Source organism: Triticum urartu, chromosome 1 (genome assembly GCF_003073215.2).
Source record: "Triticum urartu cultivar G1812 chromosome 1, Tu2.1, whole genome shotgun sequence".
Classification (NCBI taxonomy): domain Eukaryota; kingdom Viridiplantae; phylum Streptophyta; class Magnoliopsida; order Poales; family Poaceae; genus Triticum; species Triticum urartu.
The window spans coordinates 400,850,010-400,922,098 of NC_053022.1; the positions used below are offsets into that span (position 1 = coordinate 400,850,010).

General features: G+C 46.4%; 2 protein-coding genes and 1 pseudogene across 2 annotated transcripts; 1 reads left to right on the top strand and 2 right to left on the bottom strand.

The window, feature by feature from the left end:
- The first annotated feature begins 18,099 nt into the window (after positions 1–18,099).
- On the top strand, positions 18,100–19,325 carry LOC125514697 (annotated as a pseudogene).
- Positions 19,326–20,444: 1,119 nt separating this feature from the next.
- On the bottom strand, positions 20,445–21,268 carry LOC125514700. Its single transcript, XM_048680045.1, has one exon. The coding sequence runs from the start codon at positions 21,196–21,198 to the stop codon at positions 20,698–20,700; it is 501 nt and encodes a 166-aa protein (XP_048536002.1). The 5' UTR covers positions 21,199–21,268; the 3' UTR covers positions 20,445–20,697.
- Positions 21,269–29,258: 7,990 nt separating this feature from the next.
- On the bottom strand, positions 29,259–36,416 carry LOC125514708 (glyoxysomal fatty acid beta-oxidation multifunctional protein MFP-a-like). The gene is made up of 18 exons (XM_048680056.1): positions 36,222–36,416; positions 35,532–35,603; positions 35,403–35,459; positions 35,267–35,320; positions 35,110–35,177; positions 34,931–35,012; positions 34,285–34,340; positions 33,858–34,160; positions 33,677–33,763; positions 33,081–33,255; positions 32,882–33,003; positions 31,970–32,133; positions 31,641–31,895; positions 30,823–30,944; positions 30,625–30,746; positions 29,991–30,139; positions 29,759–29,897; positions 29,259–29,632 (listed from the first exon to the last, which is right to left on the bottom strand). Exons 1-18 carry the CDS (start codon positions 36,313–36,315, stop codon positions 29,594–29,596), a joined length of 2,160 nt encoding a protein of 719 aa, XP_048536013.1. The 5' UTR covers positions 36,316–36,416; the 3' UTR covers positions 29,259–29,593.
- Between the last annotated feature and the right edge of the window lie 35,673 nt (positions 36,417–72,089).

Here is a 72,089-nt window from a genome sequence, read left to right on the forward strand (position 1 = left end):
TCCTTGCCGGGATCTAGATGATCCAGGCCGCCGCTGCCAGATCTCAGCAAGGAGAAGTCCCCCCACCGAGACCTGTCGGCCGAGCGGGGGAGGCCGATACCGCGCCCGCATGACCAGATCCACGATGGATCCATGCCCGTGCCGCCGCCCCGAAGCCAACCCCTCATGCAGCCGCCACGGCCTGGCCACCTGCTCGCGCCGCCGTCTGGCCGCGTGCCGCATGACGCGCCCTCACCGCAACAGCCAAGACTCCACCGCGCCGTCGCATCTCGCGCTACAGCCGCATGCCAGGAGGAGAAGAAGGGCCCCGCCGCCGCCGACGCGCACCGGGCTTCGCCTGGCGGCAGCGAGGGTAGGGGATGGTGTAGGAGGCGGGTGCGGGATGGGGGCTAGGGTTCCCCCGCCGCCGCCCGCGAGAGCGACGCGGGGGACACGGGGTGGGGGTTGATCGGGCCCTTTGTTTGGTATTCTTTAAAATTGGGGGAGAATTTCACTTCCCCGGCCTCTGCACCATCTAGGGACGCATACGGTCATTTTTAGTATGAGTACCAAGATAAACATAGTCCTCGAAATTTTTGAAATGAGTATCAAGATATTTTTTGATGAGTGGTTTCATCACACACCAAACTTGACCCTCAATAGATGGGGAAAAACCCCTGTGCATCACCTGTCAATTCTAGGAATTGAAGTCGGGTCGTTAGGCTACAGCCATGGAGGATGCAGTCCCAACAGCCAAGCTCCGCCGTATGTAGACTGTCGTTACCGAGCACATCCATGCTTGCTCTCTGCCGCCAAACGCCTCCCCGTCGACCGGATCGACGCATCCGGTATGCCACAGCACCGCGATGTACGTCCACGCCCACCCCACGCTCGGCCTTGCGTTGTTGTTCGCGAAATCACCCCTGAGACAAGTTTCGACAACAACGACGTTGTTGCGGAACGGCGACAACAAACGACGACTATGCTAGTGCGCGATACGGCTGGACATGCTTTTGCAATTTTTACAACAAGAGTCTTGTTACAGAAAATTAAAAAAAAAAGAGGTTGTGCAACACGAATTTTGTTGCAGAAAATTAAAGAAGAAAAGGCTTTGCAACAAAGACCTTGTTGCAGAAATTAAAGAAGAAGAATTTTTGTAACAAAAGCATTGTTGCAAAAATTAGAAACTAATCGACTCGTACATATCCAATGGGACGGCTCACGGCCCGGCTGATCTTTTAAAAGGATCAGCCGGGGACGCGTAGCAGGCCCAAAAAACAAAAGAGCAAAATGAAAAAACTGGGTGACGCTCCGGTTCGCTGAGGGCGTATCGGGAGGGGAGGACGTGCGCGCTGGCTCGTTTGCCAGCGCGTCACCCAGCACATTTGTGCAAACTCTCAGCAACACGCAGCAAACGTCATCCGGCGATACGTTTGGCTGTTTTGCGATTTGTGCAAACTCCCAGCAACACGCAGCACATGGAAGATTGACAGATGCCGTGAGCCTTGTCACGCTCCATGATGCATCACTCGTACCCAAGATGATCGATATAGTCACAGCTCACAAGGTTAACCATAATTTTGTCCGTACATAATGAACGGATGTCAAGAAACATGTGTTCCTACATGTGGTGGACAGAGAGGCTGCCTCCCGTTTTCACCTCCGACATGTTCTAAGAGCCATACATCCTCATTGCTCCTTGTTTGGCTCCTTCCCATAATAACCTGGCAATGGCATTTTCTGTTCCTCTGTCCCATCTGAAACCGAAAACCAAAAGAAAACAAAGGGAGAGCAAACAAGGCGAGACGGAAGTGAAGGCTAGAATCGTCTCCGTTCGTCCGATCCCGATCAGATGGCCTGGGTTGCGTCCAGCTGTGCCACCCTCGTGGCGCAAAGGTCCTCCCTGAAACTTTGCAAACGTACAGATCATATCATTTCGATCCAACCCAAGGTTGAACTGATACGCGTGACAATGTATGTATGGTGCAGGAGGGGATTTTCCTCCGCGATAACCGCCATCGGAGTGTCCGCGAAGAAGGTTGAGGAGAAGGCGGTGAAGCTGGGCACGGCCGCGACGGAGGACACCACGGAGGACAAGACGGCGTTCTGGGAGCCGGACCCCAAGACCGGCGACTACCGGCCGGTGACCGGCACCAAGGAGGTGGATCCGGCCGACCTGCGCGCCGAGATGCTCAACCGGAGGTTGCTGCAGCAGCAGTGATGCGCGTGCTGCAAACACGCTGCCGGCCCAGGCTCATACCGCCATGTACAGCAAAACGTTGACGGGCGTGCTAAACTATATTTACTAGGCGCCATGTCGGACAACGACTTGTCGGGAAATTGCTTCCTGTATCACTGTATGTAAGTCTTTAGCAAACACTTACACATTTGCGTGTTCTACTCAAATCGTCTAAAATTTCAGTGACTTTGCGCATCATGACAAAATTTCAGCAGTTCAATTGCGGGAATTGCCATTGTAGCAACTTCTGAGAGCTCGCGCATGGGGTGCTTTCCATCTGACAGCCTTGTAACTGAATTCAATCCAAATTCATTTGCTATGAAAATCTTCTAATCAAAGAGGAGGCCCCTACTCTCTTTACTGGGCAGAAGAAGATGCAAGTTTCAACCGGCAATTTTGAACGAACAGCCATAGACATCTCCAGGCTGTATGCTGTCTGTGATCCGATGCGCACATGCCACGAACACACTCAATACGGCAATACGGGCAGCGCAAGTGAAGATTGATAATAATTGTGTATTGATCTATGTCTCAATGGGCTGTTTATATAAGTACAAAGTCTTGGAGTCCAAGTATAGAAGAGATAGATTACAATTCAAAACTACCAAAAACTAAACCGGCCAAATATACTCTAATATCCCCCCGCAGTGTCAACGTCGGGCGTGACGATGTTGAGACTGGAGCGTATGTCTGTGAAGGATGCATTGAGAAGCCCTTTGGTGAAGTTGTCAGCAAATTGCGCACTTGTTGGAACATGGAGAACACGAACCTCGTCAAGAGCCACTTTCTCACGAACAAAGTGAATATCTATCTCAATGTGCTTCGTGTGACGATGCTGAACTGGATTAGATGCCATATAGACTGCTGAAATATTGTCACAGTAAACAATGGTAGCACGCTCAAGTGGCTGATGAAGCTCCACGAGGAGTTGCTGGAGCCAGACAGCCTCGGCGACAGCATGAGCAATATATAGCCCGATACTCAGATTCAGCGAAGGACCTGGAAACTGTATCCTGCCTTTTCAAAAACCAAGAAACAACATTATCACCCAAATAAACACAATAGCCGGATGTGGATCGACGAGTGTTGGGACAACCCGTCCAGTCTGCATCAGAATATACTGTCAGGCTTGTTGGAGAGGAAGAATTAATAAGGAGGCCGTGATCAAGAGTACCTTTGAGATAACGAAGAATGCGTCTAACATGAGCAAGATGAGGAGCACGAGGGTCATGCATATAAAGACAGGCTTGTTGAACAGAGTAGGAAATATCAGGACGAGTGAGGGTAGCATATTGAAGAGCGTCGGTGATGCTGTGGTAAAAAGTAGGATCGGAAACGAGTTCACCATCAGCCGACAATTTGGCACCAGTGTCAGCAGGTGTGCGACAGGGTTGACAATCAGACATGCCAGCACGTGAGAGCAAATCTATAACATATTGACATTGGGATAGAAAAAGAGTAGAGGAAGTACGAGAAACATTAATGGCAAGAAAATGATGTAGAGGACCAAGATCAGTCATAGAAAATTCATGCTTGAGAGAAGAGATTATTTGGTGGAGGAAATTATCGGAAGAAGCAGTGAGAATAATATCATCTACATATAATAAAAGATAGGCGGTTTGATTAGAGGAATGAAAAACGAAGAGAGAGGAATCGGATTTAGAAGGAACAAAGCCGATGGTTTGGACAAAGGTAGCAAAGCGTTGGAACCAAGCTCGAGGAGCCTATTTGAGACCATACAATGATTTGTTAAGGCGACAGACAAGAGTTGGTGAGGAGGGATTTTCGAAGCCAGAGGGTTGCTGGCAATACACAGTTTCATTTAGTGTTCCATGGAGAAAAGCATTTTTAACATCTAGTTGGTGAATAGGCCATGAAGAGGAAACCACAAGACTAAGAACAACACGAATGGTGCTAGGTTTTACCACAGGAGAAAAAGTCTCTTCAAAATCAATGCCGTGCTGCTGGGAAAAACCACGACAAACCCAGCGAGCTTTGTAGCGAACAAGAGAAACATCGGCATGAAACTTGTGGCGAAAAACCCATTTGCCAGAGACAATATTAACACCATGTGGTTTTGGAACTAAAGTCCAGATGTTGTTTTGCTGTAGAGCATCAAATTCGTCTCGCATAGCAGAAAACCAAAGAGGATCAAGAAGAGCCCGTTTATATGAAGTGTGAATAGGGGAGACGGTCGGTGTGGCCGTGAGATTAAGACGGCGAGTAGGGAGATGAAAACCGCATTTGCCACGAGTACACATGACATGATCGTTGGTGGGAGCTTGAATAGGTACAGCATGTGGAGGAATGGGTGAGGAAGGACTAGGGGCTATAGGAGAAGGAGATGAAGCAGGAGGTGTAGAAGATGGGTCAAGGGATGAGGAAGGGGAAAGGTTGTCTGTAACAGGAGTGGAAGGCGGACTGGCTTGTGTAGTATCGGCCGTGGACGGGGTGGTAGTGGTGCTGGTTGATGCGGTGGCGGGTGGGGAAGGTTCCGCGGCCGAGATGATGCGAAGAAGAGAAGATGGATGGGTAGTGGAAGATGGTGAGGGAGAGGAAGAGGCAGTGATGGCAACGGCAAAGGGAAAAACATGCTCATCAAAGGTGACATGTCTCGAGATAAACACACAACCGGAAGAGGGATCGAAACAGCGATGCCCTTTGTGATCATCGGAGAGGCCAAGATAAATGCAGGGTAGAGATCATGGGGCTAGTTTGTGAGTTGTGATGGATGTGATGTTAGGAAAGCATAGGCAACCAAATACCCGAAGAGAAAGGTAGTCGGGATCAGATAGAAGAAGTGATTGAAAGGGTGTATAGCGAGGACACATTTTGGTGGGGCGGATGTTAAGAAGAAGGGTAGCAGTGCGTAGAGTTTCGACCCAAAAAGGGGGAGGAAGAGATGCTTGGATAAGTAGAGTGCGTAGGATATTGTTGATGGAACGAAGAGAGCACTCAGCCTTCCCGTTTTGAGAGGAGGTATAGGGACAAGAAAAGCGTAGAAGAATCCCATGGGAGAGGAAAAATGTGCAGTTGGTGACGTTGTCGAACTCACGCCCGTTGTCACATTGGATAAAGCGAATAGGTAGGTCAAAGTGTGTTTGGACGTAAGTGCAAAAGGTGAGAAAAAGTGGATGCACATCAGATTTAGCAAGTAGAGGGAACGTCCATATGTAGTGAGAATAATCATATAAAATCACAGGATAATATTTATATCCAAAGACCAATGCCAGAGACACTAGGAATAGGAGAGGTCCATAGATCACAATGTAAAAGCTCAAAAGGAAAAGTGCTAACAGTAGATGATGTTCCAAAAGGAAGGCGAACATGTTTGCCGCATTGGCATGCCGCACAAAGAGAAGAATCATGTGACACGCTAGTGCTAGGAATAGAAAATTCTTGAAGTAGAGATGACATCATTGAATTATTGGGGTGACCGAGCCGACGAAGCCACAGATCAACTGAAGCCAGCATGGCGCGAGGAGAGGATGCAGGCGCGCCATGAAGTGGATAGAGATCGTCTGTGCTATTGTAGCGAGCGAGAAGTGTCCCCGTTCTGAGATCCTTCACAGATAGACCAAAAGGATCAAATGCTAGAATGACAAGATTATCAATGGTAAATTGACGAACAGAAATAAGATTTTTGATTAAAGAAGGAACAATAAGAATATTGCGGAGTTGAAAATTGGCATGATTTGTTTGTATAGAAGAGTGACCGGTGCAAGAGACGGGAACAATGGAGCCATTGCCTATGGCGATGGAAGAATAAGCGGAAGGAAAACAAGCTGACAGAATATCCATATTTGAAGACATATGCGAGGATGCACCGGAATCTAAAATCTAATCCGTACCTTGGTTATTTAGTGTAAAGTTGTTCATGACGGCGATGAAGGCGGCTTGATCCCAGGCTGGCTGTGGTGGAGGAGCTAGCGGTCCGGGCGCAGGCGCGTGCGCGAACGGCATGGGTGAAGCATGGTCGTAGGCGTAGGGCGCATAGGGGACCGGCAGGTAGCCATGAGGTGATCCTTGGATGACTGGCGATGGAGAGGTCGTGACATTGTAGACATGAGGCGGTGGCCGTGGACCAAGGAGGCCAGGAGAACCGGTAGCAGGGCGAAGGCCCGGGCTCCAGTTCCCGGTGTACGCGGGAGGAGCGCCGTATGGAGATGGCACCGACCAGGGCATGCGCCACGCCTGAACTAGACTAGTCCAGGGGTCTTGCTGAGCGGCCGATGGAGGAGGCGCCGATGGTGCAGCCGGTGGTGGTGGAGCAGCAGGTCGAGGCTGTGGCAGCCGGTAGACGGGATTTTTGCCCCGATAGTTAGGACTCGGGCGCCATCCTGGAGGAGCCGAGGATGTAGGCGTCGGTGGAGCAGGCGATGGAGGCAGCGCAGATGGTGTAGAGGGTCGGGCAACGTGAAACACCTGGGAAGGACGTGTCGCCTTGCACGCCTGGTTCTGTGCCTCAAGCTGCAAGATGGAGCGGACCTCCGCGAAGGAGGGGTAAGATCGCAACATAGGGATGAAGACGACCTGCTTCTCAAACTATTCCCCAAGGCCGACGAGGAAAACGTTGATGAGGGTCTGATCCTCAACGTGATCACCGAGCTCATGGAGTTCGTCGTCGAACGCCTTGATGCGTTGGCAATAGACAGTGACGGGTACCAATGGTAGAAGTTGTGGGCGGTGAGGTCTAGGGTTATCAGGATGAAAGCTGAGACATCGGCAATAGTATCGACGAGGGAGAGCTGAGGTGGTTGGGGTGGGGGTAGGGTTTTGGGTAGAGGTTGAAGAAGATAGAGGAGCAGCGCCGACAGCGCGAAACTCGGTGATAGTGAAGAGCTGCCGCGGCGGCAGCGAGGGAGGAGTTGGCGGCGAGGCCATGCCGAGGACAGAAACCTAGGCGTCTAATACCATGAAGATTGATAATAATTGTGTATTGATCTATGCCTCAATTGACTGTTTATATAAGTACAAAATCTTGAAGTCCAAGTATAGAAGAAATTGATTACAATTCAAAATTACAAAAAACTGAACCGGCCGAATATACTCTAATAGCAAGACACTCACTTGTGTCTCGACTTTGCAACCCACTGTCCTGACTGTTTCTATACCCGCAAGTGTTTCAACCACTGAACCATTTTCTATCCTAAAAGGATTCAGGCAATGTTTCGACAATATGTTCATTTTTCTAAAAATAATCTACTCTACAAAATTGGCTCTCATGTCTGAATGTTTAATTTTACTCTTACCTCACGCGTTCAAAGTCACTTTCTAATCCCTCGCGAAAAAATAGCTACTTTCTATTTTACCATTCTGGGATAGCCTCGAGAGTTTCGTGCTTGGAGAACACACGATGAACGAAAACAGCAGAAGATTCTGAGCAAACCTCAATGGTAGTAAGGCGCACCGCAACTTGCAAGCGCAAGTTAACTGTTCTGGTTTAAATTCAAGTGCGTACATATTTGCAAGCGCAACTTGCAATCCTATAATCAATTTGGATCAGGCAAAATTGCTGCAGAAACGGCCCCGTCTTTGCTCCGAGCGACACGGGTGGCGAAAAGCTAACCACCGCCTCCTCCGCCGTCTTCCCCCTCGCCGGCGCCGGGGTGCGCCGCCAGTCAAAGGCCGTGTGGCAGCTTGCCTTAACCCGCATTATCCCTTGTCTTCATTTGGAAACAAGGAGCAGGTTTTTTTTTTTTGAGACAAACTGCAAAGCTTTATTAGATCGTCACAATGTTTACAGGGACGAAATCAATTTCGTTGGGCTGGCCTAACCAAGCATGGCGGCCAGTCCCGAGAGATAAAGCGTGCTTTGCCAGTTTGTGAGCCTCGATATTCGAGCTCCTAAACTCATAAATAATATTACAAGTTTCAAAAGACGATTTATATTGCATATTCTCCTGCACAATTGCACCGTAGCTCCCTTTATAATGCTGATGGATATCGCCGACGGCCACCTTGCAATCCGATGCCACATGGATCCTTCGGACGTAGAGATCAACAGATAAAGCCAGTGCCTCCCTGATAGCAAGAGTCTCCAGAATGCCGGGATCTGATAAGTTTGGAAAAACCACCGCCGATGCTCCCATGAAAGCCCCATCTCGATCTCTGCAGACAGCTGCCACGGCTCCAAGCGATCGTCCCACTGCTGCGTCTACATTGAGTTTAACTAGCCCATCCGGCGGTGCAATCCAATGACTTGGGCGGCGTTGTGGCGGGCCCCTTCCGGCCACTCCCGGCTGTTGTAGTGATTTTAGTTCTGCTATGTATGATGTAACAAAGCTGTTGATGGCAAAGGGTGTTTGGAAAATATCCTCGTACATGGCCTTTCTTCGTGAACTCCACAACGCCCATAGGGTGACCACAAAAGCAAGGAAATCCTCCTGGTTGAGAGCTTCATACATTACGAACAGCCACCTCTTTGGATTTTCCTCTCTGCAAGTACTCAGTTTATCCAAAACAGCTTCCGATGAGAGTGCCCAAGTGCTCCTCGAGACCGAGCAGTCCACCAAGGCATGTCGCCAAGTATCAACAGCCCCGCAAAGGCAACAAGCCCTGGAAGATGACGTGTTTCTATGGTGGAGAAGTGCAGCTGTAGGAATAGAGTTTCTAGCGAGCCTCCACAAGAAAAATTTCAGCTTGGAGGGAACCCTGATCCGCCAAGGATCAGTCCAGCCTTGATCGGTGCCCTGGGAGTCGGAGGAATCTCCCTGCTCGTACAGCCATGCCTCTCGGCCTAGCTTTGTCCGTTGAATCATTCGATACGCCGAACGCACTGAAAAGATACCCTTACGATCCTCGGACCAAGCCCAAAAGTCATCTATCTGTCGTGTGCAAAGCGGAATTTGTAAGATGGCCTCTGCGTCTATCGGTATAAACACCGCACGCACCAAGTTCTCATTCCAGGTGGACGAGGTATGGTCGATCAGCTCGGCCACCTTCCTCGGTGGATCAGGGATCAAACAAGCAATCGGCCTTTTCGCATGTGATCTCAGCAACCAGTTGTCCTCCCAGATATTGGTTGATTTCCCATCTCCAATCCTGCGCACCAAACCTTGAACCATAATGTCCCGACCATCAAGAATGGCTCGCCAGATCTGCGAGGGGTGTGATCCCAAGGCTGCACCGAAGATATCTGTATGAGAATGATAGACTGCTTTCAGAATCCTCGCGCTCAAAGACAAGGGGTTTTGCAACATACGCCAGGATTGCCGAGCTAAGAGGGCCAAGTTAAAGATTTCCATGTCTCGAAGACCAAGGCCTCCAAGGTTCTTTGGTAATGTCATCACGTCCCAAGCCACCCAGCTAGGTTTCCTCTTTCCTTGTTTGCTCCCCCACCAGAATTGTCTGATTAGCGAAGTAACACTCTCGCATAGGCCCCGAGGAAGACGGAAGCATGCCATTGAGTATACTGGAATTGCTTGAGCAACCGCCTTGATTAGTACTTCTTTCCCTGCGAAGGATAAGAGTTTTTCCATCCAACCTTTCACCTTTTCCCAAACACGATCCCGCAAGTACTTGAAGGTCCCATTCTTCGAGTGTCCGACCTCCGTTGGCATACCCAAATACCTGTCACTGAGTGACTCATTTTGCACATTCAGAATATTCTTCATATCATCTCTAACCTGTTGCGGGCAACCTCTGCTGAAAAAGATTGATGACTTATCATGATTTATCCTCTATCCCGAAGCCAAACAGTATGTGTCCAGTAGGTTTGATACCGCTACTGCCCCCTCGTTCCCTGACTTAAAAAGCAGCATGTTGTCATCGGCGAAGAGAAGGTGGTTCACGGCGGGAGCCGTAGGTGCCACCTTTGATCCTACAATGTTGGATGACGAAGAACTGGTTTTCAGGAGGCACGAAAGGCCCTCTGCTGCAATTAAGAAAAGGTAAGGGGATATCGGATCTCCCTGCCTTATACCTCTGCTTGGTATAAACTGATCAAGCTTTTCTCCATTAAACAGAACTGAAAAGGAGACAGACCGCACCATGCCCATGACAGTTTTTATCCAGGGGACGGCAAACCCTAGCTTTCCCATTATGGCCTCCAAATAGTCCCACTCCAACCTGTCATATGCTTTCATCATATCAAGCTTAAGAGCACAATAACTGTTAGCCTTCGCCTTACTGCATTTCATGAAATGAAGACACTCGTAAGCACTTATAATATTATCTGTTATGAGCCTGCCTGGGACGAACGCCGACTGCTCCTCAGATATGATGTCCGGAAGAATTTGCTTCAGCCTATTTGCAATGACCGAAGCAATTTTGTATAGGACATTGCATAGGCTAATAGGCCTAAATTGTGACAAGATGGTAGGGTTTGTTACCTTGGGAATCAGAACGAGGATGGTGTCGTTTATGCTCTCCGGAGTTTCTTCCCCTCTCACAATCCTCAAAACAGCTTCTGTCACCTCTGCACCACACAACTCCCAGTGTCTTTGATAGAAGTGTGCCGGAAAACCGTCGGGGCCGGGCGCCTTTTTTGGGAACATTTGAAACAAGGCTGCCTTAACCTCCTCATTTGAGTAGGGGGCACACAGAATGTCATTCATCTCTGCTGACACTTTAGTTGGGACGCAACTTAAAACTCTCTCCATATTGCTCACCCCCTCCGATGTATAGAGAGTCTTATAGAAGTCATTTACCATCGCCTTCAACTCCTCCGGATCATCTGTAATTACCCCCAGCGAGTTTTGTAAAGCCTTGATCATATTCTTCTTTCGACGGATACTTGCCCTTAAGTGAAAAAATTTGGTGTTCCTGTCACCCGATGTGAGCCACTCCACCCTTGATCTCTGCCTCCACATAATTTCCTCCCTGTGGTATAGCTCAACAAGTTTCTCGTTGATTTTGAGCTCAACATGTGCTGGCGCAGTACGGTTGGCATCCGATTTGAGCTTCTCAAGCTCCCCCTTAAGCTGTTTGATCTCCTTGCGGACACTCCCGAAAGTGTCTCTGTTCCATCGGCCCAAGTCCTGTGACACCGTTGAGAGTTTCGCTCTGAGCTCTTCTACCCTAGCAGCGGCTCCGTGTGTGGCCCATGTGTAACACCCCGGATGTAACTTTCCCAATTTGTACTCCAACTCTTGCCGTTTCCGGCGTTAAGTTAATTTATTTTCTCGGGTTCGGGTTTTTGTCTCCGTGTGTTGTTATCGTTGTCATGCATCTCATATCATGTCATCATGTGCATTGCATTTGCATACGTGTTCGTCTCATGCATTCGAGCATTTTCCCCGTTGTCCGTTTTGCTTTCCGGCGCTTCGTTCTCCTCCGGTGGTCGTTTCTACCTTTCTTTCGCGTGTGGGGATTAAATATTTCCGGATTGGACCGAGACTTGCCATGCGGCCTTGGTTTACTACCGGTAGACCGCTTGTCAAGTTTCTATCATTTGGATTTCGTTTGATACTCCAACGGTTAACCGAGGGACCGAAAAGGCCTCGTGTGTGTTGCAGCCCAACACCCCTCCAATTTGGCCCAAAACCCACCATAACCCTCTCCATCATCTAGAGCGTTCGATCACGATCGCGTGGCCGAAAACCGCACCTCATTTGGACTCCCCTAGCTCCCTCTAGGCCTATAAATAGGTCCTCCTCGAAAGTCTCGGATCCCCCTCCCCGAAACCCTAAAAATCCGTCTCCGCCGCCGCCGGACGTGTCCGGACGGAGCCGGACAACGTCCGGATCCCACCGCCGCCAACCGCCGCCTGCCACGTGGCACCCCGCCGCCTGTCCCGCCGCCGGCCCGGGCGAGCCCGAGTCGGGCCCCCGCACGGCCCGCGCGCTCCGCCGCCGTTCCTCTCCGCCGCCACCGCGCCGCCTCGCCGCCCTCGGGAGCCGAGCTCCGCCGCCGACCTCCCCGGCTCCGGCCTCCTCCTTCTCCCAAGACGCGCCGGCAAGCTCCACCGATTCCGGCGCCGGTGAACAGTGCCCCGGCCATCCTCGTTTTCCGTGTCGCCCGATCCAGATCTGGAAAACCCTAGCCGGTTGACTTTTGCCCGTCCTAGTTATTTTTTTTGCAATATTCATGGCCTCGTAACTTTGCATCCGTAGCTCCGATTCATGCATATAGCATATCAAAATGTTCGTCTCAGAGAGTACATCATTTCATTTCATTGCATCATTTTCATTTGAGCTCATCTTGATGCCCGAAATGCTGTTAGAAGAGGGCTACTTGAGTTAATTGTCAGATCTGCTACTCCATTTGCATATTTGTCATTTTTGCCATGATTATTGTGTGCATGATATGCCCTGATGCTCTACATATGTTTTGTTAAGGGTTTTTCCATCTCTCCAGAGGTGCAACCCATGTATTTTTGTGATGTGTGTGGTGACTAGCACAAGCTTGCAAAGTGGTGCACTTGGTAATTCTGATTTCAGGCACTTAGCATTTCCACTAAGTCCTTGATCTGTTTATCTCATGATGCCATATGTTCATGTTGTTTCCTAGTGATCCGTGCCTCTTTTGAGGATAATCAGTAAGGATGTTTTGTTAATCTTGTAGTGCTCTATCCATCCATGTCTTTGTTTGCAATTATGGAGCACCCTAGCTTGAGTCAATCGAGCTCTACTTTTGTTACTTTGTGAATCTGGGCAGATTGTCAACTTGTTTGCAATTTTGCCGGTGATGTTGTAGTTGATCCGTGCATGCTATGCTATTGTTCTTACCATGTCTAGCTTGCATTTTGTGTATTCTTGATAGATGTATGCTTAGATTATCATGAATTGCTTCGTAGTGAGTGCATCGAGCTCGTAAACATGCCTACTTGAGATATGTTTCAGCATGTGCCAGTTTTCACTAAGTCTGAAAACTGATTATGTTTTTGCTATGTTCACATGCTTGCAATTGTATTTTCTGATCCCTTTTGGCTCAAGGTCACTAAGGGACTTTTGTTAAGCTCTTTGAGTAGCTCCATGCCATACTTTACTTTGCCATGTTCAGGTCCTGTAGCATGTAGTTTTGTTGCTCCGAAGAGTGCTACTTGATCTGAAATTCCAGACAAGTGTTAATTTCACTAAGTCTGAGATCTGTTTACCATATGCATTTTTGCCATGCTTGTTTGAACCTGTTAATGGATGAATTGGCCGTAGCTCAGTGCTAGACTTTTGTTAAGAATCTTGAATGCATCCCTGCCATGTATTTTGTTGTCATGTTTGAGTGTTGTAGCTTGTTCATCTCATTGCATTTAGATGGCTACTTGCTGTAAATCGCAGACCGGTGTCATATTTGAATCGCTTGCCATTTCCAAACCGTAACTCCGATTCCGGCGTTCTTTATATCGTTTTCAAGCGATTTCATCTCATCTTTCCAGTGGCACACTTGGATTTCCAAGTTGAGGCCAGGTTCATGCATTTCCTGTCATATCTTGCATATGCATCCCGCATCGCATCCCGCATAGCATACCATCCTTGCATCGTATTGTTTGATCCTTGCACGTGGTTGATTGTGTCCTTGTTGCTTGTTTGTCTTGTTTGGGTAGAGCCGGGAGACGAGTTCGCTAACGAGGAGCCCGTTGAGTTTGCTTTCAAGGATCCAGTCAACTCTGACAACTTTGCAGGTAAGATGATCATACCCTCGAAATCACTACTATCTTTGCTATGCTAGTTTGCTCGCTCTTTTGCTATGCCAATGCTACGATGCCTACCATTTGCTTTCCAGCCTCCCAAATTGCCATGTCAAACCTCTAACCCACCATTGTCCTAGCAAACCGTCGATTGGCTATGTTACTGCTTTGCTCAGCCCATCTTGTAGCATTGCTAGTTGCAGGTGAAGATTGGAGGCCGTTCCTTGTTGAAACATTTATTTACTTGTTGGGATATCATTATATTACCTTGTTATCTTAATGCATCTATATACTTGGTAAAGTGTGGAAGGCTCGGCCTCTCGCCTAGTGTTTGTTCCACTCTTGCCGCCCTAGTTTCCGTCATATCGGTGTTATGTTCCCGGATTTTGCGTTCCCTACGCGGTTGGGTTATAATGGGAACCCCTTGATAGTTCGCCTTGATTAAAACTTTTCCAGCAATGCCCAACCTTGGTTTTACCATTTGCCACCTAGCCTCTTTTTCCCTTGGGTTTCCGGAGCCCGAGGGTCATCTTATTTAACCCCCTCCCCCCGGGCCAGTGCTCCTCTGAGTGTTGGTCCGAACCAGGCAGCCTGCGGGGCCACCTCGGGGAAACTCGAGGGTTGGTTTTACTCGTAGCTTGACCTATCTGAGTGTGCCCTGAGAACGAGATATGTGCAGCTCCTATCGGGATTTGTCGGCACATTCGGGCGGTGTTGCTGGTCTTATTTTAACCTGTCGAAGTGTCTTGAAGAACCGAGATACCGAGTCTGATCGGAACGTCTTGGGAGGAGGTCTATTCCTTCGTTGACCGTGAGAGCTTGTCATGGGCTAAGTTGGGACTCCCCTGCAGGGATTTGAACTTTCGAAAGCCGTGCCCGCGGTTATGGGCAGATGGGAATTTGTTAATGTCCGGTTGTAGATAACTTGAACCTTAACTTAATTAAAATGAATCAACTGGGTGTGTTACCGTGATGGCCTCTTCTCGGCGGAATCCGGGAAGTGGACACGGTGTTGGAGTAATGTTTGCGCAGGTTGCTCTTTAGTTTCTCGCTCGCGCCTTGCCTCCTCTTCTCGCTCTCTTTTGCGAATAAGTTAGCCACCATATTTGCTAGTCGCTTGTTGCAGCTCCACATATTTTACCTTGCCTTATCTATAAGGTTAAATAGTCTTGATCGTGAGGGTGCAAGATTGCTGAGTCCCTGTGGCTCACAGATTACTATTACACCAGATGCAGGGCCTGATGATTCCGCTCCAGGTGACGCGCTCGAGCTCAAGTGGGAGTTCGACAAAGACTCTCAACGTTACTATGTTTCCTTTCCTGATGATCAGTAGTGGTGCCCAGTTGGGGTGATCGGGACCGTGTCGCATGTTGGGTATCTTTTATTTTGGCGCCGTAGTCGGGCCATGAGTGTTTGGTTGATGTAATGTTATTTATGTACTTGATTGACGTGCCAACTATGTTATCTCCCCTTCTATTATCGATATTACATGGGATGTTGTGAAGATTGCCTAACTTACGACATATGCCTTCAATGCGATTATGCCTCTAAGTCGTGCCTTGACACGTGGGAGATATAGTCGCATCAAGGGTGTTACACCATGCCTCGGTAATCTTACTGCTCCAAGAGTCATGCCCCTCCCACATGACCTCATATTTAAAAGAACCAGAACTCTGACTCCTCTGATCTATGTTCGTCCTTGCTAGTATCGGGCTGTGATCTGATGTGGCAGCCACCAGATGTGTTAGATCAGCCAAAGGGAAGCGTGCGTGCCACTCAGCCGACACCAAGGCTCTGTCGAGGCGCACCCTTGTGAAAGTACCTCCACTCACCTTCTTTTCAAATGTCCATGGTATACCAGAATAGCCAATATCCAGCAGCATGCAAACATCAACGGCATCTCGAAAGGCTTGTATCTGCGCATTGCTACGTTGCCCGACTCTCACGTGCTCATCCGGATGTAACACTTCATTAAAATCACCAACGCAGAGCCACGGGAGACTGCTCAGAGTACTGATGTTTTTCGAAGTGTCCCATGTCTTGTACCTCAGGTGGGTTTGAGCTTCGCCGTATACTACGGTTAATCTCCAAGGTTCATCGCCCGGTTCTAGGACCGAGCAATCAAGATGATAATCCGAATAACCCAAAATCTCAATATTTATTGCATTATTCCAAAACAAACCGATTCCTCCACTTCTACCACGACTGCTAACAGCATAACCATTATCGTAACCAAGTGTTCCTGCTAAAGCTTCTACCCTAGAGCCTTCCAACTAGGTTTCTACTATACATAACAGGGTAGGGGCAAATTTCCTCGCGAAATCGCGAAGTTCACGAACCGTCGCGGATTTGCCCACGCCACGACAGTTCCAGCAAAGAACACTCATTGGGCTCGGCGGTGCCCGTCACTCAGGCCCGCCAACTTTGGATCTATCTTGCTTAGCAACATGGACTTCACCGCTGAAACTTTCTCCGTCTCTGTCCCCACCTTTGCTCTCTTTGTTTCCTGTGTAGAACTCGGGCTTGATGGTACCATTGGGGGAGGCAGTGCAAGCATCTTCCCTTTTAACCCCGCCTGGGAATGTTCAGAGTCCTTCGGGATCATATCCGGTCCCCGATTCACGGGTGACTCGCACGCCCTCTTCCTGACCCTTTCAGCATCCAGCATCTCCAAATCTTGCTCAGAGTATTCAGCTTCGGCCCCATCATGTTGAGAGCTTGAGCCCCCGCTTCTTCCAGTTTGTCCTCCTCTGCGCCCCCCCCCCTGCGTCCACGGCCACCTCCGGGACCGCTGCCGTTCCTCATGAACCAATTTGCCCTGAGCTTCTTAAAGACAAGAGCCGATGGAGGGTGAATGCATGTACTGTGTTCCTTGTAGAGATGGCCTAGCATGTCGCATACCGCACACCAATCCGGTAGCTTTTCATATTTGACCTTGTAGATTTGCCTCTCGCCTCCCCTGATCATAGATACGGTGTTCTTGAGCGGCTTGTTAACGTTTATCCTGACGCACACACGGTAGAAATTTCCCGTGAAATCGTGCGATTGGGTTTCAGTGAAGAGGACCTCTCCCACCTTGGCTGCCAGGGAAGGAACTAGGTGGGCGTAGAGAAGCGATACATCATGAATCTGGATCCATGTCTCGATTGAGTCCAACCTGACAGTCGATGGCTTCGTCACCCCATCATATTCCTTGAGAATTATTGCATCACCTCGGAAGTGCCACGGTCCCTCGTGCATGACCCTCTCCCAATCCCCTAGACAGGAAAATTGGATAGTGTAGAGGTTCTCCTCCAATGGCTTGAACTTGGCTTCTTGTGCAAGATCCCATGCCGCTCTCATGTTCTTAAAGAACCAAAACTGACTGTAGGGTTTATCGGAATTAACCCTAGCGATAGCAATCCACCTAGCCGCCTCCTGCGGGACATCTTTCTCATCGAAGATCACGTCATCCAATTCGTCCTCCTTCAGCCCTAGCTCCTCCATCAACCTTGCGACGTCGTTGATCCCTTCCGGAAGCGGGGATCCATCTGCCGCCATGTCGAAACCCTAACCCGAGTTTAAAGTTCGGGTCTCTGCACTCGCCCTATGCCCCCGATCCTTCAGAAACAGCCAAGGCCCCCGACCAGGAGACGCCGAGGGGGCCCCCGCGGTCCAGGAGAAGTAGCTGCGGAGGGGTCGCGGGCGGGGAAGATCAAGACTCGACGGCGGCGAGAGTCGCCCCTCGAGAAAGCAAAACCCTAACTAGAGGGAAAAAAGAGATCCACACCTTTCCGTTTTGGAAACAAGGAGCAGGTGGAAGCGTGCTTCGCGCTTTCGAGCCTTCGAGGTTAAGCAACTTGTGCGGGCTTCTCTTCCCAGCTCTGCTCCCGCTCCCGGCCGTCCGGAGTAGTAACAATTTTCAATTTTTCACATACACGAAAATTAAGCTTGAGCTTTGTGCACAAGATTGCAGAAATCGTATTGATGGTGACGCATCATAACAGTAGTTGCCTCTTACCGGACGTGGTGTTTCTTGGGTGAACAGTAATAAAATCCAAAAAATATATCTGATTTTATTTGGTGCAAACATTGACAAAAGTTCTCGGTGCTCATAAAATTTCATCACGAAATAACATTTGTGAAAGCTGTAGAAAAAAACCATAATTGATGCTCCAAAAGTGTTGTTTTCGAAAACATTTTGGAGTGCTGATTTTGTTTTTTTTTACCACGACTTCTACGAATGTCATTTCGTGATGTAATTTTGCAAGCGCTGAGAACTTTTTTCAATGTTTGCACTTAAAAAAAATCAGAATTTTTGGAAAAAATTTCTATTTTCTTTTAATTTTACTGTTCATCATTTTGCCTCTTACCACATACAGTATGCCTCAAGATGGTGTTTTTTGCTTAACCGAGTGGAAGGAAGAGTAGAGCACATTCCAGAATCAAAGGAGGCCAATAACCGAGACTGACTTTATTTCGCACAGCTCGAAATACGCTTTTCTGTGTTATATAAAGCAGGCCCCAATCACATTGCCTTTGCTCCAAATTTTCAAGGGCGGAAAAGGAGCCAAGACAATGGCAGGCCGGGCTCGCATCCACTATTCTCCAAAAGCTTCTTCTTTTTCCCTTCCCTCTGTATTTTGCATCAGCGTAGCCTACTTTTACCTCCATTATTACTTCGTCCTTCCCTTTTGCTTTCCCGTTTGGACACCACTCGCTCGGCTTCTTCTCTTCTCCTCTCCCCTCCTCCCGGTGCGTTCGTTTGTGATTGGTCGGAATCAATGACCACTCCTACTCCATACCACCTCCTGTCTCCAAGAGCCATCGTCACCAAGATCATCAGCATGAAGCGGCAGGAGCCGGAGCCGCCGCGGCACCGGACCAGCCCCGCGATGTGGTGCGCTGCCATCGTCTGCTTCGCCTTCAGCGTCCTCCTCATCCTCGCCGGCCTGGTGATCCTCACCGTCTACCTGGCGGTGAAGCCGAGGACGCCGTCCTTCGACGTCGCCAATGCCGCCCTCCACAGCATCTATGTCGGCTCGCCTCCTCCCTACTTCAACGGCGACATGACGCTGACGGCCAACATCTCCAACCCCAACCACAAGATCGGCGTCGTGATCCAGTCCGGCGCCATCGAGCTCTTCTTCCGGGGCAGGCTGGTGGCAGCGCAGGCGCTGCCGCCGTTCGCGCAGCGTGTTCACAGTTCTCAACGTCCACATGCTGTCTAGCCAGGTGGCCTTGGAGATGCTGAACCAGATGAAGAGCAACAAGATCCTCTACACCATCAGAGGGACCTTCAAGGTCCGGGAAAGGTTATGGTCTTGGCACTACACCTACCGGATGACTGCCATTTGTGACCTGGAGCTCACCGCGCCTCCCTCTGGATTTCTCGTAGATAGGAGATGCACAACATCAACGTGATTGGTATCTGGATGCTCTTTTGATCTTTTTTTCTTGTATATCAAATTTCAGAGGATGTATAGCAGTACAAACTATTTTGGATGTATTTTTTTATGTAAAGTAAAACCCAAGTAAAGCATTCACAGCAATCTAAAATTATCACACGATTTCCTCTGTTTATGTCTGAAAACCAAACAAACAAGGGCCTGGAAACATCTACTGGTACCATATTTAGGTAGGTTATAATAGCTGAAGAAGAAAATCATTGGACACATTTATCTGTAATAACAGTTAGGGTAACAAAAACAATCTGTGAAAGCGATGCTGCCCCTGGTTTCTAAAACCAATTTCCATCACAACTACTTTTCTCATGACTATACTAGAAACAGAAACAAAACAAATACTCTGCAAAACTCAAGATTGAATGCGTTCCCTTAGTAATTCATTGTACCAGAAATGTAATTATTCATAAGGACCCCTCCAAGATCATATTTATTATAGTCCTTGTCTAAGCACAACTCATTCCAGCTCTCTGTCTTAGCAGACGAGAAGAATATACTACTCTCATAAGAAAATGAGAAGTTATTGAATCTCAACAAACAATCTAAGCTTAAGCTACAATACCCTGCACCCTGTAGTGCTTCCAAGTGCCAGACCAAATAGTAGTTAGCACACTATTCATACATAGGATAGAAGAAACACCTTCGACCTTCCAGCCTGCCTGATTCATGGCATCCTGAGTGATTTTGCTATTCCAGTTAATTTTTCATCTTTCTGTTAGAACTTTGGTATCATCAGTTTTTTTAAGGAAGCTCTTTGGTATCAGCATGTTTGTTCCCACAGTATATGTATTGGCTGTGATTTTGCTATTCGGTTTTCTTTCATCGTTCTGTCAGAGAATTTGTATCAGCTGGTTTGTTCCAAGTATGTGCTGGCTGTACTTTCATGGTCTGTAATTCTGTATGCATCATGGATGGGGAGCTAGCACTTCTTTTGTGGGTGTATCAGGCTTGATATGCTTGCAAAGATTCAGTAAGAGGCTTCCATGTCAAAGAAAGAACTGTCTGATTGATCAAAATATGCCACAAAATGAAGGGCACAGAACATGAATACATAGAAGGTTGATCATGGATGCAGAAGCCGGGAGCTAGAATTAATTTTTTTGTGGGCGCATCAGCTTGATATGTTCGCAAAGATTCAATAGAAGAATTCCATATCACAAAAGGAACTGTCTGATTAATCAGAACTGCACAGAACATGAATAGATCACAGGTAGTATTTAGGAATATGAAACTTTTATTAATCTCAAGTGTTTTACTCTAAACTTTCTGATGAAACAGTACAGCACTCACACACGGACCCATCGAAATCGAGTCCTGAAATTGTTGGTCCATCTAAAACAGGAACAGCACTAGAAAATACTACCAGCCCCTTGGTATCTTCGAGCAACAAGAGCATGAATAATCCATCCAAGAACTAGCTTAATTTTGAAGGGGCGCTTGTGACTTGTGAGAGAGCTCGGTGGGGGATCCTAGAACGCACCTCGCAGGCGCAGGCTTGACCCGGCGGTGGACCGCGGCAGCAGCAGGTCGTTGCAGTCGAAGCCGCAGCCGCAGGTGGGGCTCTCGAGGAAGTTGTCGAGGCCGAAGTCGGCGGAGGCGATGCCGACGGAGAAGCCGAGCTGGTCGCCGCTGCGGGTGACCTCGACGATGTTGAGCCAGAAGAAGAGGACCTTGACGGTGACGCCCTGGAGGTTGGTGAGGCGGTCGACGGAGATGCGGCCGCTGATGTCGGGCTTGTAGCGGAGCGAGTAGGAGCCCTGGATGGAGAACTCGCAGGTGGAGGAGGAGTTGATGTGCGCCGTGAAGTCGCCGGTGGCGTTGTCGAGGGTGTAGGAGACGACCCCCTTGGGGATGATGCCCGGGGGGAAGTCGAAGGCCGCCAGCGCCTCGTAGGCCGTCGGCTTCGCGGCGGCGGGGCCGGCGACGGCGAGCAGGAGGAGGAGGGGAAGCATCGCGGATTTCATTCTCATTTTTCTTGTTTCTTCAGCGGTGGCTTCGGGGGTAGCTTGCTTGAGGTCGTTGGGAGGAGATCTGGGGATGCGCCGGTGTTAAAGACAGCGGGTCCACATGCTAGCTAATCTGACAGTGCACCCTGCTAACAAAAAATGAAATAGTCGAAAGAAAATTTTGTCTTTGGTTGAGACTTTTTTTGTTTTTTCTATGATATGATGTGTAAAAACACTCTTTTTTTAGAATAAAACACTTCTCTTTCTATGGTGCACCTGTGCTCACTCTCCTATTTTTTACACACACAAAATACATATCTTTCCCTCGCAAAAAATATAAATACATATCTTGCCTTTTAGGATATTCGTTCACAAAAATAGGATTTTCTTCCTAAGTACAAACGTACACAAATCCAGACCAAGAATTGGTAAGGCAAAAGCAGATCAAACGTGGTCGTGTTAGTTTTTGATTGCTTTCGGAGGTAGCGAACCGCAGTTTTCTTATGTTTTAGCTCTTCAACTGATGGAAAGTTCAATATCCCCATCCCCTCCAAGTTCACTGGCGGAGGAGCCCAGTGGGCAAGGTGTGGCAGCCGCCACACCTTAATTTGGCACCAACTTTATATATATATATATATATATATATATATATATATATATATATATATGTATGTATGTAAAATGTTTGGGGCACCTAGGTGTCTGGGCACCTAGGCCCAAACATGGCAAGTCATTTTTATTAGTGCATGACGTGCAATCAATGAAATACTAATTTCCCATTTTTCATTTGCATGCACTAGTACACTCAACGGTCAATGATTACTTTCCAAAATATATTATGCTGATTTCCTAGCAATAATTTTTTCCAAATATTATGTTGACCTATTATACCTAATAAAAATATACACATAAGCAGGCTATTATATCTAATGAAAATATACATATACCGTAAATATTACTTAATAAAAAATATACATATACCCATGCTATTATATGTACTAAGAATATACACATACCCGAAATCTCATGAGTATGTAGATACCTCGAGAATATCATGAGTATATACTTAAATTTGGTATGTATATATCTAAATGGTGTACATACTCCAAAGCATTGACACATGCCTGAGGTATCAAATACCTGCTAACGAGACACAATGTATATACCCAGAAATTTCATGAGTATGCAGATACCTCAAATAAATTTGTGAGTATGTGAACTTTTTTAGTAAAAAAGATATTCTCGGGTATGTTTATACCCAAAATATTTTTGGGTATATGCAATATTTATTAATATGTACCTACAACTAGCTTATCCACGTACAATAAACTTAAAACGATGTACACATTTACTTTTTTGGGTATTTTATATTTTTGGATGCGTGAAACATGAGAATACCCAATATATTTCTAGATACCTTTGTTTTTAATAAGATTATACATGCACGTACTAGGAAATACAACCTCAGACACAAGAAAAGGCCGCATTTCAAAAAATTGAAGATATATATGACGTGCTAGGAAATATGATTTTATTAGTTTGGCATATGCGTGGAGTGTCCATACGACTATTTCCATGTACGAGTCATGTAGTTAATGCACGTCCAAAATTAGGGAGATATTTATTTCCTTATTGTCGTTGACCAATCAGATTAATACCTCATTAAAAAGGCAAGTAATCACTAATTTAAATAGTGCTAATTGATGGCAGCACTGCAGATTTCTTTCCAAATATAAGGTACTATAAACATGCATGCTTACTATATTAGCACGTATCCTAAAGCAATCCAACGGTGGGTACATAAGGTGCCTGGGCTCTTAGGTGTCCCAAACTGTCATCCTATATATATATACTTTTCTTCATGAAAATGCAAACATATACTGCTCGTTAGTTTTAGACCACACTAGATTGATTCATTCAAACAAAGCTAGATGAATCACATAAGTAGATCGAAAGCACACAAACTGGCAGCTTAATTGATGTGTTGCCCAACACATGCCCATCTCACTACGTAGACGTACGCGAACCAGCTCGCTTTCACTGCACATGCCCATCTCACTATGTAGATGCAGTGGCGGAGCTTAGTGGAGAGCAACCTGGGCCATTGCCCCCCCCCCCAGTCCATGAGAAAACTAGCATATATCCCCTAGTATTCAGCCCATATGCCCAGTTAAAATCAGCCTAAAGTCATATTTCTTGCCCCTCCACAAAATCAGCCCAAGCTCCGCCACTGCGTAGATGTATGCAAAATAACTATCTTTTGCATCTCTAAGACTAAAAATACCTCTCCAACAGATAGTGTAGATGTAAAAAATAATAATAATACATTTCCGTCTCCCAAAGATGCAAACCACAACACCTCACGGTGCAAATTTGCATCTACACCTCTAGGAGATGTAAAAGGAATGGCAGTGTTCAACCGCCCAACCGTCTTCATTGCACCTCTGCCAGCCCGCCCGCCAGTGATTTTTGCCATGAAATGCGTCGCCGTCGCCTGTCGGCCCATCCGCCCACCCTGCGCACGCCAGCAGTCGTAGGCCGTGGCTGACCCGCCGATTTGAGTCTGCTACGCTGATGACTGCCCGCCTCCGCCGCCGGCGATTTGTGCCCGAAAACGCCGCCGCCGCTGCCGCCTGTCCATCCATCCCTAACTCCATCGCGACCCCACGGCCTATCCCCGCCACTGCATGTGTCTTCTCTAGACATCATTAAAAGATTCTGTGCAGTGCAGTTTGAATTGGCTATTATGTCTTTGCATCATTTTTTTTAGAGGCATCAATTTTGTCTAGTTGACAGTTTGCCACACCTTAATTTTTTTTCGTCCTCCGCCTCTGATGCCCCGACTCTTAAAACGAGCATGGTAACCGTTCGTGAATGCGCCCATAGTGATACGGAAGCCGGCTATCCAATCATGTTCGCATAATTTTTAAACTGGATTTGAACAAACAAGATGGTTTTCATCTAAACCGGACGAAAATTCACGACATATTTTAACTAAACTATAGTGGGTTAGACTATTCTAACCTAATCTAAATGATCGCCGGCCGTGGCGGCGCCCGTTTCCCACGAGAACATGCTCATCCGCCGGCCATGAGCCCCCGTAAGTGAAGCTTCAGCGGGAGTGAAAGAGTAGTGACCTCCGTGAAGCTCGGGCAAGCTCATCGGCTGGGAGGCCCGACAAGATGTTGGCGGTGGCATTCCTGGGACCCCAGCGGCGACGTGTGGCCTCCCATGTTCTATCCTTCTACTCCATCAACGGCGGCGGATGTGGACGTGACAACCTCGTCATTGTGGCGGTGAGACGCGAACGGCCGTGGTGACGCGATCAATGCGGAGCTAGCGGCATCCTCAGTCTCGTCCTCAAATTCCTCCGTCGTCATCTCGATGTCCAGGAGCAAGGCATCTCTCTCCACCCTATCGATTGACTTGTTTTTTTTTCTGCACATGTCAAAATGATTAATCTTTCCTCCTAATAGTTTGCAAATAGCATTTAAGTGTGACACTAAACCCTTTTTCTCTTCTTTTTTAAAAAAAGTTTTGATGCATAGGAGCATATACTCCCAAGAGCCAAATTGGATTTCTGAAATAAAACATGTAATTTCATTAATGAAGCACAACCACATGCAAAGCTGGAAATTTACTCTCATGTTTGACCACATGAATATAACTGCATATATCGCATACCATAACCCATATCTTTAATGGGCCAATGAATAGAGTACTCCCTCCGTCTCAGTTTATAAGTCATGTGCGTATACCTAGGTTGCCAATTTTATCACCACAATATAAACTACTCCCTCCGTTCGGAATTACTTGTCTCGGAAATGGATGTATCTAGAACTAAAATACATCTAGATACATCCATTTCTGCGACAAGTAATTCCGAACGGAGGGAATACATAATATAAAAATTATACCGTTTGAAAATGGAACATACGAAGCTTATATCGGTATATCTTTTTGTAACATATGGCTTGTATTAGGTTGATTAAATTGACGATCTAAAAAAACGCACACGCCTTGTAAACTAGAAGAAGAGAGAGAATACCATAGAGAAAGAAAGGTTATAAGGATTCCACTACAAATCTAGATTTTCTTTTAACATTTCCAATCAAATAAATAAATATGGTTACACCTACCATATCTCTTCTTGACGTCCACCGACGCAGAACACTGCCCTTTCTGTCTCTCGCCGGAAACAAAAAAGGAGTAGTGCTCTAGCTGGTCGACTAGCCAGACCTTGTGCTAGTTAGGTTTTCGGGTCCGGTCTTCCTTATAAACTGGACCAACTCTTTTCTTCTCAATGAAATGCAGGAACCCCCTGCCCCTTTCGAGGTGTTCTCGGAGGGAAAAAAAGACCTTGTGCTAGTCAAGCTCCGGGGCCGTTCGAGCTCATAACCATTTCATCCAATGGGCATCGTCCTCCCCGCGATCTAGATGCCCCATCCCTTGTTCTTGCTCCCTCCTAGCCCCCTTCGCGCTGCTACGCAGCAGGACCACCGCCCCTCATTGGTTGCCCTTTCCCCCATCAACCACCCTCGCCGTAGGTCAGAGTTCGGTGTCAAGGGCGTGGTCGCAGCACGGTTGGCCATGGTCATACCGTCCCCTGCAACCGTTCCAGCATATCCAAGCCGTGATCGTAGCGTCCCCCCATTGTTGGTTCCCAGCAGCTACCGACCATGGCATCGTAGCATTCCCCTGCATTCGGCTCCATATGTGGTTACCACAATGCCAACATCTCAGGTGGTTGATCCCAGCATCCAGCCCTGTCAGTCGCAGCATCCCGACGGCGAGAGAGCATGGCGTCAGGTGGCTCGGAGCACCCCGACTCGATAGTTGCAGCCCCCGATATTTTAAATTGGATTTGAACAAACATGATGATTTTCATCTAAACCAGACGAAAATTCACGACATATTTTTGACAGTTGAAGCTCTTCTTGGGCGGTGAAAGGGACCTGAGTGAGCTTTCCACGCTTTTCCACCGGTCTCTAGAGCGTAGGCGTTCTGTTGTGACGAGCGGAGAGCACGGTGCCGCGAGGGCCGAGCCGGCACATGCACGCTCTCCCCACACGAGCCAGGATTTCGTTGGAAGTTGAAGCTGGTCAGACGCTGCTGCAGGTTGATGTCGACTGCCTTCCTCCCTTGGAGTTGGATAGAGAGCTGTGAGGCCGGCTACGGTTGCGTTTCGGTTTCTCCAGTTTGTTCACGCGCACTCACGCTGTCACGCAAACTGCAAGGACGGTCGGGACTTGAAAGAAGAAATCCAGACGTGGACGTCCGGTGTGTTGCTGAAGCGTTGGCCTGGCCAGACGAACAAACACGACCCGCTCGTCAATCGTCGCCCGCGCGCCTTCGGGAAACGGCCGGAGCACGTGAGCAGTGCCGGCGGCCGTGGAGTCCATCCACGTCGCGCGCGGAGTCAGACGGACTCGTCGTCACCCACCAGAAATTCACGCCGCAGTAGCTACGTACCGGGAAGCTCCTTCACCTGGTCGTAGGTTTGCTTTGCTCTTCAAAGTACGGTACGGGGATAAACGCCGCTTGGACACGTATCGACGTTGGAGGCACAGCTGGTACGGTACGTGGAGGGCTCTGTGTACGTGCTGCACGCCTTGCAGTTGCAGCTGCAGATCTGCTCTCGGTACATGAACCAGCACATCATTTCCTGCATCTGCATACGGCCTGTGAAATTTTCACGGGCACCCAGCACATCATTTTCGTTTTCCGCAGTCGCAAAAATACAGCGCTTCAACAGAGGTTGGTATATACTACCTCCGTTTTCTCTAGATATAAGACATTTTAGAGATTTCTATACATACTACATATAGATGTATATAGACGCATAGTGTAGATTCACTTATTTTTTTAAAAATATAAGATCTTTTAGAGATTTCAATACAAATTATATATGAATGTATATAGACGTATTTTAGAGTTTAGATTCACTCATTTTGCTCCATATCCGTATGTAGTCTTCTATTGAAATCTCTGAAAAGGCTTATATTTAGAAACGAGGAGAGTATATGAAATCAACGCATGAAAACCACACAAGGTTGGCGTTTTATTTCCAGAATTGCCAAGGTTCGCATCCCTTGTCCTGTAAAAACATACAGAGGTTTTGTGGACATGTTGCAACAATGCGCCAGGGGAATCCGCAATGCAGAAAACTACTACACCGTGGGTAAGATGAATCCGCAATGCAGAAAACTACTGCACCGTGGGTAAGACCATGGCAACACATAAGGGGCGGACCCACGTGGTCGTTGCCGGTGTCACAGGACACCGGGTAAAATTTCTCGTTACGTACTATATAAGGCACATATACTCCTGTGACACCGGTAAAGTTAGTCGATGGACACCGGCTAGAGCCAGCGAAACGGTGCACGAGCAATGCCCATCTAATAGTCCAGGCACACGACAAGATAGAGTTTGGTCGATCTGGTTTGGTTTGTGTACGTGGGCCTCCAGCCTGCTGGCTTCTCGCATCTTCGCGTTGATTCCTCAGAAAGCTCACGCTAGCCCTATCGCCGCCCACCTCCCTGCTCGCCATCGAAACATCGCGGCGCGCCAGTGTCGCCCCGCCTGACTCCGTGACTCGCCCAGATCACCGGAAAGAAAAAGGTACGGCAAGAGAACCCCTCGATCTGTTTCAAGTGCGTATCTCTATTTCTCACAATTTTTGTTTCTCAAACACCGAACTAGGGCTTCAAATCTTAAGGATGTTACAATTATATATTGGATTACTGCGTTTTTTTTTGGACCTATGCACGTGTATTTGAGAATAGGATTACCGGGATTTTTCAATATGTATGCCGCTACGAATTTGTTTGAGAATTGAATTATTGTGAATTTCCAAATTTTGGGAGTGCTTATCATTTTTGCCGATCATCCTTGTCTCCATTGTTTGGAGTTTTTATGCTTTACTATTTTTAACTTCATATAATCAGCTAGTAATTGCTAAGGCTCTGTTTGGGAGTAATTTGTTTGAGACTACAGTTTTTAACCCCATGATGACAATGAATATTTTAGCTTATGAAACCATCAGTTTCTAAAACTACTGTGAAAATGGTGCTGTGTTTGGCAAGCAACATACTATGTAGTATTGTCTTTGACCACCACTAGTGTCCTTTGTTGTTTTCCTCGGTTTTTAAAATAGAGGTCCTGATCTTTTTTTTCATACAGCAAAAATACCATAGTTTTGTGGATACTTTCAAATACTTTCAAATACATTACTACAGCAAAAATACATTAGTGCATTATTATTTTTTGCTTTCAAATACTGCAAAAATACATTAGTGCATTATTATTTTTTGCTTTCAAATACTGCAATAATGCACTAATGTATTTTTGCTGTAGTAATGTATTTGACTACAAGAAATTGCACTGATTGTTTTTGCGGGAAAATACTGCAATCTTAATTAGAGGCAAACATCTCAAAGTATTTGAAACGGTACTTTGTCAAAATAGTATTCTTGAAATACATTGTAACCAAACGCACCCTAAGTATGTAATTTTTATGTATAGCATTGTATATTCCTATGCATATGTGATGTGCATGTGGACACCAGGTCATTTTTGTTCTGGGTTCGCCCCTGAACACATTACACGGCAGCAGCTGCAGAAGAAAAAGACCGCACTCACCAACACTCAAAACCAACCTATTCCCTTCGTCCCATAATATAAGTTCCTTCACCTGGTCGTAGGTTTGCTTTGCTCCTCAAAGTACGGTATACGGATAAACGCCTCTTGGACACGTATGGACGTTGGAGGCACAGCTGGTCTGGTACGTGGAGGTGGACAGTCTGCCTTTCCTTGCGTATGTATATGTGCTGCACGCCTCGCAGTTGCAGCCGGAGATCTGCTCTAGACACACGAACCACCACATAATTTTCGTTTTCTGCAGTCGCAAAAATACAGGGTTTTCTCTTTATGTTAACCCAGTACATCGCCGAAAGACATAAAATAAATTCAGAAAAACACGAATACCGGTGTCTAGAATTTGAACACGGTGATACCACTGACCTTCTAACCGTCCAACCATTGGTTTGCAGTTTCAACTGAGGATGATGTATATGAAATCAACGGAAGAAAAGACACAAGGTTGGCATTTTATTTCCACAATTGACAAGGATCGCATGTACTATCCCTGGCCCTGTAAAAACATACAGAGGTTTCGCGGACATGTCGCAACAGTACGCCAGGGGAATCCACAATGCACAAAACTACTGGGCCGTGGGTAAGACCATGGTAACACATCACACAGCAGCAGTTGCAGAAGAAAAACAGCCGCACCCACCAACACTCAAAACCAACCTAGCATTTTTGCCGTGCACTTTATTACATCTAATACACGATCGTATCCGGAACATTCCAGCTCCTCCATCCCGATTGGACATGGCAAAACACCCAGGTAAACCATCTAGAGTCGCGACTTGGTGCCATCAGCTGTGGTGGCAGCCTGCAACAGTTTTCAGGGGATGCACAATCAGGTGATGCAAAATTCACTAATTCAGTAGAATGAGAAGAAGCGCCATTCCGGATCCCAAAGCTACATCAATGACGCGGAAATGCGATAGAATCTTACCAAGGATGCGCCGTGACTAGCTCTGGCAGCTAGATATTCACAGGGTTTGAAGAACTCTCCATAATCTTTGGACCACCCGTCCAGTCTGCGGTACACGTATTCCGCGCTGAGAGAGTCGGCCCAAAACATCACTCCACCCCTGGTGTAAAAAGAGATCACATAGGACTGATCAGTTAAGATAAATATATCAGTTAGGATAAATATATATCAGTTCAGGGGTAAGCAGTTGGACCTAAAAGAAGGGAAGCCCATTCCCATAATGGATGCTACATCAAGATCAGATGCTTTCAGTGCAATTCCCTCATCAAGGACTCGGCAGGCCTCATTCACCACGGGAAAGAAGACCATCTCTACGATGTCCTTGTCTGTTAATTTCAGCAGCTGAGGGAAATGAAATCGCTTGTCAGATTTCTTTGAGCAAAACGAGTGAAACACTGAATCGACAGGCTAGTATGTACACGGTGTGCAGTACAACGATGACAGGCAAAAAGATGCACACACAGACAACATGTACTCGATCACAAACTGTGATATGGTACAATGTTCACATCTTGTAATTCACATATAGCTTATAGTGCACTGAATAGTGCCCCGAGTTATTTTGGACTTGAACTAATCATTTAAGTTGGGTTTATCTCATAGCCAAATTTTCTGCATCTTACAGATCATCCAAAGAAAATGAACACAGAAAAGAAGATACAACACATGCCAGAGATAGAGAAAGGTACCGTGAGAACTAAAATGAATACATCTGTGACACTGAGATGTGTCCATGCAGGTGATGTACAGATAACAAGATTTTCTTTTGGGTTCAAATCATTCTTTAATAAACCAGAAGTAGATAACTAAGTTAGATATAACATGACCTTAGGATCTTGTGCAACACCTGCCATCTTTCTTGATTTCTCAACATACTTTTTGATATCAGGGTCTGGAGAAGCTTGTCGCTTATCATCATAAAGATAAAATCCCTTACGAGAAGATTCACCTGTCCAGGATTCCACAAGTTAATTAACAATGAGATACCAAGCACTAAGTGGAGTGTATTTTCGATATGGAAGAACCTGTCCTGTTCTCCTCCAGCATAATTGCAGTAAGAAGCGATTTATAGCATCGCTCTGGGTAACTCTGATAATATTGCTTTCCAGTGGCAACGGCAACGCCAAAGCCTACAAGATCAGCTAATCTGTACAGACATGATAAAAAAGAAACTACTGTCAGACAAATAAATATATATCTACGAAAATGTTCCATAAATGAACATGAAGGTGTGTACATGTGTTGCATTAATCTGAACTAGATTGCATGGGAACAATGTTAAGGCACTCTATGATAATAAAAACCAAGAACTCTACCAATATCAAAGCAAATAACAGACAAGCTCTATAAAGCAGCCAAAAGAGGAACAAGATAGCATAAATATGTTTTCCATCAAAAGACTACTTTGGTCCTACCACAATACTCTATTGGAAACCAATAAAAACTCAAAAGGAAGTAGCTACTCTGATTTATTAACTTAACAGGTGCAAAAATGCGGCAGCCAAATTCTATCTAACTCAACCAAAATATATTACAAGTTCCCAGATCAAACATAAGTATTTGACTAGGAAAGAAACAAAGAAAAATGACCATATGGCAGAGGACCGAGATTAAACACTACCAGTGCAAGCTTACATCTATTCATCTAAGTCAACACTGAACCATAATGCTTTGTCAAAGCTGTGGACAATAGTTGGTTCCTATGATACCAGAAATCAGAAAGCAAGGGCAAAAAAATGATCTTAAAATTCTGCAGTAATTCACTAAAAGCCGTAGCCTAACTGCTTGAGTATGCAAGGGAACTGGCCAATTGTGCAGCTCACAATAGCTGATATATCCTTACCGAAATGGCCCCATCGGCATTCCAAATTGTGTTATCACATGGTCTATGTGATATACATCCAAACCATAATCAACAAGCAAACCAGCCGCCTGTCCATAAGGAAAAAACATCCTATTGACAGCAAACCCAGTGCAGCTCCCAACAACAATTGGTGTTTTCCGTATCTTCTTCGCCACATCTAGCAAGTCCACAATAACTTGTGAGGAAGTCTGCTGAGTACGAACTATTTCCAACAGTGGCATGACATGAGCTGGACTGCAAGTATACTACAGTTAGATACTTGAGTTGAGAAAGATGGGATATGGAATATGAAGTGCATAATGGACTACCTGAAGAAGTGGGCACCAACAATTCGATCTTGACAAGCTGTCTGTTGGCCAATTAACTGCAAATCTATCGTCGAAGTATTTGTGGCAAATATGCAATTAGAGTGACAGCTCCTTTCAAGGTCAGAGAATATTTGCTGCTTCAGCGATATATCCTCAATAACGGCCTGCAAGATTTTATCAAGTAGCCGTCAAGATCATTATGTGCTCTCCTTCATCTAAGCATATAGATTAGTGCAAGTTAGAATGCTTGACTCAAAAGCTGTGGTGAACATAATAAATGATTATACATAAGCAAATGTTTGATAAGAATGGTAGTACTTGAAATAAGAAAATATTTCTTGCTTCCACAATCTTCCAAGACTTGCACTAATTTTCCATCACAATCATTGTCCATTTGGCCCTAAGCTAAGTAGATATTTTTGTTTAACAAAGAGGAAAAAATGTTGTAAAGCGAATATCCTGATACCATTTCTGATTTTATAACTATGGCACTATGCTGGAAGTTAACACAAATCAGCGACATTTTACTTTCCCAGCGCAGTTGCATGTTAGTACTGTACAATTTTATATTTCAAATATCACCACTATCTATATATGATAATCTTGTCCATTATAACTTGTCCCTAGCACAATAAGCGGTACAGCTCCTTGTTTCTGGGTTTATAAGGAGTTTGTAGGATGTTTACATTTTAGATTATTGTGGGGCCTACTAGTCGATTTTCCTATTTAGAATTCTAGTACGATTTCTTTAGGCATCAAAGCGAAGGAGGTGCCTTGAATATCACCAGTTGCATCCGCTTATATAGATTATTATCGAGGAGCAGGATGAAACGAGCACTAGATCAGTGTTCAGTGATATTTCCTATGGAATAAGATCATAGAAAGAAGTATTTGTCAACAAACTGGATCTACCTCAATGACCACATCTGCATCTCTAAATTGCTCATAGTCAAGAACACCGGACAGTAGAGAAAGTTTATTTTCATAATCATCTTTGGTCATTCTTCCCTTTTTGACAAAACTCTGCAAATTGGCTGAACAGAAAAGAAAGAATATATGATAAACTGCAAAGACAATCTCAATAGAAGTTTCCAAGGTAAAAAGAACTCACCTTTAATTCTGTTAATACCAGTATTCAAGAACTTCTCATTTACTTCTTTCAAGACTACCACAATGTCACTCAGTATGAACGCAGTTGCAATTCCGGATCCCATTAGACCTCCCCCAACAATAGCTGCCTTTAGTATTCTCCGTGGTGTCAAACCCAAGTTGGTAATATTTGGTATCTATTAGAGCATGAGACAGTCAGTTAAATGAATGCATACATCATGCTAAACCGCTAACTTCCAAGAAAAGCTCAGTTTCCATTTAATATTTATGGTCCTATACCGACCTTATGAGCATTTTTATCAGTAGATGCAAAAGGAGCTTACATGTAATAAAGGAAAACCAGAATACAAACATCCGGAATTTTTGCACATGTTACATTCAGATCATAAGTTTCATCTTCTAAAATGAATAAATATATGTTCTGCACTTTATAGTGTGCTGACCTTCAACTAATTAGACTGAAAGAAACATAAGAACTATTGTTGTGTTTTGGTTTTACTGGGAGCCGATAACTAAATAACACTAACTTCTGAGGCTGGATAAAAGCAAGTATGAGAACAAACATTTCCAAAGCTTTATCCTTGCAGTTCTACCAACCTTTGAAGTCGCGTGTTGGGCGAAAAAGACATGTCTTAAGCTTTTGCTTGTTTGAGATTGCTCAAGCATTTTTCCAGAAAGCACTTCCTGTCAATTGTCAAAATAGAATATTGAAAAGCACTACGAACCACTAAGGGCTTATGGTAGATGCTCCACGATGTAGGACTACCTAGTGATTTACCTTCATGAGGGCGGCACGAGGGCCAAAAAGAATTCCTTCTTCAATAACATCAATGCAAACTAACGGATGTTGAAGATTAGCAGACTGTTTTAGGGCTTGTACTCTCGCAGATTTAAGAATTTTCTTTGCTTCCACAATATCTGTAAGTCTATCCGTTCTCAGGAGACTCTTTAACCATGGCTTTTTGTGTTCGTGGATTTCCAGAGCACAAGAACAGGCAGTGCTGACCAGCTTATCAGCTGAAACTATGGCATCAACCAAACCGAATTTGTGAGCCTCTACTCCTTTTATAGACTTTGACATCTATTAAGAAAAGACACAAGTATTCATGGTCAACGCACAACACTCTCATAATTTTCTTGCATGTTCAACACGAGGAAAACAACTGTGCATGCATTGCATCTTGCAATGTACAAATCAGCCATACCAACATCATCTCAAGAGCTTTTTGCAGGCCAACAAGGCGGGGCAATCGTTGTGTTCCTGCAGTAGGTGAAGACCTTTCAATCAACATAAAACAAGAAAAGAAAATTTGAGCAGCCTGTGAATTTAGCAGAGAAATCAACATGCAAGGAGCCGTCTCTTGAACTTGCAGTGGAACATTTTTTATACCTTTCCTTTAAAATGATTATGTATCATGGTTAGCTGTATGATACAGCAGACCGATAAACAAAAGAGTGTTTTTAACAGATTACACCAAGTTCCCTTTCTTCCTAGTTTCTTTCATATGTATACTGTGGATTATGTTTATTGAATGAAATGCCTCAGGCCTGAGGAGGCCTAGTTAGTTCAAGAAGTCATAATTCTACATCTACTGCGTACCGCATAGGGCAATTGCTTATGGGGTTAAATCTCTTCCATCCTACGGCATATGGATCTGCCATTCTTCTTTTGCTTCCTTTGTATCCCATAAGTAAAATGGAAATATGAACAAGAACACGGTAGCCTCTTTCCAAAGGGGACAGGTGCAGTGCACAATGTACTCATGTTTAGACCAAAGGTAAGAAGTACACACAGGGAAGTATGAGCAAATATAATATCACATGCAAGACCATGCTGAGACTTGAGAGTACCTCCCATTCCAGGAATGATACCAAGCTGAAGTTCAGGTAGTCCTAATTGAGCTGACGGTGTAGAAACGCGAGCATGGCAAACCTGCATAAGAAGAAAGTACAGTGTTGAGCAAATAGACACTTCTTCAGAGAAACCGAAAAGGTCTAAGCATAACCCCAAATATAGAACCTAACCATACCATTGCAAGCTCTAAGCCACCACCTAGAGCAACACCATCTATAGCAGCCACTGACGGCTTCTGAGCATCTGGCAGCAGCTAGTACTTAGTGATGAAATGTAAGGAAAAGGTCTACTTGTTGACAAACTTGGGTTAGACGAAGAGGCTCATAAGTTACCTTCCACTACGCCAGTCAGAAAATCAATCGAAAAGGACCCGGGCTTCTCGTTTTCTGGGTGGGTGGGGGGACACGGAGACTTAGCAATGGAAGTGAGCAATGCAACAAAATACTCAATGTACCATCTTGTTCTTACTTGGTTTATTTCCGAATCCATTTATATCAAATCCACCTGAAAACCTCCCTTTGGCCCCTGCACAAAGTGTAAAACACTAGAAATATCGCACTTGCATAGGATGCCTGACAAGGTGATTTTGTTAAATACCAGTGAGAACGATGGCCTTGACATCATTCCTTCTTAGAGCTTCTCCATAGTTGCTCTGCAAGCTAGCTATGACTGCAGAACAGAAAAGAGAGGCCTATCATGCCCACATTACTAGTCCACAGAATTTACCTACGCTTGGAAAATGATTGAACACTGATGGATCATCAGTTTGTCGGTCAATAAACATGGCACACGGAACAGTGCTGCTATCTAGATTGCTCTAAGAAGCACTTCAATTCAATAAGTTAATTAGTTTCATAAACATAACGAACTTTTTTAGTCCATAGCAACGCACGTTGTTTCTTGTCCCGCTTGCATGACACAATACATGGGCATGAAGAAATGGGCATACAGTTCTATATGTGGGTGGAGCAATGTTAGTCGGTAATCTTTAGCAGGCAGCAGGCAGAACCACTCCGTTGCCGCGGCCATGGCCGATCGTTGTTCTGCATATGTGGGGGCTACTGAAACGTGATGCGCAGATCAATTTAGGAAATTCCATGATCTTGGGAGAAAACCGAAGAATTCCCCAATGCGCAGCAAAATCGCGTCATCAAACAGCACGCTGCGCGCTCCAGCAGACGAGCCGGGCCGCTCCTGGGCGATGTGAATCCCACGCGGATCTTCCGGAAACCGCGCGGAATCGAGGCCAAATCCGGCGGAAAACGGTCGGGGGGAATGGAGATGTACCGTCAAAGGAGAGGGCGTTGACGGGCGGGTTGGAGATGGTGATGACGGCGACGCCGTCGGCGCGGACCTCCATGGTGGTTGCGCCCCTCGCCATCTCCGTCGGGGACGAGACGGCCGGCCGGCACAGCTGAAGCTGCTTCTTTTGTTTTCTTGAGTGAAGCACAGGTGAAGCTGCTTGCGTGTGCAGTTAAGAGCATCTCCGGCAGTACAGTGTCTATAACAAATCCTGCTGTTGGCCAAAAAAGAATTTTAAAAAAATGCTCCAACAATTCGATGAACTCGTAAAAAAAAGAAAACGCTTAGTTTCAGCCGGTTTTTTTTCCTGCTGGCGCAAACCTCCTCCCGAGCCATCCGATCTCTAGAGATCCGTGTGGCTCCAGTCATTAGCGCGGTTTCACTTCCGCTTTAGAGCATCTTCACCCGCCCTTCCAGGACATCCCCGAAACACCTTTTTAGGCTCGGTTTTAGTCTTGGCGACGCTTTTTGTCGAAAAACGGCCTAACTACGCCCCAGCGCCCCCCCCCCTCCTCTCCCCCCTCCCAGGACGTCAAAATAGCACCGACAAAATCCAGGCAAAACCCAACACGTTGGGGGACTCTCGGGGGCGCCGGCAAAAGTTTCGACGAATCGTGTCTCTCTACATGTCCTTTTTCTTGGACCATTTAATTGTTTCCCTCACAAATTTTGGTTGAAGTGGGGTGTAGCTGGGAAGATGCCTCCCCATGCACTCCTATTTCGACCTGATGAAGCATTTGGCCTCTCAAAATATCATTTTTTTATTTAATGGTGTTCTGGCAGCTCCAACAGCTGGAGATGCCCTTATTCACGGGAAGTGCTGAAAGGATGAAACGGCTCTTTCACGTATCACATGGACGGTAGGCCAGGCCCAAAAGGCTGGTCAAATGTAGGCTTGCAGCAAACCACGGACCCATTAGTATCTACACCATTAATTTAATTTTTAAAGAAAACGACATATGTATCTGGCACATCAGATGTTTTTTGCAAAACTGCCGAACAACATGAGCGTAGTCAGATCTCAATCGCTTGGCTCGTTTTCGCTTCGTCCTCCTCCCTGCATCACCGTGGGAACGATAACTTTGCGTGCACGTCATCGCTGCTCGGGTACTCGGCGTCCGGGACGTGGCCGCGGCGCACGAGTGCGCCATCTGCCTGGGCGATTCGTGGGACGGCGACGACGTGCGGCCAAGACTTCCACGCGCGCTCATAGAGCGTTGGCTCGTCGTCCCTGTCGCTGGGGCCCGCCGTCCCTCCTACCTGACCTGCCGCGCACCGACAGCGCGTCCTCTGATGTCCGCCGCTCACGCGCGAGGGCCCTTGGCCAAGAAACCTGCCGCTTAGGCCAGAATGCAATTACCCAACCCGGCAAACTGCCCCTCGTGCCAGCTGAGGAACGGGGTGTTTGTTTTCAGGGACTTTTTTACGTAGGAATTAGAAAAAGTTCCTTTTTGAGACTTTTTTACCAAACGGAAGGGGCTTTTTAGGGACTAAACTAGGCATTTGGGACTAAATGAAGAAAACTCTCAAGGAGAGTCTTTTGAGGACTTTTTGGGACTTTTCCAACAATGCCCTTCCATGCATCCATTGGCCCGTCACCTCATGGTATTATTTGATTGTTATTTTTCTATATACTAGGGGCAACATGATCATTTAATAACCTCTAGGAAGAGACTAGGAACCTTTTTGTCTCTAAAAACAAACAGGAAGGGACTTTTCAGGGACTAGGGACTTTTTAGTTGGAACTAGAAAAAATCCTAAAACTAAAGAACCAAACACCACCGAAAACTCTGCTCCGACGCAAGCATCTGACTAGGAGGGTGACACCAAAGCTCCATTTTGAAGCACAAGTGCCATCGTCGGACATGCAGATCAGAGCAGGCAAAATCCACTTGCGGCTCGGACCCAACATCAATTGCAGACAAGAAGGCGGTGGCAACGCTACATCTGCTCCACCCAAGGGCCATGGCTGGTTGCGCAAACCAATGCCGATGGCCGCCGCCAGCTATCTTTCATCTATAGCTGGACTTGGCAAATCCGACCTCAAAAACTCTCGCAATGATCAGTCACGTCTCAAAAAATGCATTTCACATCTGGATATCTCAAATTAGAAACCTCAAATCCATATTATTACATGCAACGCAATGATTATTGAGCGGAGCTTCATCCAGTTTCGCTCCCCGCTCGTCCGGCTCTGCCATGGCTATGTCCGGCGGCCAGCTGCACCCCTCAGAGTGTTGGTCCGGTTGCCGGCAAGGTAGAGTGAGGCATGGCGAGCCGGCTCACGAGACTCAAGGTGCCGCTGTCTCCCATGCCTTACTCTTCCTTGTCGGAGCCCGTAACCCGAACGGTGCCGGTGGACGTCAAATTGATAACGTATCCGTCCTGGGACAAGCCACCGACGTCCACCACAATGTGGTTGCGGCGTCCGGACTGATGTGCCATACGGGGCACCAGAGAATGCGACTCCGCCTCACCGACGTCCACCACTGTGAGGGTCGCCTCCCGCGTCCGGTGCCAGGCACGGCGGGCACGACGTGCCATGTACTCGTCTTGAGGCCCATGGTGCATCCTGATGCTCGGCGCGCCAACGGAGGGGTTCGCGTCCGCCACCGCGTTCGGACGCCAGACGGACTTCACCGCCTCTGACGAGGCAGCTACGGCTGACCTAGCGCCGGATCTAACGCCATTTGGGAGGACGCAATGGATTCCCAGCGAAAGGAGCCCAAGCGCTGCCTTGCACGCGCATCCTCCCGAGCGCGACGGAGCGCAAGCCGAACGACCATCTCCTTCTCAGGGCTGCGTGGGATGAGTTCGAGTTCGACGGATCTGGAGGTGAAGGACTCGGATCCGCTGCCCGCCATGCCGGAGACGGTCGAAAGGTGCCAGAGACGAACTTGGGTGACGGAGGAGAGTGGAGTGAAGTGCCTAGGGTTTGGTCCGGCGAGTGGATGAGGAGAAATATATGTGGGGTCGGGTGGGTCAGCGTGGGCCGGGTCCGACGTGGCAGGCGTGCCCGGGTGCCCCATATCTGCCCTTATTTGTGTTGGATATGAAGGATGCTGGTCAGCCCGGCCGTTTGAGGACCTTTGAGGCGGTCGTCTGGGTCAAAATTAAACCCGGACAGTGGTCGGACGACCTATCCGGGGTATAAGGCTGGCTTGAGGTACCCAGATGTAGATGCTCTTACACCCAATGAGACTCATAAATTTTTTGTCTGCTCCACGGCTCCGATCGTGTATAATCCCTTCCCCATTCGTGTTGGCCAATTTTTTTAAAAATAAAATACTCCAGTAGCTCCGTGAACTCGTAAAAAAATTATGAGATAGTGTATAACCCCTTCCTCTTTCGTGTAAACTTTGTCATGAGGCAACCGGCGAACTTTTAGGGTGCCTCCACGCTCGCCCCCATGCCCGTCTCATCCTGCTGACCGGCCGCGCCTCCCCGCATCGTCCCTCACTACCCTGCCCCATACCCGCACCGCTGCGACAACCCGCTGCCACTCAGACGAGCCAGATATAGCGTCGGCAAGCCGCCCGCCATTCGTCTGCCTACCTGCATCGGCCCCTATCGGCCACCTCCCCGCAACCGGACACTCCTCAGCCGCTTCGTTGAGCCACCAACCTTCTGGCCCCTATCACCCGGTCGCTCCTCGGTCGCCCGGTTGAGCCGCCAAATGTCTGGCCCCCTTCACTCGGATGCTCCTCGGCTCCATTTCGTCCCAAGGTATTCGAAGAATTTCATCATTCAATTTTTTATACCTCCACAAGAACTCCTGCTAAGATTGTGTATGCTCATATTGTACGCCGTCACTTGCATCACACATGAACACTCTTGTTGAGTGGTTTTCCGAGGACTCATCCTTGTCATTGTTGGTGGTCCTGCACAATTCTAGTACCAAAAGGATTTGTGGCGCATCGTGACACAAGATCATAGAGGATGAGCGGGAATAGCCACTAGACTATCTGTGGGGACCCCGACCTATATGGTCAAAGCCTCCCATTTTACATGCATTAGTGTCCCATGACTAGCACGTCACTGTGTATAACGAACTGATAATCAAGAGTTTACACTCAATACATAATGTCTTACATAAATAGGACCATCATGGTTAAGTCATACACAAATACAACCTTGAAGGCTAAACACCAAAGAAACACTTGCATTGGAAATCATCCTGGAAACTTGGATCCATGCCATCTGCCTTAAACCTACAGGCAAACTGACTGGGGAAGCTTCATGGGTCGCGTGAATGTGAATGCCTTCGAAGATCTCTTCTTGAAACTCCTGATCTTCCATGCCTGGTGTCGGTGTGCAATCCGGTGTATCTCGTAATTGGGGTCCTAAGCTAGGTGTCTTGGAGCGATGGTAACATGGACACGGGATTTTAACCAGGTTCAGGCTCTCTCGAAGAGATAATACCCTACGTCCTACTTTTGACTGTATTCATATGGGGGATAGTACAGGGTACATGTATCTACCATGAGATTGTTCTAATGAATATCAGCTCCTCTATTGAATAACATGGCCTTGGTTTATATAATAGACCGGAGGCCTAGGGATTTAGGAGAGTCCTCGGCTTGTGCGCCAAGTCTTGTGGAAACCCCCTTGTATATGGCATGGGCTGCCCGAAGTGGCCCATGAGTGAACCGCCATGGGGGTCCTTGGCCCGATCCAGCTAGTTGGGTGACGACGTGATGAATACCCCCTAATCAAGGACACCATTAGTAGCCCCTGAACCGGTCTTAAGTTGGGGACGCTCCTCGATTCTTCTGAACTGTTCTTCATCTTTGATCGTCAGTCTTGAAAACCGGTTCAACAAATCTTCCCATCTTCGATCTTGAGGGTTGTCGAGCTAAATCCGAAGAGTTCACACGTCAGGCATCCGAGGAGCCCTTTAAGTCTTCAGCCTTTATCAATGCCTTGTTATTTTTTACGCCACACCTTGTGTCGTGATATTCTCGTAGGGTGAGTCGCATCACGCCAGATGCCACAGGATGGCTTGAGGTGAGGGCAAGGTGCAATGGAGATCCAGGACGGGATTGGGCAAACAGCGCGTGGTGGTTTACCCATGTTCGGGGCCCTCGTGGGGAGGTAACACCCTTACTACTGCATCCTATATATGTAGTGTATATAGCAATCCAGAGTTGCTACTCGAGCTATATTTAGAGAAGACATGAGAGAGAAGTTATGTGCTTGTCTCCATGTACGTGAGTGGGTGTGTGGCCAAGTGAGCCTGTGTGCGCTCCTAGCAGAATGAGCCTTCTCTACTCGTGTATGGATGGATGTGTCCTTTGTAGTGTGCTTGTCCTCTTGGCCAAGTAAGTGCCTCCTTGGCCAAGTCAGTGACTTCTTGGCCAAGGGTGTGCCCCCTGCGTCACTTTATACATTAGTGCCCAGGGACAAGTAGCATTATACATGATGTCGTGTGTGACGAGTGAACAATGTATGCTTTATCAGCAATAGTGGCCACGATATGGCCGTCTTATCCGTGTCGGGTCGGATGTGACGCCGTTGTTGACTCCGCATAGCAGGCCGGCTGGAGCAGCCGGACGGGGGGCCGACTGGAGCAGCCGGGTGGCAAACCGGCCGGAGCAGCCGGGCAGCCGGACCAAGGGGCGCTGGCCGCCCCGATGTTTTGAAGTGTTGCTTCGCCGGCTTGGGCCTACCCGGGGGTCATCCCCCCGACACCTCAGGTTTGATGTTTCCCCGTGTGGCAGTGTCCTCTCATGTCCGAGCTCCAACGCTGGACTATATCCAAGCTCCAATGCCAGACTGTATCCGAGGTGTCTTTTTGCGGCCGAGCTCTAACGCCGGACTGCATCCATGCTCCAACGCCGGACTATATCTAAGATCCAATGCCGGACTGTATCCGAGGTGTCTTTTTGCAGCCAAGCTCCAATGTCGGACTGTATCCGAGGTGTCATAGCTCACCTTGGCTCGAAAAAGTCAAAGGAGTTTAGCCGAGCTTAATGCCGGAAGTGCCCTCTATGGAGCCAACCATTTGTATCTGAGCTTTATGCCGGACTTCATCCGAGGTGGTGCACCACCTCGGTCTTGGGCTGATTTTTTACGGATATATTTTTTCTTGATTGGTGCAATTTATTCTCTGCCAAGATATATAGCCAGTAGCCCTCAAGGTGTGTGTCAGCCAAAAATCCGAGATGCACATGAAGGAAAACATAACACTGCTGATCCCATTAGCCCCTAAGACTCAGGTCGATTTGCGAAATCGGCCTGAGGATCAACTCCTAGCTCAGCAGCATACTTAGGAACGGAAACGCGGTGTGCATAGTTCTCGAGACTCGGGTTGGGTGCGGCCAACCAACCTGAGGATCGTAATCTCAACCTTCACCTTGCAAACATCTCCACACCAATATGGTGGGATTCTCACATCTTTCTCCTTCACCTTGTGCAAAGATGCATTCTCCCACTTGTTTGACATGTCTTCTTGGTTAGCACACGGTGACCTCGTCATGGAACCGGATGAAGCCATGCCTACAATAATTAAATATGATAAGTCAAACATATGAACACATTGACATGTAAAGAATCAGACAATTAAAGATGTTAAGCAAATATATCAACAAATTGACATGGAAGGAGACAAGTAGTACCATTCACATTATTTCAACCATCCGGATTTAGCAACACGTCGATAGGCCTTCCTCTATCAACCCGACGTGTCCTAGAACCACAGGATCCACGACCACCACCTCTCGTCCATCCTCCACGGCCCCCTCCAAGACTAGTCCTTCCTCCATGCCCCCTCCAAGACTAGTCCTTCATCCTCGTGTGCCGGTGGAACCTCCTCTACAGCCACGTGTTTGACTAGTGCTCGTGTTGGTTCTGGGTATTTTTGTGCATTCTCCACAATTGTTGGTGTCTGGTGCCTCCATGAAATGACCACTACCAAATTGCTTCATTCCGGTGTATCCAGCTAGATCATCCATGTCACTCCTGAACCTCTTCTTTCTTCTTCTTCTTCCCCTCATAAGCACCATGAGTGCGGGATCTGGCACAATGTGTGGACCATCATACTCAGGCCACTGTGACGGATCAAGGAAAGGATTAAACCGAGGCGCCCACGTCAACCTCGTTCGTTCCAATGTGAACTCATGCAACCACACCATTGTACCATCGGATACGGGAAAGTTTCTCGTCCGTGTTGTGGTCATCAAATGCGAGCAAGGCCAATGATACTTGTGTGACCTCTCACACTGACACCACCGGTTTTTGATTTGCGCCTCGTACGCAACTCCACCATAAGACACACCGTCCCTTATTATCCCACCTGGCTCATCGATTTGATAGATCATTTATTTTTTATTATATTTGATCACTTGTTGGTGGGAAGACTTGCGCTCTTGATGCAACAACCAATCATGAACCTTGAATGGATAGTCCATGTTTTCGCCATCCACTTGGTCGTGCTTTTGGAATGCTTTAGGAAGTACTCGTTGAGCTTGATGAAAGTGTACTTGAGTATTGCGGTCACCTGCAAGGAACGAACACCCTTTGATGTCGCTTGAAGCTACATCGATATTTCCCCAAAGAGGAAGGGATGATGCAACACAGTGGCGGTAGGTATTTTCCTCAGATATGAAACCAAGGTTATCGAACCAGTAGGAGAACCAAGCAACACAACGTAAACAGGCCCTGCACACAAATAACAAATACTCGCAACCCCACGTGTTAAAGGGGTTGTCAATCCCTTTCGGGTAACGGTGCCGGAAATTGGTGCGTTGACGAGAGAAAGTTGTAATAGATTGAATAAATAGGTCGCAAATAAAATAAAGTGCAGCAAAGTATTTTTGTATTTTTGGATTAATAGATCTGAAAATAAATGCAAAGGAAAAGTAGATCACAAAGGCAAATATATGAGAAAGAGACCCAGGAGACGTAGGTTTCACAAGTGGCTTCTCTCGAGAAAAATAGCAAACGATGGGTGAACAAATTACTGTTGGGCAATTGACAGAACTTCAAATACTCATGACGATATCCAGGCAATGATCATTACATAGGCATCATGTCCAAGATTAGTAAACCGACTCATGCCTGCATCTACTACTATTACTCCACACATTAACCGCTATCAGCATGTATCTAGTGTATTAAGTTCATGGAGAAATGGAGTAATGCAATAAGAACGATAACATGATGTAGACAAGATATATCTATGTAGAGATAGACCCCATCGTTTTATCCTTAGTAGCAATGATACATACGTGTCGGTTCCCCTTCTGTCACTGGGATCAAGCACCGTAAGATCGAACCCACTACAGAGCACATCTTCCCATTGCAAGATAAATAGATCAAGTTGGCCAAACAAAACCCAAATATCAGAGAAGAAATACGAGGCTATAAGCAATCATGCATAAAAGAGATCAAAGAAACTCAAATACTTTCATGGATATAAAAAGATAGATCTGATCATAAACTCAAAGTTCATCGGATCCCAATAAACACACTGCAAAAGAGTTACATCATATGGATCTCCAAGAGACCATTTTATTGAGAATCAAGAGAGAGAGAGAGGAAGCCATCTAGCTACTAACTACAGACCCGAAGGTCTACAAAGAACTACTCACGCATCATCGGAGAGGCACCAATGGAGGTGGTGAACCCCATCCGAGATGGTGTCTAGATTGGATCGGGTGGTTCTGGACTCTGTGGCGGCTGGATCAATATTTCATCGACTCCCCTAGGGTTTCTGGAATATTGGGGTATTTATAGAGCAAAGAGGTAGTCCAGGGGGCACCCGAGGTGGACACAACCCACCAGGGCGCGCCTGGGCCTCCTGGCGTGCCCTGGTGGGTTGTACTCTCTATCGGTGTCAAAACCGACAGATCTCGGGTAGGGGGTCCCGAAATGTGCGTCTATGATCGATGGTTACAGGAGACAGGGGACACGATGTTTACCCAGGTTCGGGCCCTCTCTATGGAGATAATACCCTACTTCCTGCTTGATTGATCTTGATGAATATGAGTATTACAAGAGTTGATCTACCACGAGATTGTAATGGCTAAACCCTAAAAGCCTAGCCAGTTATTGAAGGAAATATGCCCTAGAGGCAATAATAAAGTTATTATTTATTTCCTTATATCATGATAAATGTTTATTATTCATGCTAGAATTGTATTAACCGGAAACATAATACTTGTGTGAATACATAGACAAACAGAGTGTCACTAGTATGCCTCTACTTGACTAGCTCGTTGATCAAAGATGGTTATGTTTCCTAGCCATAGACATGAGTTGTCATTTGATTAACGTGATCACATCATTAGGAGAATGATGTGATTGACTTGACCCATTCCTTCATGACTTATACATGTTCCTATGACTATGAGATTATGCAACTCCCGTTTACCAGAGGAAGACTTTGTGTGCTACCAAACGTCACAATGTAACTGGGTGATTATAAAGGTGCTCTACAGGTGTCTCTGAAGGTACTTGTTGGGTTGGCGTATTTCGAGATTAGGATTTGTCACTCCGATTGTCGGAGAGGTATCTCTGGGCCCACTCGGTAATGCACATCACTTAAGCCTTGCAAGCATTACAACTAATGAGTTAGTTGCGGGATGATGTATTATGGAACGAGTAAAGAGACTTGCCGGTAACGAGATTGAACTAGGTATTGAGATACCGACGATCGAATCTCGTGCAAGTAACATACCGATGACAAAGGGAACAACGTATGTTGTTATGCGGTCTGACCGATAAAGATCTTCGTAGAATATGTGGGAGCCAATATGAGCATCCAGGTTCCGCTATTGGTTATTGACCGGAGACGTGTCTCGGTCATGTCTACATAGTTCTCGAACCCGTAGGGTCCGCATGCTTAAAGTTTCGATGACGGTTATATTATGAGTTTATGAGTTTTGATGTACCGAAGGTTGTTTGGAGTTTCGGATGTGATCACAGACATGACGAGGAGTCTCGAAATGGTTGAGACATGAAGATTGATATATTGGAAGCCGATATTTGGATATCAGAAGTGTTCCGGGTGAAATCGGGATTTTACCGGAGTATCGAGGGGTTACCGGAACCCCCCGGGGATTAATGGGCCATGGTGGGCCTTAGTGGAGAAGAGGAGAGGCGGCCAGGGCAGAGCCGCGCGCCCCTCCCCCCAAGTCCGAATAGGACAAGGAGAGGGGGGCGGCGCCTCCCCTTTCCTTCCTCTCTCCCTCCTCTTTCCCCCCTTCTCCTAATCCAACAAGGAAGGGAGGGAGTCCTACTCCCGGTGGGAGTAGGACTCCTCCTGGCGCGCCTCCTCCTGGCCGGACGCACCACCCCCTTGCTCCTTTATATAGGGGGGCAGGGGGGCACCCCATAGACACAACAATTGATTTGATCTTTTAGCCGTGTGCGGTGCCCCCCCTCCACCATAGTCCACCTCGATAATATTGTAGCGGTGCTTAGGTGAAGCCCTACGTCGGTAGAACATCATCATCGTCACCACGCCGTCGTGCTGACGAAACTCTCCCTCAACACTCGGCTGGATCGGAGTTCGAGGGACGTCAACAAACTGAACGTGTGCTGAACTCGAAGGTGCTGTGCGTTCGGTACTTGATCGGTCGGATCATGAAGACGTACGACTAGATCAACCGCGTTGTGCTAACGCTTCCGCTTTTGGTCTACGAGGGTACATGGACAACACTCTCCCCTCTCTTTGCTATGCATCACCATGATCTTGCGTGTGCGTAGGAAATTTTTGAAATTACTACTGTCCCCATCAGTGGCATCCGAGCCAGGTTTTATGCGTAGATGTTATATGCACGAGTAGAACACAAGTGAGTTGTGGACGATACAAGTCATACTGCTTACCAGCATGTCATACTTTGGTTCGGCGGTATTGTTGGATGAAGCGGCCCGGACCGACATTACGCGTACGCTTACGTGAGACTGGTTCTACCAACGTGCTTTGCACACAGGTGGCTGGCGGGTGTCAGTTTCTCCAACTTTAGTTGAACCGAGTGTGCCTACGCCCGGTCCTTGCAAAGGTTAAAACATCACCAACTTGACAAACTATCGTTGTGGTTTTGATGCGTAGGTAAGAATGGCTCTTGCTCAGCCCGTAGCAGCCACATAAAACTTGCAACAACAAAGTAGAGGACGTCTAACTTGTTTTTGCAGGGCATGTTGTGATGTGATATGGTCAAGACATGATGAGATATAAGTTGTTGTATGAGATGATCATGTTTTGTTGAAGTTATCGGCAACTGGCAGAAGCCTTATGGTTGTCTCTTTATTGCATATGATGCAAGTGCCAAATAATTGCTTTACTTTATCGCTATGCGATAGCAATAGCTGCAAGAGCAATAGTTGGCGAGACGACCATGTGACGACACATTGATATAGATCAAGATGATGGAGATCATGGTGTCAGCCGTTGACGATAGTGATCATGACGGTGCTTCGAAGATGGAGATCACAAGCACAAGATGATGATGGCCATATCATATCACTTATATTGATTGCATGTGATGTTTATCTTTTATGCATCTTATCATGCTTTGATTGACGGTAGCATTATAAGATGATCTCTCACTAAATTTCAAGATAAAAGTGTTCTCCCTGAGTATGCACCGTTGCCAAAGTTCATCGTGCCCAGACACCACGTGATGATCGGGTGTGATAAGCTCTATGTCCATCTACAACGGGTGCAAGCCAGTTTTGCACACGCAGAATACTCAGGTTAAACTTGACGAGCCTAGCATATGCAGATATGGCCTCGGAACATTGAGGCCGAAAGGTCGAGCGTGAATCATATAGTAGATATGATCAACATAGTGATGTTCACCATTGAAAACTACTCCATTTCACGTCATGATCGGTTATGGTTTAGTTGATTTGGATCACGTGATCACTTAGATGATTAGAGGGATGTCTATCTAAGTGGGAGTTCTTAAGTAATATGATAATTGAACTTTAATTTATCATGAACTTAGTCCTGGTAGTATTAGCATATCTATGTTGTAGATCAATAGCTCGCATTTAGCTCCTCTGTTTTATTTTTGATATGTTCCTAGAGAAAAATAAGTTGAAAGATGTTAGTAGCAATGATGCGGATTGGATCCATGATCTAAGGATTATCCTCATTGCTGCACAGAAGAATTATGTCCTTAATGCACCGCTAGGTGACAGACCTATTGCAGGAGCAGATGCAGACGTTATGAACGTTTGGCTAGCTCAATATCATGACTACTTGATAGTTTAGTGCACCATGCTTAAGGCTTAGAATCGGGACTTCAAAGACGTTTTGAACGTCATGGACCATATGAGATGTTCCAGGAGTTGAAGTTAATATTTCAAGAAAATACCCGAGTTGAGAGATATGAAATCTCCAACAAGTTCTATAGCTAAAAGATGGAGGAGAATAGCTCAAGCTATGAGCATGTGCTCAGATTGTCTGGGTACTACAATCGCTTGAATCAAGTGGGAGTTAATCTTCCAGATAAAATAGTGATTGACAGAATTCTCTAGTCACCATCACCAAGTTAGTAGAACTTCGTGATGAACTATAGTATGCAAGGGATGACGAAAACGATTCCCGAGCTTTTTATGATGATGGAATCGATGAAGGTAGAAATCAAGAAAGAGCATCAAGTGTTGATGATTAACAAGACCACTAGTTTCAAGAAAAGGGCAAAGGGAAAGAAAGGGAACTTCAACAGCAAGCAAGTTGCTGCTCAAGTGAAGAAGCCCAAGTATGGACCTAAGCCCGAGACTAAGTGCTTGTACTACAAAGGGACTGGTCACTGGAAGCGGAACTGCCCCAAGTATTTGGCAGATAAGAAGGATGGCAAAGTGAACAATGCTATATTTGATATACATGTTATTGATGTGTACTTTACTAGTGTTTATAGCAACCCCTCGGTATTTGATACTGGTTCAGTTGCTAAGAGTAGTAACTCGAAACGGGAGTTGCAGAATGAACAGAGACTAGTTAAGGGTGAAGTGACGATATGTGTTGGAAGTGGTTCCAAGATTGATATGATCATCATCGCACACTCCCTATACTTTCGGGATTAGTGTTAACCTAAATAAATGTTATTTGGTGTTTGCATTGAGCATGAATATGATTTGATCATGTTTATTGCAATACGGATATTCATTTAAGTTAGAGAATAATTGTTGTTCTGTTTACATGAATAAACCTTCTATGGTCATACACCCAATGAAAATGGTTCGTTGGATCTCGATCGTAGTGATACACATATTCATAATATTGAAGCCAAAAGACGCAAAGTTAATAATGATAGTGCAACTTATTTGTGGCACTGCTGTTTAGGTCATATTGGTGTAAAGCGGATGAAGAAACTCCATGCTGATGGGATTTTGGAATCACTTGATTATGAATCACTTGATGCTTGCGAACCATGCCTTATGGGCAAGATGACTAAGACTCCGTTCACCGGAACAATGGAGCGAGCAACTGACTCATTGGAAATAATACATACTGATGTATGCGATCCGATGAGTGTTGAGGCTCGCGGCGGGTATCGTTATTTTCTGACCTTCACAAATGATTTGAGCAGATATGGGTATATCTACTTAATGAAACATAAGTCTGAAACATTTGAAAAGTTCATATAATTTCAGAGTGAAGTGGAAAATCATAATAAGAAAATAAAGTTTCTACGATCTAATCATGGAGGAGAATATTTGATTTACGAGTTTGGTCTTCATTTGAAACAATGCGGAATAGTTTCGCAATTCACACCATTTGGAACACCACAGCGTAATGGTGTGTCCGAACGTCGTAATCGTACTTTACTAGATATGGTGCGATCTATGATGTCTCTTACAGGTTTACCAGTATCGTTTTGGGGTTATGCATTAGATACAGCCGCATTCACATTAAAAAGGGCACCATCTAAATCTGTTGAGACGACACCGTATGAACTGTGGTTTAGCAAGAAACCTAAGCTGTCATTTCTTAAAGTTTGGGGTTGCAATGCTTATGTGAAAAAGTTTCATCTTGATAAGCTCAAACCCAAGTCGGAGAAGTGCATCTTCATAGGATACCCAAAAGTAACTGTTGGGTACACCTTCTATCACAGATCCGAAGGCAACATATTTGTTGCTGAGAATGGATCCTTTCTAGAGAAGGAGTTTCTCTCGAAAGAAGTGAGTGGGAGGAAAGTAGAACTTGATGAGGTAACTATACCTGCTCCTTTATTGGAAAGTAGTTCATCACAGAAATCTGTTTCTGTGACTCCTACACCAATTAGTGAGGAAGCTAATGATGATGATCATGTAACTTCAGATCAAGTTACTACCGAACCTCGTAGGTCAACCAGAGTGAGATCCGCACCAGAGTGGTACAGTAATCCTGTTCTGGAGGTCATGTTAATTGACCATGACGAACCTACGAACTATGAGGAAGCGACGATGAGCCCAGATTCCGCGAAATGGCTTGAGGCCATGAAATCTGAGATGTGATCCATGTATGAGAACAAAGTGTGTACTTTGGTTGACTTGCTTGATGATCAGCAAGCCATAGAAAATAAATGGATCTTCAAGAGGAAGACAGACGCTGATAGTAGTGTTACTATCTACAAAGCTAGACTTGTCGAAAAAGGTTTTTGACAAAATTCAAGGTGTTGACTATGATGAGATTTTATCACTCGTAGCGATACTTAAGTCTGTCCGAATCATGTTAGCAAATTGCCGCGTTTTATGAAATCTGGCAAATGGATAAACAAAACTGCATTCCTTAAAGGATTTATTAAAGAAAGAGTTGTATATGATGCAACCAGAAGGTTTTGTCAATCCTAAAGGTGCTAACAAAATATGCAAGCTCCAGCGATCCATCTATGGACTGGTGCAAGCATCTCGGAGTTGGAATATACGCTTTGATAAGTTGATCAAAGCATATAGTTTTATACAGACTTACAGTGAAGCCTGTATTTACAAGAAAGTGAGTGGGAGCACTACAACATTTCTGATAAGTATATGTAAATGACATATTGTTGATCGGAAATAATGTAGAATTATTCTGCAAAGCATAAGGGAGTGTTTGAAAGGAGTTTTTCAAAGAAAGACCTCGTTGAAGCTGATTACATATTGAGCATCAAGATCTATAGAGATAGATCAAGACGCTTGATAAGTTTTTTCAATGAGTACATACCTTGACAAGATTTTGAAGTAGTTCAAAATGGAACAGTCAAAGAAATAGTTCTTGCCTGTGTTACAAGGTGTGAAATTGAGTAAGACTCAAAGCTCGACCACGACAGAAGATAGAAAGATAATGAAAGTCATTCCCCATGCCTCAGCCATAGGTTCTATAAAGTATGCCATGCTGTGTACCAGATCTATTGCATACCCTACACTATTTTTTTGGCAAGGGAGTACAATAGTGATCTAGGAGTAGATCACTGGACAGCGGTCAAAATTGTCCTTAGTGGAATAAGGATATGTTTCTCGATTATGGAGGTGACAAAAGGTTCGTCGTAAAGGGTTACATCAATGCAAATTTTGACACTGATCCAGATGACTCTAAGTCTCAATCTGGATACATTTTGAAAGTGGGAGCAATTAGCTAGAGTAGCTCCGTGCAGAGCATTGTTGACATAGAAATTTGCGAAATACATACAGATCTGAATGTGGCAGACCCGTAGACTAAACTTCTCTCACAAGCAAAACATGATCACACCTTAGTACTCTTTGGGTGTTAATCACATAGCGATGTGAACTAGATTGTTGACTCTAGTAAACCCTTTGGGTGTTGGTCACATGACGATGTGAACTATGGGTGTTAATCACATGGTGATATGAACTATTAGTGTTAAATCACATGACGATGTGAACTAGATTATTGACTCTAGTGCAAGTGGGAGACTGAAGGAAATATGCCCTAGAGGCAATAATAAAGTTATTGTTTATTTCCTTATATCATGATAAATGTTTATTATTCATGCGAGAATTGTATTAACCGGAAACATAATACTCGTGTGAATACATAGACAAACAGAGTGTCACTAGTATGCCTCTACTTGACTAGCTCATTGATCAAAGATGGTTATGTTTCCTAGCCATAGACATGAGTTGTCATTTGATTAATGGGATCACATCATTAGGAGAATGGTGTGATTGACTTGACCCATTCCGTTAGCTTAGCACTCGATCATTTAGTATGTTGCTATTGCTTTCTTCATGACTTATACATGTTCCTATGACTAGAGATTATGCAACTCCTGTTTACCAGAGGAACACTTTGTGTGCTACCAAACGTCACAACGTAACTGGGTGATTATAAAGGTGCTCTACAGGTGTCTCCGAAGGTACTTGTTGTGTTGGCGTATTTAGAGATTAGGATTTGTCACTCCGATTCTCGGAGAGGTATCTCTGGGCCCACTCGGTAATGCACATCACTTAAGCCTTGCAAGCATTACAACTAATGAGTTAGTTGCGGGATGATGTATTACAGAACGAGTAAAGATACTTGCCAGTAACGAGATTGAACTAGGTATTGAGATACCGACTATCGAATCTCGGGCAAATAACATACCGATGACAAAGGGAACAATGTATGTTGTTATGCGGTCTGACCGATAAAGATCTTCGTAGAATATGTGGGAGCCAAAATGAGCATCCAGGTTCCGCTATTGGTTATTGACCGGAGCCGTGTCTCGGTCATGTCTACATAGTTCTCGAACCCGTAGGGTCCGCACGCTTAAAGTTTCGATGACGGTTATATTATGAGTTTATGAGTTTTGATGTACCGAAGGTTGTTTGGAGTTCCGGATGTGATCACGGACATGACGAGGAGTCTCGAAATGGTCGAGACATGAAGATTGATATATTGGAAGCCTATATTTGGATATCGGAAGTGTTCCAGGTGAAATCGGGATTTTACCGGAGTAACGAGGGGTTACCGGAACCCTCCGGGGGATTAATGGGCCATAGTGGGCCTTAGTGGAGAAGAGGAGAGGCGGCCAGGGTAGAGCCACGTGCCCCTCCCCCTAGTCCGAATAGGACAAGGAGAGGGGGGCGCCCCCCCTTTCCTTCCTCTCTCCTTCCTCTTTCCCCCTTCTCCTAATCCAACAAGGAAGGGAGGGAGTCCTACTCCCGGTGGGAGTAGGACTCCTCTTGGCGCGCCTCCTCCTGGCCGGCCGCACCTCCCCCCTTGCTCCTTTATATACAGGGGCAGTGGGGCACCCCATAGACACAACAATTGATTTGATCTTTTAGCCGTGTGCGGTGCCCCCCTCCACCATAGTCCATCTCGATAATACTGTAGCGGTGCTTAGGTGAAGCCCTGCATCGGTAGAACATCATCATCATCACCATGTCGTCGTGCTGACGAAACTCTCCCTCAACACTCAGCTGGATCGGAGTTCGAGGGACGTCATCGGACTGAACGTGTGCTGAACTCGGAGGTGCCGTGCATTCGGTACTTGATCGGTCGGATCGTGAAGACGTACGACTACATCAACCGCGTTGTGCTAACGCTTCCGCTTTCGGTCTACGAGGGTACGTGGACAACACACTCCCCTCTCGTTGCTATGCATCACCATGATCTTGCGTGTGCGTAGGAAAATTTTGAAATTACTACGGTCCCCATTAGTTTTGACTATGGTAATGAGTGTATCCTTTCCGGACTACACCCTCCGGTTTATATAGACACCGGGGGGATCTAGGGTTATATAGAGTCGGTTACATAAGATGGAATCTTCATAATGGGTCACCAAGCTTGCCTTCCACGCCAAGGAGAGTCCAATCCGGACACGGGTACAGTCTTCGGCCTTCGCATCTTCACAGCCCATCAGTCCGACCCATGGATAACAGGCCGGACGCCCGAGGACCCCTTAGTCCAGGACTCCCTCAGTAGCCCCTGAACCTGGCTTCAATGATGAGGAGTCCGGCACGCAGATTATCTTCGGCATTGCAAGGCGGGTTCCCTTTGAACTCTAAGATAGTCTTCGGATGCGATGATAGTATCCGGACCTGTATACACAGCTGCAGAGGATATAATATTTCATGAGTCCAATCCGCTGACCACTTTTTTGGTAATACGACATCACGCCTGCTCGGCCATTATTTTCGAACCGTTAGCTAACTTGGCGTCCCATGTATTGAGACATGGTTTTATTGGCATGTCTTATCCAGGCGGAGATCGTGTCTCCCCTTTTGAAGGGATTCTTATCAACCCGGACGTGGGTAACCCAACCGTCGCTTGGGTACAACTCCTTGGGAATAGGCAAGTTTTAAGGCCCAGGAGGAGACGTTCGATATTCGTGGCCTTTATATAGGGGTACAGACCCGTCTTTTTTCTTTCACGCTTGCTTTTTCCTCAACCCTTGCTACCCCGAGTTCCAGCACCCGGGTCTCAATCGCCACAAGCTCCAATCATGTCCGGATCCAGCCCTCAAGGCCGGTGGGTGGCTTCTTCTGTCACGGAGAGAGATATTGCAAAGCTTCGGGCGACGAGGTATCTGACCGCAGAAATCCGTCATCGGCTCCCTGCCGAAGGGCAGGTTATTCCCACCCCCAGATCCGGCGAGAGGGTCGTGTTCGTGTCCCACTTCCTCCGCGGGTTAGGGTTTGCTCTTAATCCCTTCATCCGGGGGCTTATGTTCTATTATGGGCTAGATTTTCACGATCTGGCCCCGGACTCTATTCTTCTTATCTCGGCGTTTATCGTTACGTGCGAAGCCTTCCGCCGAACTCATCCGCACTTTGGCTTGTGGCTCAAGACCTTCGATGTGAAGCCGCAAGTGATAGAGGGGGAGCAGGCAGAGTGCGGTGGTGCCACAGTGAGCAAGCTCGCTAGCGCTGTTTGGCTGAAAGGATCCTTTGCCAAATCTCCCGATGTATGGCAGCAGGGGTGGTTCTATATCACCGAGCCCCGTAGCTCCAAGTGGGCAGCTGTGCCCGCATTTCGATCCAGCCCCCCAATTCAGCTTGCATCGTGGATTAATAAGGGGTTGGACTAGGGATCAACGGACGAGGTGCGGGCTCTACAAAGTCGCATCCGAAGCCTCATTGAGAGGGACATCAATATCGTCAACGTTGTTCAAGTAATGCTAGTCCGCCGGACCCTGCCGTGCCAGCGACGACCTCTCCGCATGTGGGAGTTCAATCCATAAGGGCCGCGGACTCTTCAGCACTTCTTCGGCACTACGCACGAAGGAATGTGGAGATTATTTTTCGGGAAGCAAAAGCAATGGCCGGACACCACCAAAGATATCGGCCTAGACTATAACCATCCGGACACCCCGGTAAGTACCCATTCGCCGAACACCTCATAATCAGATACCCAGTGGTAAGACACTGACCGAATCATCCTTCTTCAGGGCTGGATAAAGAAAGTGGAATGGATTAGGTGTCCAGCTCCCCTCCCCGAAGACTCAGCTAATCTTGTGTTAACGAGGATGCTGGCCTCGACACCATACCAGGCGCCGGCAAGGGAGGGTGAAGAGGAGAGTGAGAAGACCCGAGATGACCTTTGTTCCGGAGGTAAGTCGGATACTGAGTCCGAAGAAATCGACCTTTCCTCGCATGAAGACAGAGGCGAAAGAGGACCCAGTATCCCTTCTCCGAGCAAGAGGAAGAGGGCCGCCTCCTAAGGTTGGGAGGGGCGGTCTCCCAAGAGGGGCAAGATGCCACCGTTGGGTGGCTTGGGGTTTGGAAGGCGACGCCGTCGAACGGCTCCAACATGGGGACAAGCCCTCGACCAAACCGTAAGTGAATCCGGGGTACTTTGATAGCGTCCTGCTCCTTTTCCGTCACCGAAGATATACGTGACGTGTCTGCGCATTTTTGCAGGTCGACACAGAGTTTTGCTGGGCAATCCTCTTCTTCGGGAAGCCTCCTCCCAGAGATGATGGAGAGCGAGACGCCTCCCCCAACCTCCTCGCCCAATAAAGCGGACGACTCTGAAGTGTCATCATGGAGGGTTTGTCTTGATCAACAAGCTATGCAGGGGATAAAAGAGGCAGTACCCGAAGGTGGATCTCCGACCGTCCGGACTGTCCGGCTTGCAGCCGACGATGATTCTGGAGACGGGTGAACGAATTCCTTCAAAGGATGACTGTGCTCCTAGGGCGGCTTCCGGAGACCCAACGGCTCCAGACATGTTGGGAAACGCATCTGTTTTGGGGGAACAGCGTACCTTGATGGGTACAGTGGTCGAGAAGATTTTGTCCGCGAAAAGTGGGTTAAATGAATCCTTCATGAGCATGCTAAATGGCTTCAAGGTTTGTGATATAATGTTTTCAGTTGTGTTTTGTTTGCAAAGATGCGCCTGTGTATAGGTAGTAGCCCCTGAGACTCTGGTTGGCTTCCACTGGGAAGCGAACGGAGGATCGAAAAGAATCATTCAATGACTAACCTGATGAATTTGAACACAGGCTGCTTCCCCCTTGCCTACTTCCCAGACTATGGATATTGCCGAGCTACAGCGGAAGCTTGATGTGGCAAGGGACGATCTTGCGTTAATCAATATGTGTCTTGACGAGTCGCAAGGTATGTATTCGGGGCATTCCCGTACATTTTTTTGGTATAAGCATGATGTTAAAATTTATATTCTTGAATATCCATGGCTGCAGATGGTGCTGCCGCCGTTGAAGTTCTTCAAGCGGAGCTGGCCCGGGCCAAGGAGCAGGCACGGTGTGGCAATGCTGCTGCCAAAAAGGCATTGGCTAAGTTAAAAGCCGAACAAGCTGCACGGCGCCGAGACGAGGAGAAAGTATCCACGATGGCGCTCGAACTGAAAAATGCTACCAGCCACTGTGAACTTCTGGAGAAGGAGAATGAAGCCAAAACGGCTGAGCTGGACAAGGCCTTACAAGAGGCGAGAGAAGCGCGGTCGGAGTCGAGGGCAGCCCGTGAGGAGATCCTGCAAGCTGGGGAGATTGCGGCTGGTAAGCCCTTTTAGCTACAAACTAAGTTCGGCGATCCGAACTATGCTCAGCTTAACCGAGTGTGGAGTTCTCTGGACGAGTTTTTGGACTTGCCGAAGAGTTCTTCAATGCGGCGCAGTATTACCAAGCGCGAGATGGGTATGTGACGGAGAAGCTTTTCTGGTCACAGTTTGGCGTATCAAAGCGCCCGATGTTGCTAAATGAGCAGATGTCCCAATGGGCCGAACTTCATAGGATATCCGGCGCTGCCATGAAGAACGTCATAATCTGGTTGTGGCCAACTCCTGTTCCGGATAGCTACTTAAGTTTGGTGCACAGGCTTGTTGACGCGGTGCCGCATATCGACGTTGTGAAGCGGTCGACGTGCATTGAGGGTGCACGGATGGCTTTTGCCCGAGTCAAGACATTTTGGGGAAAGATGAAGGCAATCGATGTTGCAGCGAAGAGTCCACCCAAGGGTAAGGACCGTCCTGAACCGGAGCATTATTTTGAAGACGTCCTAGAGGCCGCCCGCTTGATAGAGGGTCAATGCTCGAAAGACATAATGTTCGAGTGAGGTGTATAAGAATTGTAAAAGACAATTTTATAGTTAAATCTATTTTTATGTTTTGCTCGAAAGCTTGTATTCCTCCTGTGCGGCCGTTTTAATATATTCTGAAAGTTTTCCAGTCGTTGGCTTCAACCCCCTCATAGGAAGTACGGGGGTGTTCAGAAAAGCATTTAATCACTCTTTATCCAACGTCTTGGTCCATGAAGGAGGTGATAATGCGGCGAACCAGGCAATCGGACTATAGGGCGTTAACACTTTCACTTAGCCATAGGAGTTTTATGGTGGGACGACGACATAGCCCCTGGTATGTATGCGACATATTATAATATGGTGCCTTACATATTTGATCTGAAAAGGATCCCTCGTGTGACACGGAGAATCACTAAAGATTCCAATAAGTCGTCAAGTGGTTGACCAGCTCTCGCCGTATCATGATAGTCAGTTTTCGGCTTTCTCTATTGAGGTACTTGACCAGATGAACTGGAAGCACAATCGCAGTAGTTCTCCCTTTACTACCCTAGCCGATGGAGCGGAACGTAGGGTAGCAAGCACAGGAGCCGGGTAACCCAACTATTGACCCAAGACAATGATTCAGAGCTGATGCATATAAGGCCAAACTTGCGACGCCGAAGTACGCTGTAGAGATGTTCGGACTTTTGTTGGCAACTCATTTGTTCCCATACCGAGCCCCTGGTAGGTTATGCCAAGGTATATCTGTGAAATAGCCATGGGAGCCATATTCATTGGCGAAACAACACGAATGATTAATTCAGATACTGTTTACTGGGACCTGAGCGATATGCCAATGATTTCTTTATATATATATATATATATATATAAGTTATCACCTAGGCTATTTGACATGCTCGAGGTCGGAGGCAGAGGAAGATGCATAGTACAGGCTTGAGATAAAAGTGCGGTCTACAAATAGTTATTTTGGACCTCCTGTCGCACGTCTGCACCGCCAGTGTATGGATCCGAACTCCGATAGAGTCAGTTATAGATGTTTGCCCTGTTCGTCACCTGTTTTTAAGATATAGTGAAGGAAGAAATAAAAATAAAATAGATAAAAAGTGTTACGGGAATGTTTGCAGGCTTGTCCGTAGTGTGCTTCCGCCAATGCCCAGGGTATCTTAAGTGCGTAGTGATGTATGTGCGGTACAAATTTCGTAGGTGTACGAGGTGGGCGGCGGAAGCCGGACTGCTATTTCCGCTCCAGGAGTAGTCGATCCTCGGGTGGAGATTGCTTCTGACCCCCATTATTTCGTTGATGAACCTCTCCATCGTCCCTGTCGCCTGGCGGCCTCCTCCCCTTGTGTTCGGCGTTGAGCTTGCCGGCCTGCTTAAAGACCCAACAATTTCTGTTGGTGTGATTAGCTGGTTTATCCGGGTGGCCGTGAATCTGGCAAGGTCGGTCCAATATCCTGTCTAGGTTGGATGGTTCGTCTCGGTTCGCCTTGAATGGCTTCTTCCGTTGATCGGGCTTGGGATTGCTGAATCCGGCGTTGACTGCTGTGTCGCATGATCTTTCATTATCATTGGATTGTTGTGTTTGCTTCGTCGTGGCTTGCCATTGCCGTCTCGGATTTCGGAAGTGCCCGGGTTGCTGGCGCTGCTGCTTCGGCGAGCGAGCCAGTTGTCTTCTCCCGCACAAAAGCGGGTCATTAGAGCAGTAAGGGCTATCATGGATTTAGGTCCTTCTTGACCGAGGTGGCATGCAAGCCATTCGTCCCGGACGCTGTGTCTGAAGGCCGCAAGGGCTTCCGCGTCTGGACAGTCGATGATTTGGTTCTTTTTGACTAAGAACCGAGTCCAGAGCTTCCTGGCTGACTCTCTGGGCTGTTGGATAATGTGACTTAGGTCATCGGCATCCGGTGGCCGGGCATATGTTCCTTGGAAGTTGTCGAGGAAGGCTTCTTCCAAATCTTCCCAGCTTCGTATGGAATTTTCAGGCAGGCTGTTTAACCAGTGCCAACCTGGCCCTTTTAGCTTTAGTGGGAGGTATTTAATGGCGTGGAGGTCGTTTCCACGGGCCATATGGATGTGGAGGATAAAATCCTCTATCCATACCGTGGGATCGGTTGTTCTGTCGTATAATTCAATATTGACGGTTTGAATCCTTCGGGGAATTCATGATCCATTACTTCATCAGTGAAGCAAAGAGGGTGTTCGGCGCCTCTACGTTGGGCCACACTGTGACATAACTCCGAAGGAGTCCATTTGCGGTTTTCGGCTCGGGCGTGGCTAGGTTTGTCACGTCCGAATAGGTATCCATCATCGCGTGTCGAGACATGCCCTCGCGATCCGTAGATCGATCTTGCGTGTCCTGCTCTACTGTCCAAGTCCCGTCGAAGGTCGTCTATACAACCATTAGCTATGTTACTCTTGCCTTTACGGCAAGGTGGGGCGGTCTGGTATTCGGCTTGAGTTGCCTCTTTATATGGACAGAGTTGTCGACGACCTGCCGCATTGTGTGATGATGGTACGGTCTCCAACGCCTCGTCATCGAACTGAGGTAGAAATCTATGCTTCGGGTAGCTTTTGGCTGGGCCACTAAGTGTTGGAAATATGCCCTAGAGGCAATAATAAATTGGTTATTATTATATTTCCTTGTTCATGGTAATCATTTATTATCCATGCTAGAATTGTATTGATAGGAAACTCAGATACATGTGTGGATACATAGACAACACCATGTCCCTAGTAAGCCTCTAGTTGACTAGCTCGTTGATCAATAGATGGTTACAGTTTCCTGACCATGGACATTGGATGTCGTTGATAACGGGATCACATCATTAGGAGAATGATGTAATGGACAAGACCCAATCCTAAGCCTAGCACAAAGATCGTGTAGTTCGTATGCTAAAGCTTTTCTAATGTCAAGTATCATCTCCTTAGACCATGAGATTGTGCAACTCCTAGATATCGTAGGAGTGCTTTGGGTGTGCCAAACGTCACAACGTAACTGGGTGGCTATAAAGGTTCACTACAGGTATCTCCGAAAGTGTCTGTTGGGTTGGCACGAATCGAAACTAGGATTTCTCACTCCGTGTAAACGGAGAGGTATCTCTGGGCCCACTCGGTAGGACATCATCATAATGTGCACAATGTGACCAAGGAGTTGATCATGGGATGATGTGTTACGGAATGAGTAAAGAGACTTGCCGGTAACGAGATTGAACAAGGTATCGGGATACCGACGATCGAATCTCGGGCAAGTACAATACCGCTGGACGAAGGGAATTGAATACGGGATTGATTGAATCCTCGACATCGTGGTTCATCCGATGAGATCATCGTGGAACATGTGGGAGCCAACATGGGTATCTAGATCCCGCTGTTGGTTATTGGCCGGAGAGTTGTCTCGGTCATGTCTGCATGGTTCCCGAACCCGTAGGGTCTACACACTTAAGGTTCGATGACGCTAGGGTTATTAGGAAGACTTGTATGTGATTACCAAATGTTGTTCGGAGTCCCGGATGAGATCCCGGATGTCACGAGGAGTTCCGGAATGGTCCGGAGGTAAAGATTTATATATGGAAAGTTGTTGTTCGGGTTTCGGGAAAAGTTCGGTTTTTTCCGGTATTGTACCGGGAAGCTTCCGGAAGGTTCTGGAGGATTCCGGAGGGGTCCGGAGGTCCGGAAAATGTTCCACCACGTCCAATACAGCAGCATGGGCTGTAGGGGGGCGCCCTAACCTTAATGGGCCAAGGGCACCAGCCCCCCCAAGGCCCATGCGCATGGGAGAGGGGAAACCCTAAGGGGGAGGGCCTCCACTTGACTTGGGAGGCACTCCTCCCCCCCTTGGCCGCCGCCCCCAACCCTAGATGGATCTAAGGGGGGCCGGCCCCTCTCTCCCCACCTATAAATAGTGGAGGGGTGGGAGGGCGGCCACACCCTTGAACCTGGCGCAGCCCCTCCCCTCCAATACCTCTCCTCCTCCGCGTGAGCTTGGCGAAGCCCTGCCGGAGAACTGCCACTCCATCACCACCACGCCGTCGTGCTGCTGTTGGACTCTCTTCCTCAACCTCTCCCTCCTCCTTGCTGGATCAAGGCGTGGGAGACGTCTCCGTTCCGTATGTGTGTTGAACGCGGAGGTGCCGTCCGTTCGGCGCTAGGATCATCGGTGATTTGGATCACGACGAGTACGACTCCATCAACCCCGTTCACTTGAACGCTTCCGCTTAGCGATCTACAAGGGTATGTAGATGCACTCTCCTTCCCCTCGTTGCTAGATTACTCCATAGATTGATCTTGGTGATGCGTAGAAAATTTTAAATTTCTGCTACGATCCCCAACAGGTGGCATCACGAGCTAGGTCTATGCGTAGTTTCTATGCACGAGTAGAACACAAAGCAGTTGTGGGCGTCGATTTTGTCAATTTACTTGCCGTTACTAGTCTTATCTTGATTCGGCGGCATTGTGGGATGAAGCGTCCCGGACCGACCTTACACGTACTCTTACGTGAGACTGGTTCCACCGACTGACATGCACTAGTTGCATAAGGTGGCTAGCGGGTGTCTGTCTCTCCCACTTTAGTCGGATCGGATTTGATGAAAAGGATCCTTATGAAGGGTAAATAGAAATTGGCATATCACGTTGTGGTTTTCGCGTAGGTAAGAAACGTTCTTGCTAGAAACCTATAGCAGCCACGTAAAAACTTGCAACAACAATTAGAGGACGTCTAACTTGTTTTTGCAGCATATGCCGTGTGATGTGATATGGCCAAAAGGATGTGATGAATGATATATGTGATGTATGAGATTGATCATGTTCTTGTAATAGGAATCACGACTTGCATGTCGATGAGTATGACAACCGGCAGGAGCCATAGGAGTTGTCTTAATTTATCTATGACCTGCGTGTCAACATAAACGTCTTGTAATTACTTTACTTTATTGCTAAAGCGTTAGCCATAGTAGTAGAAGTAATAGATGACGAGACAACTTCAAGAAGACATGATGATGGAGATCATGATGATGGAGATCATGGTGTCATGCCGGTGACAACGATGATCATGGAGCCCCGAAGATGGAGATCAAAAGGAGCAAAATGATATTGGCCATATCATGTCACTATTTGATTGCATGTGATGTTTATCATGTTTTACATCTTATTTGCTTAGAACGATGGTAGCTTAAATAAGATGATCCCTCACTAAAATTTCAAGAAAAGTGTTCCCCCTAACTGTGCACCATTGTGAAGGCTCGTTGTTTCGAAGCACCACGTGATGATCGGGTGTGATAGATTCTAACGTTCGAATACAACGGGTGTTGACGAGCCTAGCATGTACATACATGGCCTTGGGACACATGCGAAACACTTAGGTTGACTTGACGAGCCTAGCATGTACAGACATGGCCTCGGAACACGGAAGACCGGAAGGTCGAACATGAGTCATATAGAAGATACGATCAACATGAGATGTTCACCGTTGATGACTAGTCCATCTCACGTGATGATCGGACACGGCCTAGTCGATTCGGATCATGTTTCACTTAGATGACTAGAGGGATGTCTATATGAGTGGGAGTTCATTAAATAATTTGATTAGATGAACTCAATTATCATGAACATACTCTAAATTGTCTTTGCAAATATGTTGTAGATAAATAGCTCATGTCGTAGTTCCCTGTTTCAATACATTCCTAGAGAAAGACCAAGTTGAAAGATATTGTAAGCAATGATGTGGACTGGGTCCGTAGTCCGAGGAGTGTCCTCACTGCTACATAGAAGGCTTACGTCTTTGATGCACCGCTCGATGTGTAAACTCCTACAACGTCGTCTGTGGATGTTGTGAACACCTGATAGACACATCCTGATGACTACTTGATAGTTTAGTGCACCATACTTTATGGCTTAGAATCGGGATTCCAATGACTTTTTGAATGCCATAAGACATATGAGATGTTCCAAGAGCTGAAATTGGGATTTCAGGCTCATGCCCATGTTGAGAGGTATGAGACCTCTGACAAGTTCTTTTGCCAACAAGATGGAGGAGAATAGCTCAGCTAGTGAGCATGTGCTCAGAATGTCTGGGTGCTACAATCACTTAAATCAAGTGGGAGTTAAACTTCCAGATAAGATAGTGATTGATTGAGTTCTCTAGTCACTATCACTAAGCTACTAGATCTTCGTGATGAACTATGACATGCAAGGGATGGAGTTGATCCCGGAGCTGTTCGTGGTGCTTAAGACCGCAAAAGGTAGAAATCAAGAAGGAGCATCAAGTGTTGATGGTTTGACAAGACCACTAGTTTCAAGAAGGGCAAGGGCCAGAAGGGAAACTTCATGGATGGCAAACCAGTTGCCGCTCCAGTGAAGGAACCCAAGGTTGAACCCGAACCCGAGACTAAGTGCTTCTATTGTAAGGGGAACGATCACTGGTAGCGGAATTACCCCAAATGCATGGTAGATAAGAAGGCTGGCAACTTCAACAAAGTATATACATGTTATTAATGTGTACCTTACTAGTATTCATGGTAGCACCTGGGTATTGGATACCGGTTCAGTTACTATTGGTGACTTGAAGCAAAAGCTACGGCTAAACGGAGACTGGCTAAGGGCGAGGTGACGATGTGTGTTGGAAGTGTTTCCAAAATTGATGAGATCACCATCGCACGCTCCATCTGCCCTCGGGATTAGTATTGAACCTAGATAAATGTTATCAGGTGTCTACGTTGAGCATGAATATGATTAGATCATGTTCATTGCAATACAGTTATTCATTTAAATTAGAGAATAATGGTTATTCTGTTTACATGAATAATACCTTTCATGGTCATGCACCCTATGTGAATGGTTCATTGAATCTCGGTCGTGGTGATACACATGTTCACGCCAAAAGATGTAGAGTTAATAATGATAGTACCACTTTCTTGTGGCACTGCCGCTTAGGCCATATTGGCGTAAGATGCATGAAGAAACTCCATGTCGATGGATGTTTGGAGTCACTTGATTTTGAATCACTTGACACATGCGAGCCATGCCTCATGGGCAGGATGACTAAGACCCCGTTTTCAGGTACAATGAAACGGGCAAGTGACTTGTTGGAAATCATGCATGCTGATGCGTGTGATCCAATGAGAACTGAAGCGTGCAGTGGATATAGCTATTTTCTCATCTTCATTGACGATTTGGGTAGATATAGGTATATTTACTTAATGAAGCACAAGTCTGAAACGTTTGAAAAGTTCAAGCGATTTCAGAGTGAAGTTAAGAATCATCATAACAAGAAGATCATGTTCCCACGATCTGATAAAAAGGGGATTTTCTGAGTTATGTGTTTGGCAAACACTTAAGACATTGTGGAATTGTTTCACGGTTGAAGCCACCTGGAACACCACAAGGTAATGGTGTGTCCGGATGTCGTAATCGAACCCTATGAGATATGGTGCAATCTATGATGTCTCTTACCAATCTACCGTTTTCATGTTGAGGTTATGCGTTAGAGACAGCTGCATTCACTTTAGATAGGACACCATCTAAGTACGTTGAGACGACATCATATGAACATTGGTTTGGCAAGAAACCAAAGTTGTCGTTTCTTAATGTTTGGGGATGTGATGCTTAGGGCTTCAGCCGGAGAAGCTCGAACCCAAAGCGGACAAACACATCTTCATAGGATACCCAAGGATGACAGTTGGGTATACCTTCTACCTTAGATCCGAGGGCAAATTGTTTGTCGCTAAGAACGGGTCCTTTCTCGAGAAGGAGTTTCTCTCGAAAGAATTGAGTGGGAGGAAGATAGAACTTGATGAGGTTGTCGAACCTTTACTTCAACTAGAGAGTGATGCAACATAGAAAGATCTTTTCTGTGGCGCCTACGTCTGTTGAAGAGGAAGTTAATGATAGTGATCATGAAGCTTCGGATCTAGTTGCTATCGAACCTCGTAGGTCGACAAGGATATGTACTACTCCTGAGTGGTACGGTAATCCTTTCTTAGATATCATGTTGTTAGACAACAATGAACCTACGAGCTATGGAGAAGCGATGGTGGGCCCGTATTCTGACAAATGGTTAGAAGCCATGAAATCTGAGATAGGATCCATATATCAGAACAAAGTATGGACTTGGGTGGACTTGCCCGATGATCAGCGAGCCATTGAGATAAATGGATCTTTAAGAAGAAGACGGACGTGGGCGGTAATGTTACCGTCTATGAAGCTCGACTTGTGGGAAATAGTCTTTTCACAAGTTCAAGGAGTTGACTACGATGAGAATTTCTCACCCGTAGCGATGCTTAAGTCCGTCGGAATCATGTTAGCATTAGCTGTATTTTTTGATTATGAAATCTGACAGATGGATGTCAAAACAAGTTTTCTTACCAGTTTTCGTAAGAAAGAGTTGTATGTGATACAATCAAAGTTTTGTTGATCCTAAGGATGCTAAAAGGTATGCTGGCTCCAGCGATCCTTCTATGGACTAGAGCAAGCATCTTGGAGTCAGAATATATGCTTTGATGGAGTGATCAAAGCTTTTAGGTTTATACAATGTTTGCTAGAAACTTGTATTTACAAGAAAGTGAGTGGGAGCACTACAACATTTCTGATAAGTATATGTGGATGACATATTGTTGATTTGAAATGATGTAGAAGTTCTGGAAAGCATAAACAGTTGTTTGAAGAGTGATTTTCAAAGGAAGACCTGGATAAAGCTGCTTATATATTGGGCATCAAGATCTATAGAAATAGATCAAGACGCCTGATGATACTTTCAAAGAACGCACACCTTGACATGTTTTTGAAATAGTTCAAAATAGATCAGTCAAAGAAGGGGTTCTTACCTGAGTTGTAAGGTGTGAAGTTGAGTAAGACTCAAAGATTGACCACGACAGAAGAAAGAGGAAGGACGAAGGTCGTCCCCTATGCTTTTGTCATAGGCTCTATACGGTATGCCATGCTGAGTACCGCACCTGATGTGTACCTTGCCACATGTCTGGCAAGAGGGTACAAAGGTGATCTTGGACTGGATCACCAGATAGCGGTCAAAATTATCCTTAGAGGAATAAGGAAATGTTTCTCGGTTATGGAGGTGATAAAGAGTTCGACATAAAGAGTTACGTCGATGCAAGCTTAACACCTATCCGGATAGCTCTGAGTAGAGATACCGGATACGTATAATGGAGCAATAATTTGGAATAGCTCCAAGTGGAACGTGGTAGCAGCATCTACGATATAAAGTTTTGCGAAATACATAGGGATCTGAATATGGCAAGACCCATTGACTACAACCTCTCTCACAAGCATAACATGATCAAACCCAGAACTCTTTGAGTGTTAATCACATAGCGATGTGAACTGATCATTGAGTCTAGTAGACTCTTGGATGTTGATCACATGGCGACGTGACCTGTGAGTGTTAATCACATGGCGATGTGAACTAGATTATTGACTCTAGTGCAAGTGGAAGACCGTTGGAAATATGCCCTAGAGGCAATAATAAATTGGTTATTATTATATTTCCTTGTTCATGATAATAGTTTATTATCCATGCTAGAATTGTATTGATAGGAAACTCAGATACATGCGTGGATACATAGACAACACCATGTCCCTAGTAAGCCTCTAGTTGACTAGCTCGTTGATCAATAGATGGTTACAGTTTCTTGACCATGGACATTGGATGTCGTTGATAACGGGATAACATCATTAGGAGAATGATGTAATGGACAAGACCCAATCCTAAGCCTAGCACAAAGATCGTGTAGTTCGTATGCTAAAGCTTTTCTAATGTCAAGTATCATCTCCTTAGACCATGAGATTGTGCAACTCCCAGATACCGTAGGAGTGCTTTGGGTGTGCCAAACGTCACAACGTAACTGGGTGGCTATAAAGGTTCACTACAGGTATCTCCGAAAGTGTCTGTTGGGTTGGCATGAATCGAGACTGGGATTTGTCACTCCGTGTAAACGGAGAGGTATCTCTGGGCCCACTCGGTAGGACATCATCATAATGTGCACAATGTGACCAAGGAGTTAATCACGGGATGATGTGTTACGGAACGAGTAAAGAGACTTGCCGGTAACGAGATTGAACAAGGTATCGGGATACCGACGATCGAATCTCGGGCAAGTACAATACCGCTGGACAAAGGGAATTGAATACGGGATTGATTGAATCCTGGACATCGTGGTTCATCCGATGAGATCACCGTGGAACATGTGGGAGCCAACATGGATATCTAGATCCCGCTGTTGGTTATTGGACGGAGAGTTGTCTCGGTCATGTCTGCATGGTTCCCGAACCCGTAGGGTCTACACACTTAAGGTTCGATGACGCGAGGGTTATTAGGAAGACTTGTATGTGATTACCGAATGTTGTTCGGAGTCTCGGATGGGATCCCGGACGTCAAGAGGAGTTCCGAAATGGTCCGGAGGTAAAGATTTATATATGGAAAGTTGTTGTTCGGGTTCCCGGAAAAGTTCGGTTTTTTCCGGTATTGTACCGGGAAGCTTTCGGAGGATTCCGGAGGGGTCCGGAGGTCCGGAAAATGTTCCACCACGTCCAATACAGCAGGATGGGCTGTAGGGGGGCACCCTAACCTTAATGGGCCAAGGGCACCATCCCCCCCAAGGCCCATGCGCATGGGAGAGGGGAAACCCTAAGGGGGAGGGCCTCCACTTGACTTGGGAGGCACTCCTCCCCCCCCTTGGCCGCCGCCCCCAACCCTAGATGGGATCTAAGGGGGCCGGCCCCCTCTCTCCCCAGCTATAAATAGTGGAGGGGTGGGAGGGCGGCCACACCCCTGAACCTGGCGCAGCCCCTCCCCTCCAATACCTCTCCTCCTTCGCGTGAGCTTGGCGAAGCCCTGCCGGAGAACTGCCACTCCATCACCACCACGCCGTTGTGATGTTGTTGGACTCTCTTCCTCAACCTCTCCCTCCTCCTTGCTAGATCAAGGCGTGGGAGATGTCTCCGTTCCGTATGTGTGTTGAACGCGGAGGTGCCGTCCGTTCGGCGCTAGGATCATCGGTGATTTGGATCACGACGAGTACGACTCCATCAACCCCGTTCACTTGAACGCTTCCGCTTAGCGATCTACAAGGGTATGTAGATGCACTCTCCTTCCCCTTGTTGCTAGATTACTCCAAAATTTTAAATTTCTGCTACGATCCCCAACACTAAGGCCGTATTCTTCGGCGGCCAGGACTTCGGTCCATCTATCGTTGAGTAGGTCTTGGTCAGCTTGAAGCTGCTGCTTCTTTTTCAGGCTCCTTGCAATAGCTATTAGCCTGCGCTTGAAGCACTCTTGCTCGAGGGGTTCTTCGGGTACGATGAAGTCTTCATCGCCGAGACTTGCCTCATCTTCGGAGAGCGGAAGGTAGTTGTCGTCCTCTGAATTGTCGCTGGGCAAGGCCTGTTCATCGGGGCTGGCTTGCCCGTTTTCTTGTTCGTCCTGTTCTGATCTTGCTCCAATAGGGTCTTCATTGTTTTCGGCATTGTCCGGAGTACTATTGTCTCTGGTGCCAGTGTTGTTGCGATGTGACTTAGAGCGGCGTTTAGGGCGCCGACGCTTGGACTGTGTCTCAGAAGGTTTATTCTCAACTGGATCTTCTTTGTCATCATTGCTGGCTTTTTAGGTGTGTCAACCATCTACACATTGTACGAAGAGGTGGCTGTCCAATGTCCAGTGAGTGGTGGGTCTTGGCCTTGCTCCTTGTCGGCATCGTTTTCCATACTGTCGATGTCTTCGGAGTCATAATCAAGCATGTCGGTTAAGTCCTCGACAGTGGCTGTGAAGTGGGTGGCGGGTGGGAAGCGAAATTCCCCATCGTCAGCCTCTAGCTCGAGCTGGATATAGTTCGGTTGTGAGTCCCCCGCCAAGCACATGTTTCTTAATGAATTTAGCACATCGCCCAAGGGCGAGTGTTGGAATACGTCTACGGCGCTGAACTCGAAGATCGATGACCGATCCAGCTCGGTGTCTACAGGCGTACGCGGTTCGGAATTTATAGTCGGAAACGAGTTCGGAACTCCGTTGACGTAGATATTCCCAGGTGTTGAGTCTATGTGCGGCCCCAACGCCGCGGACTCTGTGGCTTCGGATGGCGCAATCCGCTCTGGATCTAAGGCCGTAGAGTTTACAGGAACCATCTCCTGAACATGGTCTGATGACAGATTTAAGTCATGTTCATCGGAGCGAGGGGGAGCGGTCACCGTGGCCTAAAATCCGTTGAAGATCAAGTGTCCACGGATATCCGCGACGTAGTTCAAGCTCCCAAATCTGACCTACTGGCCAGGGGCGTAGCTATCGATCTGCTCCAGATGGCCAAGTGAGTTGGCCTGCAGTATGAAGCCACCGAATACGAAAATCTGTCCGGGGAGGAAGGTTTCTCCTTGGACAACGTCACTACAGACGATCGAAGGGGCCATCGAACCTTTTATCGACGGCACAGTGGAACTCTCAATGAAAGCATCAATGTCGGTGTCAAAACCGGCGGATCTCGGGTAGGGGGTCCCGAACTGTGCATCTAGGATCGATGGTTACAGGAGACAGGGGACACGATGTTTACCCAGGTTCGGGCCCTCTCTATGGAGGTAATACCCTACTTCCTGCTTGATTGATCTTGATGAATATGAGTATTACAAGAGTTGATCTACCACGAGATCATAATGGCTAAACCCTAAAAGCCTAGCTTATTATGACTATGGTAATGAGTGTATCCTTTCCAGACTACACCCTCCGGTTTATATCGACATCGGGGGGATCTAGGGTTACATAGAGTCGGTTACATAAGATGGAATCTTCATAATTGGTCGCCAAGCTTGCCTTCCACGCCAAGGAGAGTCCAATTCGGACACGGGTACAGTCTTCGGCCTTCGCATCTTCACAGCCCACCAGTCCGGCCCATGGATAACAGGCCAGACGCCCGAGGACCCCTTAGTCCAAGACTCCCTCACTCTCCTCATAGCACCCCCAAGCGCAGCCAGGGCCCATTATGTTCCTTTCTGGTCCAAAAAAATCTCCGTAAAGTTTCATTGCGTTTGGACTCTGTTTGATATTGATTTTCTGTGATGTAAAAAACATGGAAAAAACAGCAACTGGCACTTGGCACTGTGTCAATAGGCTAGTACCAAAAAATGATATAAAATGACTATAAAATGATTATAAAACATCCAAGATTGATAATATAACAACATGGAACAATCAAAAATTGTAGATACATTGGAGACGTATCAGCATCCCCAAGCTTAACTCCTACTCGTCCTCGAGTAGGTAAGTGATAAAAAACAGATTTTTTGATGTGGAATGTTGCCTAACATGTCATATCATATTCTTTTCTTTATAGCATGGACATTTGGACTTTTATATTGTTCAAAGCAATAGCCTAGTTTTGACATGATAATTTAAATACTCAAGCATATCAACAAGCAACCATGTCTTTCAAAATATCAACGCTAAAATAAGTTATCCCTAGCCCATCATGCTCAACCATTGATCCATTCATGAAACACACTCGCATATTAGCTACACCCAATACTCAAGTACGATCATATTGCCTCCTAGTTGATTCTTTTATAAGAGAAGATGGAGACTCAAATTCAAAAATAAAAATAGCATAAAGTAAAAGAAAGGCCCTTCGCAGAGGGAAGTAGGGATTTGTAGAGGTGCCAGAGCTCAAAGCGAAAAACTTAGAGATAAAAACATTTTGGGAGGTGTATCCATCCCACCAATGAAAACGACTTAGAGTTCCCAACACTTTCCATGCTTAGATATATCATAGGCGTTTCCCAAACAGGAAATAAAGTTTATTCCTTTTTCAACCATACTTTCACTTTCCATGGCTAGCCGTATCCACGGTTTCCCTCCATACCAACACTTTCCAAGGAATTTATTATTTGACAACATAAAGTAAATTCATTTTTTCATTTCGGGACTGGGCATCCCTAATACCTTTGCCTTACTCTCGTGTAATGACAAGTGAATAAACACTCATCTTGAGCATAACACATCTAGCATGGAAAATATTAGCCATCCCTCACCACTCCATGAGCGAAACGAACACACAAAAGAGAAGTTTATTTTAAAAATTAGAGATGGCACATGCAAATTTGCCTAGAACGGTAAAATAATACGACATATAGGTAGATATAGTGGACTCATGTGGCAAAACTGGTTTGAAGGAATTTGGATGCACAAGTAGAGATCATACTTAGTGCAAAATGAAGGCTAGCAAAAGATTGAGAAGCGACCAACCAAGAAACAAATAATCTCATAAGAAAGCATTAAGCATAATTAACACTGAATAATGCGCCATAAGTAGGATTCATTGCATGACTATTGACTTTCGTGCTTGCATAGGGAATCACAAACCTTAACACCAATATTCTTACTAAAGCATAATTACTCATCAAGATGACTCACATATCACATCATCATATCTCAAAACTATTACCAAGAATCAAGTTTATTTTTCCAATGAT

Coding starts and splice junctions, on each gene's coding strand:
- LOC125514700 (XM_048680045.1), bottom strand. CDS start 21,198: ATGAGAATGAAATCCGCGATGCTTCCCCTCCTCCTCCTGCTCGCCGTC.
- LOC125514708 (XM_048680056.1), bottom strand. CDS start 36,315: ATGGCGAGGGGCGCAACCACCATGGAGGTCCGCGCCGACGGCGTCGCC. Junction 35,321..35,402: donor TGGATTCGGAAATAAACCAA/GTAAGAACAAGA, acceptor CCACCCACCCAG/AAAACGAGAAGCCCGGGTCC. Junction 33,256..33,676: donor CCCAACACGCGACTTCAAAG/GTTGGTAGAACT, acceptor ATGCTCTAATAG/ATACCAAATATTACCAACTT.